The 67,928-nt window shown below is 48.2% G+C and overlaps 1 protein-coding gene across 1 annotated transcript; it reads right to left on the reverse strand.

The window, feature by feature from the left end:
* Window positions 1-3,319: 3,319 nt before the first annotated feature.
* LOC142579941 (high-affinity choline transporter 1-like) lies at window positions 3,320-42,569 on the reverse strand. The gene is made up of 9 exons (XM_075690621.1): window positions 41,845-42,569; window positions 39,543-39,650; window positions 38,712-38,867; window positions 21,965-22,113; window positions 21,375-21,524; window positions 20,732-20,861; window positions 19,999-20,216; window positions 17,429-18,117; window positions 3,320-3,611 (listed from the first exon to the last, which is right to left on the reverse strand). Exons 1-9 carry the CDS (start codon window positions 42,035-42,037, stop codon window positions 3,407-3,409), a joined length of 1,998 nt encoding a protein of 665 aa, XP_075546736.1. The 5' UTR covers window positions 42,038-42,569; the 3' UTR covers window positions 3,320-3,406.
* Between the last annotated feature and the right edge of the window lie 25,359 nt (window positions 42,570-67,928).

Consider the following 67,928-nt stretch of genomic DNA (forward strand, 5'->3'; position numbering starts at 1 on the left):
GCAATCATTGAAGATATGGGTGAGGTGGTTAATATCCGCGTCACTGAGGTTACGAAGGGTGGCGAAACGGATGTGGTCGGCTCCCGGTGCCGTGTTGCGGCGTAGGTCTTGTAGGACCAACCGCACCTCGTCAGATGTGATGTCTGCATCGAGCAATTCGTTCGCCTCGCCTACATAAGGATAGTCAGGGTACTGCGGCGGCGGGCCTGTGGGTATGAAATGCTTCTCTAGCTCTCTGAGGAGTGTCGAGACATCGTCCCTGTACTCGTGCGTTAGGATGTGCAGCTGTCGAAATGTTTTTCTCTTTGTTGTGGTGGGATCTGTGAGTGAGCGAAGAATCGACCACATTTTTGCTGTGCTCAATGTGCCTGAGAGGCGATCCCAAAATCCTCGCCAGTTATTCCTCGTAAGGATCTCTGCATAATCCCGAGATTCCCGTGTAATTTGATCTATACGTTTCCTAATTTTGCGGTTGAGGCGTTTTCGTTTCCATCGTCGTGTCAACCCTATGGGGGCGTTCCAAATATGAAGGTAATGCGGGTCTATGTCTGGTGTCTCGGTTGTGGTACGCACTGTGCTCGTGGTGGCCTCTACATCTTGTGCGAAAGAGTCAAGCCAGCGTTCGTACCCTTTGCGCTCAGGTGGGTCCTGGCGACGTTCCCTGAATTTCGCCCAATCCGTTATACGCACATTTCGCTCGGGCCTGCGCGCACCCCGTAATGACAAGGTGGTCGCCACAATGTAGTGGTCACTACCAAGGTGCTCCTCTAAAGGCCCGTGCGCAACGACTGGGCCAGTATTGCGCACGAAGGTAAGGTCAGGGCAGGTGTCACGAGATACGCTGTTGCCCATCCGAGTGGGGTGCTCTGGGCCGGTAAGCAGTGTGTATCTCATGTTACAGATGGCATTCCATAAGCGGGTCCCTTTAGCCTGCGATTTAACGTAACCTCATGCAGTATGCGGAGCATTAAAGTCGACGGCCACCACACGAACCCGTCCAAACCTACCAAATTCTGTTAGTAGGTGCTGAAAACAGTGCGTTCGCGAACGGGGGGAACTGTATGCATTGAGTATAAACAGACTAGCTGCGTTTACCTTGCGTAATTATTTCCAATATTTGGTGAGGAATGTCAATGTTATTGGTATGTCGAGTGGGTGGTGTCCTCATTCCAGGGCTCCACTGGCCATGGCGGCTCGACGTACTTGCTGGACGAGAGCTTCTTGTCCCGCCAGGGTATCGGCCGGTCAGCTGTACCTCCCATCGCTCTAATGACGTGCTAGGCGTCTTTAAGTGTTGAGCTTTGCCCCCGCACCCTCATGAGACCGAAGTCGAAAATTTTACGACAAATTCGGGATAATTGACATATATATATATATATATATATATATATATATATATATATATATATATATATATATATATATATATATATATATATATATATATAGTTGCTTTACTTGCATCTTGTAACTGTAAACGCGCTCAAACACGAGAGCGAAGTTTGCATAGGTGTATGTATATGTTTCCCAATGATATCCGCCGAGGTAAAAACCAAACCAGCCGCAGCTACCCAAAACCTGGGTGGGTATCCAGTGAAAGCTTCGCTTGAAAAAACGAATCAGAACACCTATTTCTTGTAACCGAAGCTGAGAGCTATATTCTATTCATAGCTGGTGCTTAAGCATGGTGTGCACCCATCATACGCTTTCTAAAGGTTGAATTCATCCAATGTTACAAATGCAGTGGCAGCTGGAAACGCCGATAATGCCGCTTATTCGCTTTCAACTTGTTAGCGTTTGAAGTTAAGCTGATAGCACGTGCTGAATGCGTTTTGTATTTAGCTACAGACTAGTTTTCTAGCGTCGCAGTGCCACAGTGAATACAACTCCACCTATAGTTTCCATCTTTCCTAATGCCGTAACACTAAACAGCAATTCGTCTGCAGCAGCATATGTATTTATCTAAACTTGCACGAGGCGCAGGGTTGCTAACAAAAGCCCTTCTTTTGAGTACTGGACGTGTGACGTTGCAATCACAACATGCCTCTTAGAGTGACCAATTAAAACGTTATATAGTCAAGAAGAAGGAAATTAAAAAGAATGGTCCGGCAGTTCTTGCTGTTGTGGCCTCAGGTGGCGCCAATGCTATGATGATTGGTCGCTTAATCCGATACCGCAGTGGGACGCCGGCTTTCATGAAACCAAAGGCCATTTAAATTAACCTACGTGTTTATTTGGCTCATTTGTGCAAGCTTGCAAATTAAATGGTTCGTGACAGTGCGCGCCTCACAGCTGTAAGAGGCAGCGCGCGTGCGCAATACGGATTGAGCCAGATATGCGACAGTGCACACAACACGCTGCGTTCCCTGGCAATGTGTTGTCGGACGCAACTTGTGGCAGCAAGATGGCGTCGAAGAAGAACGAAGAGCCGTGTGAAAGGGAGAGAATAAGCCTTTATTCCAGTGAAAAATGGCGTAAGCGATTCCAAGAATCATTTATCTGATTCGCTAATGAAAATGTGTATGAGACGGAAAGGCGAATGTCTTCTATCGCAAGGATGTGGGAACCTGAAATGCAGGTGAATACCGTTTTTCGCGAACGTCTGATGCCTAAGAACAATCGAATATTGGCAATTACGTGCGACAGTGGAATATCACCTGTCGCACAGGCCTAGAAAATTAAGAATATTATCGTTGTATGTACTTGAAACATGAATTGATAACTTCTAAAACAAAGTGAGTCGGGGCACGTTAGCAGGCAACACAGCCTAATTTCATCCCTCGTCTTGTTCCACTTACACGTCCTTAGTTCATGAGCCATGGCGCCTTTCTGTGCTGCGCTGGCACCGTAAATTTGTGCAAATGAAAATTCTAGCAGCCGCGCCTCCTTCCGTGCATATCCGTTGTCCTCAGCCCATGTGCTATAGTGTTCACACCCGATAACTACGCCCCGAAGAAGTAAGCAGCGAATTTCTGTCCGTCCCGCCTCGTCAACCCAGAACCATTAGCATATTCTGCGTGTCCAGACAAAGAAGCATCACTGACGCTTGCAAACAGGAACACTACCGGCCAGCAGCGACAGCGCCTCGTTACCCCGCACAAACTAACTTTGTGGACATGCGGCCTCACCATGGCCAGTCTCGTGTACGCATCGGTTGACTTCGGACACCTCTATGGATCCTGCTACGGCTGCGCATATCTTGCAGCTACTTGCGTGCATCCTCTTGGACCTTTACCTTACAGCGCTGGAAGCGTACTACAATGCGTGGTTAAGAGTTATAGAGGACCGGCTGCGTGCATAAATACCCAAGTCGTACTGGTTCCCAAGAGACGAGCGCATTTTATCTTTATCATTGCCACCACGACCAACGTGGCATTAGCTGCGAATGCGGCGGCACCAGGGCAGCTCAGTGGCGCTCCGCCTTGGTTGTGGGCTCGTGCGCGGCCGACGGTTGCGCCGGCTGCGGGGTGACGCTTTGCGCCGACTTGCTTGACTCCTGGCTGGAGCGGCGGTGCTTATTGCGCTTGCGCTTGCTGGTCGACGTATCGCTCGCGTCCTTGCTGACGTCACCCTTCGCTGGTGACCGGTGACTTTTGGACGTAACTTCAGCTCTGCAAGACACACCCATTGCGGAGACGCTCAATTGGCAAGGAGGGGAGACAAAAAGCAAGGCGAGTCGAGGCAGGGAGGTCGACAATGACGAGCGCGCACAGCGGAATAGGCACACGAGGACTACTTAACCGATCACTCAGACAGTTGCACTTGATCTGCACATTTGTACGAATATTTCACGCCATCGACGGGTGTACATATTGGTATCAGGAAATGATACGGAGTCTTGTTTCAGGAAATCGAAGGCGGAAGATAGACGCGGAGAAAGAGACGTACCACTGGACATCTTTGTTCGCGTCTATTTTGGCGCCTTTCATTGTCAGAAATATGACACCTGCAGCGACTAGCTGAAACCAAGATTCTACGGAGTTTAGCTAGTTTAAAGTTGTCACCAGAAAGAGGCCTCATTAAAAATGTCGTCCTGAGAGTAAGGGCACAACAAGTGTTCCAAAGTTTCTTCGATCCACAAGCATCGCACGTTGGCTCCTAGGAGAAAGTGGAGACTGTATGCAAGAGCATGAATAACTCCACAAGAATAGTTATCGATTACAAGAGAAACACGAAAGCTCAGGTGCACACAAACTGAATACTCATGAAATGATGGCGCAAACACACAGGGATGAGAAAGAAAAACACGAACGAGCGCCGCTCATTTTTTTTTTCTTTCTCGTCAACGTGTGGTCGCGCCATTCTTTCTTGATTATGGAATACCAACACGTCCAGCATTCAGTACTTCTAAGGCACACTGAAGCAAGTCGTACGTCAAAGACAACCAAGCTATACTCAAGTGAGGCGCAAAGGAAAGTTGTGCAAAAGAACCATACGAGATATTGGCGGAAATCAAAAGAAATGAGAACGGGCTCATACTTTTTCAACCGCTTCTCAACTCCGGTGCAACTCCTCAGTCACCCCAAGCTTTTCTTTCCATACTTCGACGTACTACTGCCCCATAGGTGAGGTGCTCGCGAACAGGGTTTAAAATGCCACAGATACAGGTCCTCGCTTCCCCGATGTTCCACTGTTCTAAGGTCGAGCCGTGTCCACTATATCGAGCGAACAAACTGTGTGTGGGCAGAAAGCTCACAATGAAGGGCAATACAAAACCTGCAAGGTAAGCAGGTTGTCTGCGGCAACTGTCGCGTCCGCGATCGCAGCAAACTACAGTCCATTACGTCGCCTACCAAGGGAGGGACCGCTTACTTAGTGCAATCACCGCGCTTAAAATGACACTTGAAGGGAAACACTAAATCAAGTTTAGTCCCGATAAGCTATTTCAAAACTATATTTTCGTTATTTCGCGGAAATATGTTGATCATTCGGAGAGAAAGTTAAGGTTGAAGTACCGCTCCATTTTTTTTTCGTGTGGATAACCCAGCGCCGATGTGTCAGTGTGACGTCACAGATATTAAAGTTTATTTTTTATATCTGGCCGTCATGGCTCAGTAAAGGCTCCCAAAACTTGCCAATTGTAGTTTTTGCCTCATTTATAATACAATGAACTCCACTTTTGGCGATAGCAAATTAAGCCCGAGAAGGAACCGCCCACCTGTGAAGTCACGGCGCGAGCTTGTGCGTAAACTTCAAGGCGGCGTCGCCACCAGCCTTTCATCCTCGCGCTTTTTTCGGCTTACTGATCCTTTATTCGTGGTGAGGTTAGAGTAACCTTTCGGTTACGAAGTGTCTAAGACTACGTCGGGCCTTCGCGCTACCTTCCCATTACAGTCGTTAGAAAACATGCAAAGCTCCTTCTCACACAGGCTGACTTTCCCGTCCTAAAATATGCTATGTGGAATCCTGCGCACGCAAGCGGGACAATCTATGTGTCCTAGCACCTTTCGACAGCAATCAGTACTATAGTGCGGTGCAAGGTTAAAACGAGAAAAAGTCATAAAGAAGTGGCTCTAGGTGTTAAATACGGTAAAGCATAAAACGCTGGAGCAATGCACGTAAACTGCACAATAACCGGTCTCTCAAAACGCCAAATTACCAACAGTATTGCGGCAAAGGCCCAACCAATTTTGAGCCTGTGGCTAATAAACAAAACTCGCAGTTTCGTCCGAAAGGCGAAGCACTGATTGCGACAGCAAATTGGACAGCTATGCAAAGTAAGGTTGGTAGTTTTATAAGCTGCATAGATTGCTGTAAACATTCCCTTAATAATTGTGCACATTGTGACGCGTGCATAGGCAAAAACGAACATATCTCTCTCGATGACCACAGACACTCGCTGTCCGAATGCTGGCGTGACGAATAGCGCGGCAGCAGCGGCGTGCGCGTGCGAATTCACCTTCGTACTTCATCTCTCTTCACTGTCAACTAAACACGCGAGAACACAGTGTACACAAATCCATCGCCTATCTCGGATCGCCTAGTCTTCGAACGCACCACAGACCAACTCTAAGGTAGGGCGCGGGCGATCACGCCCAGCCCCCCCCCCTTTCTAGCACGCGCACATCTCCCAGCTCCTACCCCCTCCTTGCACTCATGAGAAGACGGGGCGAACCCTCCCTGCTTCTTCCCTATAGCGCGCGCCAGAAGCCGCCGCCGCATCGAGCCACTAGCCTTCGCGGCTGACCTTTTCAAGCTTTCTCTCGCATCTACAGCAAAGCGTGTCGCCGCAATCTACCCGAAGTTGGAATTTATACGGATTACGGCGACGCCGAGGCCACCGACGGAAATTTGCCTTGAGCGTCCTTATTTTTGCTATGGCAACACAATTCTAAAAACGGTTCGGCAAGTTGCAGCGGTAGCGTCGCTGGCTCCCATGTTGTGAACCGGGGTTCGAGTCCCTGTGGCGCCTACTTTGTTGTTTCGTGAATATTAAATAAAGGTCCCTTATTTTGAGGAGTTTCTCTAGCATGGCGAAAGTCTTTTTGTCACTTAGATCTCTTATTTGCAAATGACAGCGATCAGCACGTCCTCACTGCCGCTCGTAAGCCGAACTATTGCACCGCCTGGTCACGCGTATTAGTGCGTTTACTGCTCCGTTTCTGCACCACGTTATGCTGGTGTTCTAACGCGACACCGTGAAGGAGCTCGTGTGGAAGAAAAGCCGGTGTCGTCGGCGTCAGCAGCGTTTGCCGTGAGCGATAAATGCCGGAAGGCACTTCTAAATAAAAAAAAACATCTTGCAAGATGGGCTGGTGGGAATCGAACCAAGGTCTCCGTACTGTTAGACGGACACGCTACCACTCAGCCACGAGTTCGGTCGTTGAAAGCGGTACAAAATCGCCTCTAGTGAATGCGGTGTTGCCTTGGAAACTTGCCGCAGAAAGTTATACTGTGGTGCATATCGGTAATTATGACCATGTAAATTACAGACGTCGCAGTATCACGAGTAGCGAAGTACGTGTCCGCTACATTTCTTCTGCGCTCTGCGCACACGCAGGGCCATGTTGCGGTAAACACAGAAGACCCCCTCCTCGCATCGTACGGCGCTGCCCCGACACGTGGCGCGCCACTCGCCCCATGATCGCGTGCGCCTTTATGGCGCGTCGCGGCCCGGCTCTCCGAGCCGATCGCGACGTTTGGCTCGCATATATCGTTTGAGTAGGCGGTGCAAACGGAGTGCGATAACGCTATCGCGTTCCACTCTTGAAGGCGAAGCTAGTTAGTTGGTTAGTTAAATGGGGTTTAATGGCGCAAAAGCAGCTAAGGCTATGCTAGGCCAAACACGAGGTGTTTTAAAATCCAGTTTATAAAGGAAAAAGCTGTGTTAGTAATCTATATTTTATGTAAAAATCCAGTGTCGTCTAGAAATTTACGGACGTCACATAATGGGACTAGCGGATCATCACCTAAAATTAAAGCAGGGTGTAGAGGTATGTGTAGTTGATATAATTTGTGCAAAAGTGTTCGTCTGTGTGTTTCAGTCTGCGTACATATGAGTAATATTTGCATAACTGTTAGTGGCTGTTGACATTTCTCGCATGTTGGTGTGTCTTCTTTCGTAAGTAAGTAATTGCGTGTGAGATGTGTGTGCCCAATGCGTAGTCGGCATAAAACTACTTCGATGAACCGCTCCTGATGATGGCATGACTTCCACTCGCCAACTATGGGTTTTGTGAGATGTAGCTTGTAGTCGGCACAACGGTCCCATTCGCGCTGCCATTTTACCGTGAAGGCTTTTCTAATTGCGCGGATGCTATCATTATATGGGAGTGTTGTGTTTGTAATTTATTTGTGCGCTGCCATCAATGCATATCTATCAGCTGCTTCGTTACCCGGTATGCCAACATGGCTTGGGACCCAGCAGAAACGAATTAACCTCCCGTATTCGTTAAAAGCCACCATGCTTAAAATGTCTCCAATCAGGGATTCACACTCAGATTTCAGATGTATAGCCTTCAGTGTGCTTAAAGAATCTGTGTATATGAATGCATTTTTATGTTTATCAGCGATAATCTAACAACAACCCATATAGCGATAACTTCGGCCGTGAAAACAGAGGCATGTTGTAGCAATCGAATACTTTTTTTCCCAATTTTCCGTTACGACCCCCACACCCACGAGTTCTTTCGTTTTAGAGCCATCAGTGTAATATTGCCTGTTATTTTGATATTTGTACTGAAGAGCACGGAATTCTTGTATAATGTGTTCGCGTGGGGTGTCTTTCTTCTTTAAATGTGTTAGGGCCAAACAATGAAATCTTCCTTACTGAGCCTTCATTGCGGTGAGGCTACCTTATGTCACTCTGAAAGCTTCCTTACTGAGGGGCCCTCGGTGAAGGCTTCCTTGGTGCTTCCTCAGCATAAGGTTGCTCCAAAGCTACCTTCATGCGTCCTTACGCCGCTCATTGCCCTGAACGAGCGCTTCACCTGACTGCTTAAAGGGGCACTAAAGCGAAACAACAAATCAGTTTATACTAATAAAGCGTTGTTTGAGAACACTGCAGGCAGTCATTTCCAAACAATAGTTTGATTATTAGATGAGAAAATGAAGGTCCAAGTATCAGTATTTGAATTTCGCGCCGAAACGCCAGCGCCGGTACGTCAACGTGACGTCAGGGATTCCAAAGTATGTTGTCGCATTTGGGCCGCGTTGGCTGAATAAAGGTTCCTGAAACTTGCCATGTTTAATATTTGGTTCCTTTAGAACACAATGTAGCCAATCTGTACCCCTATATAGTTAGTAGGCCCTAGAAGATGCCATCAAAATCGAAGACGTCACAACCCCCAGTTGCGGGAACTTAAGTAGGCGTCGCCACCCGTATTTCGTTCTTGCGCTTTCTCTGGCTTACCAAACGTCTTATCGTTGTAAGAGTGGTGTTTTTGGCGTTGTAGAACGGTAATTTACTGATGCAGAAGAAATCATTTTTCACTTTAGTGTCCCTTTAACCACGTGACGTTTGCTTGCGCATGCGCGCTGTCGCCCACCTGCGGAGAAGCGCGAGCACAGTACGTCTTACCAGGCATATTCGTTTCAGTCACGCGTGCGGCATGGAAGCGTTGCTAGGCGTTGCTAGGCGTTGCGCGACGCCGGCGTGCCAGCGTTGCTGGAGCACATCAAGTTTTGCACTGTAATGCGCTACTTTTTAAAGTTTAGTAAACAAAACTAGAAGAAAGCGTCCACGCTTCTCTATATTAGCTCTTCAATTTAAAGATTTTGCGACGATACAACATTTTTTATTGAATAATGGTGTTCGCGTAAAGCTCTTAAGAGATAATCTCGAACCCAGGCATGCGGCAACCACTCCTTACTTGAGGACAAGTGAAGGGAGCTTTCAGAGTACGCTTACTTACTCCATCGGTCCTTCGCTCTAAGGTGGCCGCACGTAAGGTTAGGAAGCGCTCGAAGGAAAGGAACGTCTCATTGTTTGGGCCTTAATGTCCAGTCACACAACGGTTCAAAGTCGTACCACGGGGGCAAACGCTTTGGCTTTCTGGCAACCCGGAGCACTTCGCGAGGAATGTCGTAATCCCGGACATACTCCTCATATCGCAGGACAAGCGGCTTAATCATGTTCGGTTTATTTGTATAGTGTAGGCGTGAGTTGCATTTTGTGAGGATGTTGTAGCTATGTGTTGCGGTGATGACTGAATCCTGAGTATGTAAGAGACTGTGAGTAATGCTCTGCGCTGCTGTAATGAGGGTCCATTACACTCAACGTATAAACTTTGAATAGGCGACGTTCTGAAGGCACCACTGGCCAGTCGCAGTCCAAGGTTATGTACTGGATCAAGTCGTTGGATGTAGGACTGTCTGGCTGAGCCGTAAACAATGGCGCCGTAGTCTAAAAGGCTACGCACAGGAGACCGGTAAATACGTAAAAGAAACGTTCGGTCGGAACCCCAGTGCTTATGAGATAACACTTTGAGGATATTCAACGCTTCATCTGCCTTAACCTTTAGTGATTTAATGTGGGCAAGGAAGTTCAGTTTTTTGTCAAAGATTACTCCCAAGAATTTATATTCTTGTTTTACCTGCAGCGCAAAATCATTCAATTTTAAATCCGGGTCTAAGTACAACCCTCGTTTTTGCGAAAATAGCACTGTAGAAGTTTCCTGAGTAGAGAAGCGGAAGCAATTTTTCTCAGCCCACCCCATTAGTTTATTTATTGTTATCTGGAGCTGCCTTTCACATGTTGGTAAGTTTGAGGCTCGGCACGCTATTTGCAGGTCATCGACGTATATGGAGTGCATAACAGAGGTGGGAATGACTTTGTTGATAGAGTTCAATTTTACAATAAAGAGTGTTGTGCTAAGTACGCAACCCTGTGGCACGCCGTTTTCCTGGAAAAACGTGCGCGAGAGCGCAGTGCCTAAACGGATTTGGAATGTTCTGTTGGACAAAAAATCTGCGATACAGTTTAGCATTTTGCCAAGGATTCCTAACGCGGCGAAGTCACGTAAGATTCCAAACCTCCACGTGGTGTCATAGGCTTTTTCTAAATTGAAGAACACTGCCAGGCAGTGCTGTTTGTGTACGCATGCCTCACGTATTTCGTGTTCAAGTCGGACGAGGTGGTCTGTCGTTGAACACCCTTTTTTATAGCCGCACTGAAGAGAATCAATGGAGTTCCGTATATGAAGCGTGAAAGTTAATCTGGCATTTACGATACCTTCATATGTTTTCGCCAAACAACTTGTCAGGGCAATGGGTCGAAAGCTGCTTGGGGATGTGGGGGATTTACCTGGTTTTAGAAAAGGCACAACTATTGCGTTTTTCTAACTTTTTGGCGTGCTTCCGGATTCAAATATTTTGTTAAAAAATTTAAGGAGAACATCTACGGATGCTGGGGACAGGTGTGCAAGCATGGAATAATGGATCCGGTCAGGACCTACTGCAGTTTTCTTGCCAGTACAGAGAACCCTGTTAAGCTCTTGTAACGTAAATGGAGCGTTTTATTCGTCCCTTGACATACAAGTGGTTGGTAGTTTCTCTTTTTCTGCCGACAGTTTGTATTTTAAGAACATGTTCCTATATTTAGCCGAGCTCGAGACGTTAAAGAAATGTTCCCCAAGTATATTCGCTTGTTCTTGTAGTGTTGTCTGAGTGCCTGAAGGTGTGAGTATGAGTATCGTGTACGGTGAGTAGTCCCCCTTAAACTTCTGACCTGGTCTCACATCCTTTTGGATGTGACGGTGTTATTAATTGTAGATACATATCTCTGCCAAGACAATTTTTCCGCCTGTCTCCAAATAAATCGGGCTTTCGCTTTGGCTTGTTTGAAATTGCGAAAAATGTTTTGAGTTGGGTATCTGCGTAAAATTCCCCAGGCCTTGGTCTGCTGCTTTTTTGCTACGGTGCATTCACGTGTCCACCAAGGATTCAGGTTTTTCCGAACCACGCCAGAAGATTGCGGAATGGCCTTTTAAGCTGCAGAAATTATGCAATTGGTAAACTTTTCATTAATTTCCTCAATGCTTAGGTCTGTTAAAATAAGTTCCTCCACCCTGGCACTTTCCGTAAAAACAGCCCAGACGGCCATTTGTAACTTCCAGTGGCGTGGTTTGTGGGATATAATGGGTAGTGTTGATGTAAGGTGGATTAAAGTAGGTAAATGATCACTGCCATATGGATTCTCCAGTAAGTCCCATTTAAAATCGCTGAAGATATCTGGAGAGCAAAATGCTAAATCAATACAGCTAAAATTACGTGAGCTCGGTGAAAAATGAGTTGGCTCACCTGAATTTAAAAGACAGATATTATTCAAAATAAAATCTTCGATAAGTTGTCCTCTTGGTCATTCTTATCGCTACCCCAAAGAGTGCAGTGAGCATTAAGATCTCCAACTAAAACAAAAGGCTCCGGCAGCTGGACAATTAAATCTTCCAAATCTCGAGTTGTGAAATGGGTATGGGGAGGGATGTATAACGAGCAGATGGTGACAGTCTTAAAAGTTAAAACGGTGACAGCTACTGCCTCAAACGCAGCATTTAGTGAAACGTTCCGTGTAGGGATGCCGCCTTGAACGACAATAGCGACACCTCCTGATAGACGACTGGAGGGCTCGCGGTCGTTTATGATTGTAAAGCCTTTAAGAAAATGTGTATGCTTTGGTCCTAGGTTCGTTTCTTGAAGGCAGAATGTCACTGGTGATAACTTATTTATAATGTCTTTGATGTCACCTAGATTGTGAATTAGGCCTCTGCAATTCCAATGAATGATGAAAGCCATGTTATTGGGATTGGAAAAAAAGTTACTTGTGTGTGTGAGCTTACGAGTTGTAGGTGACATGTATTTAAAAGCTGATTACTCTTATGGAAGGCGGTAACCCCCCCGTTCAGGTTACCTTTCCTTTCCTCAGCGAAGGTATAATATGCTTATCCTTCTGTAAGCGCTCCAAGGAACGCGGGTCTTTTGGCGTCAATGACGCAGGGGTTTTCGGATCGACCTCCATCGCCTTTTCCGAGGCGCTGGACAATCGACAGCCAGGCGCTGAGACCCGCGTCTCGGGCCGTGGAGTACGGTTCAACTTCGGGCCCTGCGGCACTCTGGTCTGCTGGGCCCTCTTTGTTGCTGATGGAGAAGCACTGGCTGCAGCCACCAAGGGGGCGGTTGGGGTTTCTACAGGGGTACCGGACGTGGACCCTGTAGATTCCTGAGGCCGGTGTGACGCTGCCCCCTGCCGCGTCACACTGGCATAGCTTTTTTGAGGTAAGTGCCCTAGCCTTTTCCTCGCTTCGTAGAATGAAATCTTTTCCTTTACTGTGATTGCAATTATTTCTTTTTCTCTTTTCCAGCAAGGGCAGCTCCTCGAGTAAGCAGGATGATCGCCCTTGCAATTGACACATTGTGCAGGAGCAATGCAGTTGTCAGATGGATGGTCGTTGGCACTACACTTCGCGCATGTTTCCTTTCCTCTGCATGATTGAGATGCATGCCCGAACCTCTGGCACTTGAAACACCGCCTTGGGTTGGGTATGTACGGTCTGACGTTGATTTTCAGATATCCTGCGTCCAGTGAACTAGGGACAGTGCTACTACCAAATGGCAAGATCACATGTTTAGTCGGGATGTGTTGGTCATTTCGTCGTAGTGTTATTCTCTGAACATTAATTACGTTTTGCTCCTGAAATCCTTCGAGTAGCTCTTCGTCGCTGAGGTTCAAGAAGTCTTCTTCAGATATAACTTCCCTGCTAGTGTTGAGTGAGCGGTGTGGAGAGATTGTTACTTTGATGTCACCGATATTGGTGAGTTCGGCGAGCTTTTCTAGTTGACTTTTCTTGGTCAGTTCAAGGAGGAGGTCTCCGCTAGCCATCCTTGAGGCCTTGTAACCCGATCCAATTGTGTTTGCTAGGCATTTCGATACTGTGAATGGTGACAGTTCTCTAACGGTGGTGTTGCCTTCACTGTGAAAAACATGGTATTTCGGAAATGTCTCTTCGCTTGGTTTTAAAAAGAACTGGAAAGTTGATTCGGTGCGACCTCTTTTCAGAGGCCGATCTGAAAGTCGCGGGAACGCTTCTGCCATTGGATGGTTTCAAAATTCGGCGGCAGTGGTAGCCACCCACCACGGAGCCCAACAAGGGGACGCTACAGATTCCAAGAAACCTGCAGACGCCAACTATACAGCGCCACTATAACCTATTGTATATACCCAAGGTTGAATATATCACACACGGTTAGCCCTTGCCGCCAGGAAATACGGAAGTAATATGAAGTGAAGAGAAGACAGGAAAGATGGGAAAGTGGGAGAGAAAGCAGAAGATTGGAGAAGAGGACAGGAAAAGGCGACTGGCGATTTCCTCCAGGTGGGTCAGTCTGGAGGTGCCGTCTATGTGAAGCAGAGGCCAAAGAGGTGTGTTGCCTCCGCCGGGGGGCCTTAAAGGTACAGACACCCAGAATCGGCTCAACCTCCAGGATCCCCCTTTCCCCAGACACGGTTAAGCCGCGCACGGCTACACGCGGGAGGGTCCAAACCTCGTGTGCTCGGGTACGTGGTGTCGCGACACACCAAAGGCGTGCTTACGCATACGCCCCTGCGGGGAAGGCGAAGCTTAAGCATACTCCAATTTCTTTGAATGTGCTCTGTAGCGCACGTAATAACGGCGAAATAAGATAAGTTAATCGCGTGACCTGACGGTGAGTGTGACTGTCCGGCACTGGTGAGGACGCATTGCTTCGGTCACCTTGTCTTGCAAGATGCAAGTGGCGAGAAAGGCTTTCGCCAGGTCAAGCTATACTGGAGTAAAAAGAAACGGAAGAAAAAGAATATTTGTGAATTGATATCCGACCAAGCTACCCAGCGCAGTTTACTGCAACGCTATAACAGAACAGCCAGCCGTGCGAGGAAAAAAAGAGAACCAGGAAGCTCGCCCCACTCACCTTCGCGCATATCGTTTTGGTGGAAATGCCATCGTATAAGCTGCAGTTACCGCTTCGCGGCCACTGCAGGTTATGCTACTGCTGTGTTGTGTTGCTACTGTGTTCTTCAACGTCACCACCACGTGACATTATGCAGCGGCGACAGAAACAGACGTCAGTATACACTATACGGCGTCGTGCTCAGGCCATAGGCAGGGCGCAGCGGTTCCTACCCAAAGCGAGCCACGCACAGTTAGGACTCCTGAAGAGCAGCGCGAACAGGATGAACGACGAAAGGAACAACAACGTCAATGTGCACGACGGCTTCGCGCTCAGGCTCGGCAGCACCCAGTAATAGGCTCCGTCTAATTGGTCTATAGGATCAAGTGACACCACACAGCTTCGCTGGCCAACCACCTTCGCTACATGAATTGGAGCCCATTTTGTTTAAAACCGAATTATGTTACACCGTATTGAACACAGTCATTGCATGTTTCGATATAAAAGCGAGCCCTCAGCCACGTTTGCACTGAGTACCATCGAAGCGAGCTAGTGAATCTATATTCTTCTGCACGACTGCGCAGAACCCCATCTATAGAGCAGAATAAGTAGACGAAACAGCATAAAAGTGTGTTGAAACCGACGCAGTCGAAATTACTTCGAAACGTACGAGTAACTATGACGCCTCTAACGATTTGCTTGAAGCACATGTTTACATAATATTGCGTCGGAGCACACCGGCCGAATGGAATGCGTTTCTCTCTCTCTGCGAAAGCGCACATCTCCGTTCTGGAATCAGATGCGGCCCTAAAAGAGTAAGCGAACAACTGGCGCCGGCACAAAAATTTACAATGCCGCCTTTTCTTTTTCTTTTGCGAATGTCTTTTCGAGGAGACTAGTTTGAATGTAATCGAGAAAATCTGGGGCCGAATTCACACAAACCTTTCATATTCTAAGTGATCTCTGCCCTTGGTTGGCGCCCTTCGCTAATGGTACGTCCAGCATCAGGATTGGCCGACTTTTTTCTTGGGAACAATTCTAGCCCAAGAGGTCTTTGTGAACACGGGCCCTGTTTTACTCGCCCAGACCGCACGTGAAGCATGCAACGGCACTGCCGTTCAGTGCCGAATTTTTTGGCCAAGCGCACGCGAAGTATCGATGCGACGTCATTCGCCAAACTTGGAAACGGGCAACTCCTCCGCGCTGACTGGCGCAAAGTAGCTGTATACATAGTCTAAGAATTCGAATTTCGGTTCTTTTTTTACCCGTCATTGTTACGCAGTGGCTATTGCGGTGGGATTACTATGCCCGAGGGCGCGCGAACGAATACCGGCCGAGGCAGCCGCATTTCGATGGGGGGTGAAATGCAAAAGCCAGTATACGGTGCATTGGACGCACGTTAAAGAAACCCAGAGGGTCAAAATCAATTTGGAGTCTCTTAATACGGCGTGCCTCATAATCAAATCATGGTTTTGGCGTGTAAAATACCAGTGTTTATTTCAATTTCTTCGGACAAAAGAAAGGTGAACGGGAACTTTTCTGGAATGTAGCGCGTTTCTATGTATAATCTCAGTTAAGCGCAAGTGTGTAGGCACCCAAGCGTTTCCTCGCCAAGAAACGCAAACCGACTCAGTGGTACAGCAGCTTTCAGCTTGCGGATTCAGCTTTGCAATATCACGAACTGGACTGCAGTGGTGTTCCCCAGACCCACCCTGACGTACTTGTTTATTAATTTTGCTACATCGCTGATTATGTGATTTATGTCATTAGTACGAATTCGGATACTTTTGAAATCGGGAGATTTTATCTTTAGTTGTTGCGAATAGTGCCCCTGTGCAGCTGTGCCTTTCTTTCCGACGCAGCTCTGATGAGCAGCGGTTTATTTCGGACATTATGTCCAAGATAAACCGATGTACGCCATCAACAACGTGGAGAATTGAGCTGCAACGGTGTCCCTGTAGATATCTGCCGAACAAGGCAACGAGGCGAATTGAGTCCTTGTATACGTGAGCCATATACAAGAACAATATGTCCACTATTCCAGAGCGCTGGGTTGCGGAGGGGCGCCTAGACTGATCGAGATGTTTTCGAATCGTTCGGATATCTGCGCCGGCATCAAGGTTGGTCGTAGTCGATCGTTTGTGTGTCCATACGTCCCGTCAGTGAGCGCACACTTCGATCTTGATACACGGAACCCACTAAGTGCACTCAGCATTCATGGTTCATGTATGCGCAAAAAAAATTCGGTGATTACGATACTCCCTTCATTTTGCGATATATTGGCTGGCGCAGGCAATCAGTCTCGTGTGGCACGTTTCAAACGGAGCGAAGTGTGGCACCACTGCCTCACTAATCCGGAGATCGCGAGAGCCAGCTCGTGGTGCCAGCGCGTGGGTGGGATTCACAGCAGCCGCCGCAGACAGACGTTCGCTCATGCAGCGCTTGGTTTCCATACAGACGGCGCGCGCTACTCTGGCGCCATATCGCACATAGCCATCGTCGCCGCACAGGCCGTCTTGCGCGACACTACGCTTTTATGCTCACGCTTTCGTTCCACCAAGGACAACAGTGGCTCTTCATCGCTGGGAAGTCGTGCCTTCAGTGTCAGCGGCGACAACTTCCAAGGTAGCGTGACACCAAGCCTCCCTCGCAGCAGCTCGGCATCGTCCCTTGCAGGAGCAGTGGTCCTCATGCCACATACCGCGGATTGACCTCAGCATATGACGCCGCGGACGAGCGTAGCCCTCCTCGCCCCTCACCCTGCCCCCCTCCGAAGTGCAGATGAGGCTGCCCACGAGGCTGAGGCTGCCTGGGCCATCGGCAACTTAGCGCATGCGCAGGCCGTACCCCTCCGGTCCTCCTCCGGTTTCCGCCTCACTCATGGTTCCGCGGCACACTCCTCCTGCGCTACCGCATTTCGTGCATCTCCCACTGCAGTCCGCGTTCGCTTTCATTATTCGCGGGGCTCGTTCGCTCGGCCACAAAGACGCTCGCCGCAGGAACAGGCGTCTAAGAGCTGCGCTCTAAAACAAATGAAAAAAACAAGACTCTTCGCCGGCTCACTTACGAGTGCTGCGATATGCGACTGGGAATCTTCTCTACAGGTGACAGCTTGTATTCCGAGGTGCTATGAGGCGTGATCCCTGCGGCGTCATGAGGTGTAGTCGACGCTGACACACTACCGCCCGGAATCGCAGACGTCTCCGCCGTGATCGGCGTGAGCGCAGGCTCGGGGGCAGCGGGCGGTGGGCCGACAGCGGAAGGCGCCTTCGATTCCGCGCCCTCAACCAAGGGCGCCTTGTCGAGCACCTTGGCGTCGGGCTGAAAGCAGCCGAACACGTCCCAGTCGAGGGGCGCGCGTCCACCGGCGAAGAGCCACGAGGTGATGCCGGACACCACCACCAGGGTGAGGAAGCTGATGACCATGGAGAAGGTGCGGAACGGGAAGCGCTGCACGCCCTCCTCGTAGTCGTAAAATGGGTACTTGATGAAGGGTGGTATCTTGAGAATGGACTCGCCGCCGCCCGCGCGCAGGAAGCAGCCGACCACGTAGGCGGCGAAGGAGCCGTACGTGTTCACGTGCTCCTTGAGGTAGACCACGCTCACGAGCTGCGGGAAGAGGATCACGTAGACCAGGTCCGAGGAGAGGTACCACAGGCCGTAGATGGAGTCGGCCGTGAGCGCCATGAAGGTGGCCAGCGCGCCCACCAGCACAATGGACACGCGCATCACGCCGATCACCTCCTTCTCCGTGGCCTGCGAAGCACGGAATGCCAATTGAACGGACACTGTAACGACAAGAATTGCATCGCGCTGGAAGGGAATATTGTGATTCCAAAGAACACGTATACGTATACTGCAGAATAAATCGAAAAAGAAGGAAAAACATAGCGCTCCCCTAGTCATATAACCTGTTGCTTCCCATCATGGGACAACACGTACGTTACTCACTTATCCTCAGTTCAACACGTTCAGAATCAAGCAATACCTATAATTTTTAGCGGTTTTATGTCTCAGACTCCTTCGTTACATTTTACGCTAACATTTTAACAATGCAGAATCTGGAAAAATATAGTGGAATTTTTATGTTTAAGTGCGCGTCCGGAGAGCTTCCATTTCCTTTGCTACATCCTAGTTATTTCGTCATGTTCCATCGACGCTTCTTGTTACGTAAAATAAGCACTTATTACTTACGCCCACGACTAATTACGACAAGCTCGCTGCAAATATTTAACGTGTTCAATGTGGAATTCAGTGCCGGGTGGTATAAAAGAGGGTTCTGTTGATTCATTTGAAAGGAATTTGCGTTTACATGGAATAAATACAGTTAACTTTTCATTATCCTTTTTATTTGCAACGTTCTTCTGTATGTTTAGACTTGTAGAATGAATATCGTATTCTTCATAAATAGGATTGTTCGCAACGTTGTAGATACTGAAAGCTGGTCTACAGTGAATGATGTTACAGCTGCTCTACATGTTCTGAATAGCCTGATGCTGTTCATTGTATAGTTATTTTAGAGGGCAGCTCCTTGGCGCCCATTCCCGCGGCGAGCGTCGGCGTTGTCCCTCGGCGTAACCGAGTGAAAGGGACAGAGAAAAATGAAAGCGAACGCTGAGCGCAGCGTGAGAAGCAAAGCGTAGTGCCGCGTAAGGCTTGCGACGACCACGACACGATGGCGCCAGAGGAGTGGGCCCTCATCTGTTCACCGATGACATGCGGCGTTCGCGTCGCACGATACTATATATGGAAACAACGCGCTGCATGAGCGGAGGCCTGTCTGCGACGGCTGCTGTGAACTGCGCCCACGCGTCACCCACACGCTGCTTGTCGTGATCACCCGGCGAGCGACGCAGTCGCGTGACGCTTCACTCCATTTTCAACGTGCCGCACGAGACAGATTGTCCGCGCCAGCCAATATATCGCAAAATGAAAACGCATATAGAGCTGCTTTTGTATTTCGCATTAAGGATTATAGGTGAAGCAGGGATGAATGTTTTTCTTTGACGTATGCATTACCAAGGGGTCTCGCAAATTACATCTTTTCACTATGGGACCTCTTTCTGTATTTATGTCTTCTTTGAAATGAGTATTTTGAACTTACGAAAATAATAAATAAAACAATACTCGTATTCTCGGTTATCACGCAAAGACGGTGGCACCACGACCGAGTCTCTGCGTCACGTCAGACGTCGCGGTCTCCACGCTGATATGGCTTCTTTATCCGGAAATATCGGCCAAGGTCAATCCTTTATCTTATAATAAGGAGCGATAATTTCTTTGGAAAGAATTCTCTCATTTCAAACGGTACGTACCGATTCCTGTAAGAAGTAAGTATAGTCTCCGCCTCTGCATATCGTAATCCGCTGCGTCATTATTACGTGATTATTGTGCCAATGCCCATTCATCTGAAATGCACATTCTCTGCTCCAACTTTTCAGATTGAGCGAACCGTCGTGGCACCTGCACGTGTGTGCACACTGTGTCTTCTGTGATGATTACCCACCGCAGGAAATCCACAGTGCCCTGTGACGTTCTGCACTACTGGCTACAGAACGAAGCTCCACGCTAGCGCACCCCAGTTAGCCAAGAAGAAAAATAAAACAAACAAACAAAGGGACCGGGCGGAACACGCACGTTCTGCCTGATGCCGAGTTTGTAGATATTCCAGGCGAACATGGAGGCCGCGCTGAGAATGGACGAGTCCGAAGACGACATCACCGCCGCGGAGACGGCGCCCAGCCCCATGGCGGAGACGAAGCCGGGCGTCAGGTACTGCAGGACCAGCGGCAACGTCAGCGACGTCGCCTCGCCCGTCAGTGGAACGGCCTTCGTGTAGCCCGCTTTCGTAAAGTCTGCACGCAAGGGCACAGAAAAGAGTTGGCGGTGCGAATACGCGTAGGTGAAAGCGAGCCATGCATGGGGCAAGAACCGATCAGGAACGGAAAATACCGTTCTCTGCGGCGTATGCATAACGTCTCGAATTCCATCTGAGCATGGCAGGTTCATGTAACGTCGCAAAGGACGAAGTTGAAACGGCCGCCGCGATAACCCCGCACAATGGGGCCTGCTATTTCTCCCACGCGCGGTACGTGCCGTTCGTTGTGATCGTCACGCGTTTCCTGTCACGTCGGGCACTGAGCGGCATATCCTTACAGGCTATGCCCATCGGTTATGAATGCCCTCTCCATGCAAGCTTTCCTTGACAGCTGAAGCGTATTTGATACTGCACCGGGCGGGCTGGTTGATGAGACCCAATTCTGTAGTGCAGTGCACTTGGGGTCTTTTCTGCTCCGTGATTCTGGCAATTACAAGTCGCTGGCACTGCCCGCGCACTCTGCTTTACCCTGCGTAGCATTGCAGCACTCACTGGCTGCCTTGGCGACGGCGCCGATGACGACGGGTGGGATGGCCATGAACAGGCAGCCGAACGCCGCCATGTACGACAGCAGCTCGGCACCCTCGGCCGTGCGGCTAGAGAGAACCCGCTGGAAGTAGACCTGCGCGCGCAGCGCGTTGAGTGTGTTACAGAGCGACAGGTAGTAAGGAGAGAGGCGGCGGGCCGCTTTTAGCAGGGAAACTTGGTTTAGTCGGTGAATTGTCACGTTGCACAAGCAGCGCTAGAGCAGGCGAGGACTTCACTCGACCGTTCCTAATACATGCAGGACATTGCGAGATATAACAGGTTTTCGTACCTGTCCATGTCTTTAGCACAGCTTCTATGTGTCACTGAGTCCCCTTCTATTACCGCAGTATTTTTCGAGCACGCACTGCAAAGATAGGCGACTTTCCCGAACGCTACAGAAAAGCCATTAGCCTCAGGTTCGCAGGTCCATGCACCATTGGAAAACGTGCGGCGAATAGTACACGCAGCAACAATATTTTCCGCTGAATGCGAGAGGGTATTTGTGTTCCTATTGTCGCAGGAGAGTAGTGCACTAGCCTGGAACCGGCGTAAAGGAGGTGGCCACACGAGCGGTGATAAGTCGGTTCGGGACACAGGGTCCACCAACCTGCCAGGGCACGCCGCCCATCATGAGGAGGAGCATGGAGTCCCAGTAGTTGCCGAAGTCCTGCCACTCGACGCTACCCACAAAGTCGTTCCTCGGGTACGAGATCGGGCCCACTGCCTCGTGGAACATGGCGAAGGGCACCGACAGCCACTGAGCGACGAAGGGCAAGGACGCGCCATCAGCCATGTGCCATGTGACCAATATAGAAAAGCACAATTACACTACTGAAGACTGTGGTGCTGAAGTTACATAAACAGGGAAAAAGCGCCTCGGGAAGGCTTGCCAATGTTCCAGTAAGTGGACTTATCTTTGTCAAAGGTGCCTTGTCAGCCCTCCGAGCATGACAAGGCCACCTTCGACTAGTATAGGTCCACCTATCGAAACGTTAACCAGCTCCCTCCTTAAATTTAGGCTTCTGAAGGCACGTTAGTCAGAAAACAATTCCAGAACGCCCTGCCTTAAGGCATGATATAGGACCTCATCTAGGACCTTACGAGGTCCTAGATTATGCAGATGCCTCTTACTGTCGTCACACACAGTATCATTTATGGAGAATGTTTAGCAGGAAAGACAACCAAAGGACAACATACCAGGCCGAAGAAGATGGCAAGGAGCTGGATGACGTCCGTGTAGGCGACCGAGTAGAGGCCGCCCGTGAAAGTGTAGAAAAGGGCAATGCACGCCGACGCGATCACCGACTCTGTGCGCTCAAAGTCCATGATGACCTCTACGGTGGCGCCTACGCAGTGAATAATTGGAATGCGATTCAACCACCCAGTTGGAAGTTCATCAAAGACAATGTCTTCCTGAGCAAGTTTGGGGGTAACAATGGGCACAGTCACTGCGCACGGCGCTTACAGCTTCAGCGCTCAGTTGGGAGAGTAGGAAGTGAGTAGGAGTGCCTAATTTTTTTTACTGTACTTAGTTTTATTCTAGATACCCATGGAAACGCCCCAATTTAGACTACACTACTTTCGGCACTGGCCCGCGTTTTCAGATTACACTGTCTTCGGGATCGGTCAGCGAAAAATGCTAGAAACCCAGAAACCAGACACAGAAAAGTGGGGGTGACTCGCTAAGGAAGGCACTGTCTTCAAAATCATGAACGAGTGTGTCCGAATAAACGACGATCTGTTTTGCTTTGTGTGGAACATGTCGCAATAGTAGGCAGAAGCGCCAATGGCATAAGCGGACGGTAACGACAACCGCCAGGAGAAACGATAGAAACAGATGCCTCGACCTTAAACCGTCACGCCTTTAAGAGGGCTCAATCAAACACATTGTTGGACTAGTTGCGTGTATGTATATATATATATATATATATATATATATATATATATATATATATATATATATATATATATATATATATATATATATATATATATATATATATATATATATATATATGTCATATCATAAGAAGCCAACAAACGCTGAGACCGAGGGCAACCTTACTTGCGCGTAAAGATTTCCCCTATGTTTTCCTCTGTGTCAGTGTTTCTTGGCTTCTGATGATATGACTAATAAAAGTCGGGCCCCTCGGTTAACCCTCTTTTCTTTATTGTCGTTTACATATATATATATACATATATACACACACCAGAATTGCGGCGCAGCAACAGACTAGGGACGACAGAACTTACACGCGCAAGACGCAATATACTTGCAATACATTTATTTCCGAAAGACAAAAAAAAAAAGAATATAAACAATGTGTTTACCTTGGGCGCAGGCTGTGAACCCGCGCTATCAGCGACTCGAACTCTTAAAACGAAGTTGCGACGCAATAACACGCGAGTCGGCAGAGGCATATTTCATCCAAAAAAAAAGGGGGGGGGGGGTGCACATGCATAAGTGAACATTCTATTGTGATCCGCACTAACGAATATATTTTTTTCAGATTTCGCTTTTGGCTATGCTTATGCGCATCTGCTCTATATAGCCTGTTTTCTCCTGGAAATACATTAGTTGAAAGTGTGCGCATGATTCATGTTTCTGTCATGCCTGGTTTTCGCTACGCCACAATTCTGCTAAAAAATTAACGCAGTGCTTGTGTTCCTGCCGGTATACCTGTGAGGAGCACTGTGTTCTGAGTTTTGTCGTCCTCTCAATGTATATATACGGTATACGTTTGTGCGCAATTCGCACAGCATACGCTGGTGTGGGCAGAGTTTTACACGTTACAGAAAAGGTAACTGATCACAAGTGCTTCATTCAAAAATGTAATTGATTACTGTGACCAATTAGTGCCCGACGAAAATAATTACGGAAATAATCAAAATAAATCAATTTTCTTACGTTACGTCCGTTTCAACTTATTATTCGTTGAGAATCAGCTGTGATCATGAATAATCGATCAAATGTGCACGCTGGGTCGGTGCTCTAACGTGCGGACATCTTGAGCGCAAGGCTGTCATTACTCAGCAGGTGGGTCCTCTTTAAAGTGTAGGCGTTTCATGGTTTCATAGTTGCTGGTCTTACAAGGAGACGCCCCCGGTTGGACCAATGAGAAGCTGTACAAATGGTCCGTGGGCGATTTCGTGGCATTAACGTCCCGAGTGGTAGTCGCTATCGAGACATGCCAGCTCCGGTTCGGTTCGGCGGACAACGCCTGGTTGAGCGTTAACACGAGAAAGATGCTGAGCTCCCGGACTTGCCCGTCTTAGCATGCGCAACCGCGAGGCTGCTGCGCGGCACAATCTCCGGCGTTGTGTGCTGCAGTTGCCACCAAATTCAGGTTCCTAAAGCTGCGTCACGTGTTACAGGTTATCTCGTCAGTAAAGTAACTGTTTACATGTAATTGGCCATTGAAAATATTAGCTGAATTACAGTGAGCGTTACCAAGTAAAAAATGCAATTCTTTAATTGCAATATTATCAACAAATGTAACAGATTCCGATTAATTAATTACACATTATTACTTAAGTGCGAGTCTTCTGGTGGCCCACGAGAGGTCTGAGCATCCAGACCCTTATATAGGTGCCGCGTATTGCAAATATGGGGGCAGTGGATTGCACTGCGCTTCAACAGGAAGCGGGGGCTCCTGTTTAAATAAATAGAAAAAGAAATCTGTTTTCTCGACAACCACTGCAATATTTGACGAACAGGTAGGTGTTCATGGAAACCTTTCAAAATTGTAGACATTTCCCTCATAATAACGCGATTCACGAAAAAGCTACGGCGTTGAATGCAATATTCTAGGGGCTGTACAAAGCTCAAAGGACATTAAAACAATAAATCAGTTTAGACGGAAAGAACGTTTTTGAAGACATTGTTGCCGTTAATTTCGAAATAATAGGTTGATTATTACAAGAAAATAATGAAGGTCGAAGTTTTTGAATTTCGGGCCGAATTCCGAAAGTCGGTACGTCACTGTGTCGACACGAAAGTGTTTTTTTCATATTCAGGCCACTTTGGCTCAGCAGAGGTTTCCGAAACTCGCCATGTTCAATCTCTGGCTCCATGAGAACACAATGTAAAATTACCTATGCCCTAGACAAGCTAGAAAACGGTGTCAAAATCCATGATATCACAGTGAACTGTTGCGAGAACTTCAAGGGGGCGTCAGCACCCGTGTTTTGTTATTGCAGTTTTTCTGGCTCACCAAGCGTCTTATCGTGGTACGAGTGGTGATTTTGGCATTGTAGAAGGGTGATTTACTGAAATACAGAAGAAATCATTTTTCTCTTCCGTTTTCCTTTGAAGAACAATTCTCACCAGTTCTGGCCATTATGAGCTGGCAAGAGCGGTGCATACAATGCGCGATTACAATCGTGCCTGCAAAGTATTACACCGCTACGCCTCACGAAAACGGCTGAAATTTCGAACCAAAAGTCGTGCTCGCTTCTCCTCGCGGGTGCCGCGCTCCCAGTCGACGTCATTCGCACAAGTGAACCTACGTAGTTAGCACTGCTGTGACGTCACTCACAGTGACGCGTGAATTTGAGAATTAGTAAATGCAACAGCAAGTATTTATTTGACCTGTTGCTTCAATAGACGATTAAAGTTTAAGCAAATAATAAAACACACGAACCGAATGTCTGCGTGTTTATCTTGTTTTTGTTTTACTTCGTACCTTAGAAAAAGAGATGCACTTCTGTTTCGTCTGCTTGTTGTTCCCACGTCGTGCAGTCGCACGCACAGGGAACGAAAGTATGCCGTTTTCTACATGTGCCAGCGCACGGTCATGCTCTGTGATCCGCGAGCGTCTGCCTCAGTGTTTATGTGGCACTGACTTATGATGCCGTGCCAGCGGTACCATGACGCGGTGTCTCGCGGCAAACATCCGTGAACCGGGCCAGCCTCGCCAAATGTGCACACACTGACGGATCCAATTCACAGCAGCGGCCAGATGACAACGCAGGTGTATCGCGCACAGCTTGGAAGCTCTTGCACGGAGCGGAACGAAACAAGCGCAAACGCAACAGCTCGTGGGCACGGGCGAAGGACTGTAACCGGAAGCCCGCCGCGCAGCAATAACGTCAGAAAGAAAAAGAAGGCGGGGCTCAGTGACGCGTAGCTGACGCGGTCCTCCGTCTACGGTACGGGAGAACGCGGGGAAGGAATTTTGAGTGCGGAGGCTAGACTAGACGGGGCAAGTGGAGAGAGCGTCCATTTTGACAGTGAAGCTCGCCTCCTGAAATCATGGGTTCGCGACACTTCAAATATTTCTATCGCTGCTATTAATGAACGAATTTGAAAAATTATTGCGGTAGAAAGCTCGTTAGAAGGAGCGTAGCAATTTTCAGCGTAGAAACAAAATTTACTATTGGCCATAAAGGGAGTACTGACCCAAAAAGCTTTGTACTCTGCTTTTTTTTCCTTTTTTTATTTATCGTTTCACTCCATAACTGCGGTACGAAGTCCCGATTTCTCGACAGGAGCACAAATGATTAATTACACCCCTTTTTGTACGATCCGTTCCAAACGCGGGTAAAGCGCAGCGTGGGTGCGGACGTGAAAAAGGAGACACATCAGAGGATTTCCTCGGCGGCGATCGCCTTTGCGTGACGTAGGGAAAAACAAGCTAAGGAGCTCAGCAGATTTTGCTCAACCAGCCAATCAGCTCCCACCTGACGGCGACACAGTCGCCGACGAGGTGTTATCGCCGAAAGCGATCATCGCTTCGAAAGCAGAAGTGGCGGGGTGAGGTTCTTGAAGGCCGTACAATGACCGCTTAGCCGAAAGCGGCAAAATTTGGAAACAAAGGTGGGGGGGGGGAGCACTATCTCCCCTCCTGCCTCGTCGATTGCTGAATCGACTCAGCTTTTGGCAGCTTGGCCAAAGTGGCAGTAATATGTGGTGCAACGAGACAAGTTTCGGTGACGTGACAGGTCACCTTTACCCGTCCCAGACCATGCTGCTTTTGGCGTCCGTTTTGAACTCGTTGCAGATAAAGAAACTATTCGTCGCACTCTCAGGGAACTGAGGTTTCCTAGTGCCATCACTGGATCGACGGCTATCCAAAGGAGCAATAAAGGCTCGAAAAACATTTTCAGCCAGCACACCTCCAAAGGGATCCTGAACCAACCCTCGGCCTTGGTGAGAAAACACAGTGCGTGGATAGCATACACTGGTCTAAACATCTCAGCCAAATTCCGCAGTCGTGCGCGGCGCGTGGAGCTCGCAAACGGAGCGCGAAGTCATCTTTCTCTCAAATGTTCTCTTATGAACATAACACATTGAACAAAACATATTGTTGCGCCGGTCCTCTCGTTTGTGTTCTTCTTGAGTCCTGGTCTTCTGCGCATTGACTATACTACTTCAAGCATGAACCAACTTGCCCAAGCAAGTGTTTTACTTATGAACATAAGCGTGCTCCTCATTCTTTTCTCGACGCTTTATTTCGTGATATAGCGCACTCCCATAGGCGACTGCTATTGGCCCATAGCTGACCTAGAGTTTCTCGCTATAACACTAGAGGGAAATCAGGCGCTACCGTCTATGGGAGGTTCCTAAGGGGCGCTGTGCCGTCATGAGAATGATGGTATATGTGTCTGCGAGGCTTGTGTTGGCTGGTGTTGTAAGAGGCTTCGTCTAAAATGTAGATATGGCCACACAAATAGCGCTTTCTTAAAGTAAGATCCTTATAAAATGTTTCCATTCACGCATATTACATCTAGCACTGAAGTTTACTCACCTACAATGTATAACCAAGCGAAGAAAAGCAAGAACAGACGACAAACTGTTCCGAAGCGAGCGCGAATCTTGTCGTCTGTCCTCCAACTTTAGCGGCTCGCGGATACTTTTTACGTTTCATATAGTTATACATGCAATAACAAGTTCTCATAGTTAAACAAAACATGTTTTGTGTAATAATAAGGCTAAAACAGCTTTTTACATTCTGATTTAGTAAAAGATGAATCATTGTAACAGAGGGAACGGTGCTTGCCAGGCGCGTCTTCGAGGTGTCCTGGCTCTCTGAGGACGATGCCAAGCCGAAGTCACAATATACCGGCATTCCCATCCATACCACAGAGCAGCAGCGCCAGATTTTCCGATAGGTAGTATAGTGAAAAACTCTATGGCTGACATCAATCAAGAAGAGTATTTGGATCAACGCACTTCTGCATACTGTTATCGTATATATTTATTGACGCACTTTTATAAGCAGGCTGAAGTAAGTGAAAATCTGTTACTTTCGAATTTCTATAATAATTGCGTACTTCCGGAAGAAGCCGACTACAGTCTGCTCACGATCGGCCGTGGCCGCCCCCATAGGAAATAAAGCTTTGGCCACCCTGCTTATATCGATGTCGTAATCATCGGGTCTCGCTAATTTCGACTATTTTTGAACAACCATCTAGCCTCGAACTACGCGAAACTTAAGGTCAGACCAGAAGCATGCTTGACAGTGCGCGCTCATTCCTTGCTGCGCCTGGTTAGACGCCTTTGCAGACTTTACTGCGTATAGAACTATTGATAGCGCTTCACGATGCGCAAGTTGGATGTGGCAACTATCCATCGGTCAATCCGAACGCCGCTTTCCTTTTCTCTCGCGGCTACCGCGCTGGAAGCCGGACGGTGACGTACTCGTGTCCCTGCGCCTACATGACGTCGCTCGCGGTGACACGTGACTTCGAGAATTATTCAAGGCAACATCTGTTACTTCTGTGATGTGGTGCTTGAATTGACGAACTGAAGTTTAGAGAAGTAATAAAATACGCTAACGGGATGTCTGCCTGTTTTTTTTTGTTTTTTTTATTTCGCACCAAAGCACTACTTCCGCTTCGTCTGCTTGTTCCTACGGTTGTGCAGTCACGTGCGCAGGCACCGAAACTATGCCATTTTCTACCGTGTTCGAGCGCGTGATCAAGCTGTGCGATTCACTTGTTCTGCTTCACTATTCGTGTAGCACTGAATTATACCGCTAGTCATGTGGCCTCGTGCATAGCGCGCAAAATCGTGCGCTGCGCGAAACGAGACAATCAGAACAGCTCACGCGCAACGCCGTCAGCGTTGCGCCGCGAAACAAAAAGAGAAAGTAAGAAAGAAAGAAAGAAAACAAGGCTAGCAGAAAAAAAATCAACCTTCGCTTTCGCCTTCATCCTCTTTAGCGTACGCTAAATTGACTCTTTTTTTCTTTATTCCAGGCCCTAAATCAAGACTTTGCTTCCTAGAGTCATTAGAATTTACCTTTCTTCTATCAAGTGGAACAAATCTCATTCAGATTGGCCCGGGCGTTGTCTCATAAAAGCATTTCTACATATTACATGTATCTGAACAAGTGGCTTCGGAGTCTGCCTCGATCGATCTGAAGTGCTTCGAACGTAGCTTCCGTTTGTTCCGTCCATTCGTTGTTAGTATATTTAGTGAGATTTATACTGTGTTCCAATTATGACCAGCATCGGAGACAGTCTACGTAGGCAGTTAAGGTGACAGCCGAGAAAGCTTTGAGGCCATTTACTCAAACGAGTTTCTAGCCGTCTGGAAGACGCACGGAAGACGCTTCTGCGACGCGACGTTACCTCGCGGCGACAAGAACAAGTTGAGAAAAGCACCCATTATTTCTGTATCTTAAGTATTTGCGCCTGCAAACCAATGAAAAACGCGATGTAGCTTACATTAAAGGGACACTAAAGGTTACTATGAACTCAAGTTAAAGCGATAAAGCAATGCTGTAGAACGTCTAAGGCGTCAATATAATCGCGAACAGAGCTTTAGTAACCGAGAAATTGAGGTAAATGCACGACACGATTTGAGACCTTCCAACGACAATTCGGTAGTAGCCCGATGACGAAGGCGCTCCTCATCATAATTTATGTCACTAGTACTCAACTACTCGTATTAAAAAGATCATTTCATTAGGTTATAAGTCGGGAAAAGATGCTACTTGTCTACTTCTGTTCAATTCCAAGAAAAAATAACATTTTGACGTTACCCTTCAGTAGTCATCATCATCATCATCAGCCTAGTTACGCCCACTGCAGGGCAAAGGCCTCTCCCATACTTCTCCAACTACCCCGGTCATGTACTAATTGTGGCCATGTTGTCCCTGCAAACGTCTTAATGTGATCCGCCCACCTAACTTTCTGCCACCCCCTGCTACGCATCCCTTCCCTTGGAATCCAGTCCGTAACCCTTAGTGACAATCGGTTATCTTCCCTCCTCATTACATGTCCGGCCCATGACCATTTCTCTTTCTTGATTTCAACTAAGATGTCGTTTACCCGCGTTTGTTGCCTCACCCAATCCGCTCTTTTCTTATCCCTTAACGTCACACCCATCATTCTTCTTTCCATAGATCGTTGCGTCGTCCTCAATTTCAGCAGAACCCTTTTTGTAAGCCTCCAGGTTTCTGCCCCATATGTGAGTACTGGTAACACACAGCTGTTATACACTTTCCATTTGAGGGATAGTGGCAACCTGCTGTTCATGATTTGAGAATGCCTGCCAAACGCACCCCAGCCCATTCTTATTCTTCTGGATATTTCAGTCTCATGATCCGGATCCGTGGTCACTACCTGCCCTAAGTAGATGTATTCCCTTACCACTTCCAGTGCTTCGCTACTTATCGTAAACTGCTGTTCTCTTCCGAGACTGTTAAACAATACTTTAGTTTTCTGCAGATTAATTTTCAGACCCACCCTTCTGCTTTGCCTCTCCAGGTCAGTGATCATGCATTGCAATTGGTCACCTGAGTTACTAAGCAAGGCAATATCATCAGTGAATCGCAAGTTGCTAAGGTATTCTCCATCAACTTTTATCCCCAATTCTTCCCACTCCAGGCCTCTGAATACCTCCTGTAAACATGCTGTGAATAGCATTGGAGATATCGTATCTCCCTGTCTGACGCCTTTCTTTATAGGGATTTTGTTGCTTTCTTTGTGGAGGACTACGGTGGCTGTGGAGCCGCTATAGATATCCTCCGGTATCTTTACATATGGCTCATCTACACCCTGATTCCGTAATGCCTCCATGACTGCTGAGGTTTCGACTGAATCAAACGCTTTCTCGTAATCAATGAAAGCTATATATAAGGGTTGGTTATATTCTGCACATTTCTCTATCACTTGATTGATAGTGTGAATATGGTCTATTGTTGAGTAGCCTTTACGGAATCCTGCCTGGTCCTTTGGTTGACAGAAGTCTAAGGTGTTCCTGATTCTATTTGCGATTACCTTAGTAAATACTTTGTAGGCAACGGACAGTAAGCTGATCGGTCTATAATTTTTCAAGTCTTTGGCGTCCCCTTTCTTATGGATTAGGATTATGTTAGCGTTCATCCAAGATTCCGGTACGCTCGAGGTTATGAGGCATTGCGTATACAGGGTGGCCAGTTTCTCTAGAACAATCTGACCACCATCCTTCAACAAATCTGCTGTTACCTGATCATGCCCAGCTGCCTTCCCCCTTTGCATAGCTCCTAAGGCTTTCTTTACTTCTTCTGGCGTTACCTGTGGGATTTCGAATTCCTCTAGGCTATTCTCTCTTCCACTATCGTCGTGGGTGCCACTGGTACTGTATAAATCTCTATAGAACTCCTCAGCCACTTGAACTATCTCATCCATATTAGTAACGATATTGCCGGCTTTGTCTCTTAACGCACACATCTGATTCTTGCCTATTCCTAGGTTCTTCTCCACTGTTTTTAGGCTTCCTCCGTTCCTGAGAGCCTGTTCAATTCTATCCATACTATAGTTCCCGATGTCCGCTGTCTTACGCTTGTTGATTAACTTAGAAAGTTCTGCCAGTTCTATTCTAGCTGTAGGGTTAGAGGCTTTCATACATTGGCGTTTCTTGATCAGATCTTTCGTCTCCTGCGATAGCTTACTGGTTTCCCGTCTAACGGCGTTACCACCGACTTCTATTGCGCACTCCTTAATGATGCCCATGAGATAGTCGTTCATTGCTTCGACACTAAAGTCCCCTTCCTGAGTTAAAGCCGAATACCTGTTCTGTAGCTTGATCCGGAATTCCTCTAGTTTCCCTCTTACCGCTAACTCATTGATTGGCTTCTTGTGTACCAGTTTCTTCCGTTCCCTCCTCAAGTCTAGGCTAATTCGAGTTCTTACCATCCTATGGTCACTGCAGCGTACCTTGCCGAGCACGTCTACATCTTGTATGATGCCAGGGTTGGCGCAGAGTATGAAGTCGATTTCATTTCTAGTCTCACCATTCGGGCTCCTCCACGTCCACTTTCGACTAACCCGCTTGCGGAAAAAGGTGCTCATTATCCGCATATTATTCTCTTCTGCAAACTCTACTAATAATTCTCCTCTGCTATTCCTAGAGCCTATGCCATATTCCCCAACTGACTTGTCTCCAGCCTGCTTCTTGCCTACCCTGGCATTGAAGTCGCCCATCAGTATAGTGTATTTTGTTTTGACTTTACCCATCGCCGATTCCACATCTTCATAAAAGCTTTCGACTTCCTGGTCATCATGACTGCATGTAGGGGCATAGACTTGTACCACCTTCAATTTGTACCTCTTATTAAGTTTCACAACAAGACGTGCCACCCTCTCGTTAATGCTATAGAATTCCTGTATGTTACCAGCTATTTCCTTATTAATCAGGAATCTGACTCCTAGTTCTCGCCTCTCCGCTAAGCCCCGGTAACACAGTACATGCCCGCTTTTTAGCACTGTATATGCTTCTTTTGTCCTCCTAACCTCACTGAGCCCTATTATATCCCATTTACTACCCTCTAATTCCTCCAATAACACTGCTAGACTCGCCTCACTAGATAGCGTTCTAACGTTAAACGTTGCCAGGTTCAGATTCCAATGGCGGCCTGTCCGGAGCCAGGTATTCTTAGCACCCTCTGCAGCGTCACAGATCTGACCGCCGCCATGGCCAGTTGCTTCGCGGCTGCTGGGGACTGAGGGCCGGGGTTTGATTGTTGTATTCATATAGGAGGTTGTGGCCAAGTACTGCACCAGGGTGGCCAATCCTGCTCTGGTGAGAGAGTGCGTTACCGGTTCTGGTCACCGGGATCAGGCCGCACTCCAGGCCTGTTTGTGCAATTTTCTCAACACACGGTTTTTTTTTGTATTTTCCGGTGGAGAATTGCGCGGCACCGGGATTTGAATCACGGTCCTCTTGCACTGGAGACGGATACTCTACCGTCCCCGCAGGAGTTAAATTAAAAATTGAATTATGGGGTTTTCCGTGACAAAACCACTTTCTGATTATGCACGCCGTAGTGGAGGACTCCGAAAATTTCGACCACCTGGGGTTCTTTAACGTGCACCTAATTCTAAGTACAAGGGTGTTTTCGCATTTCGCCCCCATCGAAATGCGGCCGCCGTGGCCGGGGACCGATCCCGCGACCTCGTGCTCAGCAGTCTAACACCATAACCACTGAGCAACCACGGCGGGTCCCGCAGGAGTTGTACGCCTCATTTAACCTACAGTGGTGCCCTATTTGATCAGTCAAAGTGGACCAATCTGAGCTCGGTTATACCGCATGGATGGCACTCGGCTAGAGAACCTGGTATTTATGACCTGCACATGTGTGGCCACACATAATTGAGGATATATAATTTTTTAGGAGGGTTTCCGTACAGTGATAAAATGAAGGAAAATACATTAAATGAAAGAAAAAAAAAGGGGGGGAAAGGAACATAACATGTGATTTGAACTCGCGATCCTTCAATGTTGCCCGGAAAGGTAGCCCAGTCGGTTGGTTCGTCAAGCCAACGGTTACTTTCAAGCGCCATAGCTCCTGCTCCGAGCCTCATACTTATCTGGAAAGGGACTGATGATGTCCAGGTATAATTTCTTGGAAAAATGGCCGCCAGAGGAGCAGCGTGAACTCGAGCGGCTTTAGAGACTAGGAAAACTGCCTTAAAATATTTAGACTTGAGGGGAAGCTTCGTTAACAAACTATAACACGGCAATCAGCACTCGAATACGACGAGAGGAATTATTGAGACGTGGAAAATTCCCTTGAAATAAATCTGGTTTGCGAGACAAATGCTTGTATGTATTGAATCTCTTAATAGATGATGGGGGAAATATGCGCTCACCGAGAGGGCATCGTCAGCACGAGACCACCACCAGGCACCTTACTGAGATGTAGAGAGCTTCGCGGCCGGAACGAAGTCTCCCCTCTCCGCCGGCCAAGAGTGGAAAACGCGCTTTCCGATCGCTCAAGGTTGCGCGGACATTGTATGGCTCTAGCGTCTAGGAAAAAGCTTAAACAGGTGCGAGGGCGGCACGCATAGCGTGGGAAGCTAGCCGCCGGAATAGCTATCTCAAGTACTGCTGCTGGCGAGGGCGAAATACCTTCTTGTAATTATAATAATCCTAATAGGACTTCTTTCAAAGAAAAAAAAAGAAAAAAAAGGAAACGGCTCAGAAGGCTATAGTACGAGAGCTATGACTGATACTTTTCTATATATATGTATTCATCTCATCTATGGGATCGCATGCGCGCTGTTGCTTTGGCTCTGCGTGTAGTAGTTAAGAGAGCCAGGTTAAGGGCGGAGAAGAGGGAAGGAAAGGAAAGTCTCTGAAGCAAACTTGCAGCGCCGTGGTATTAAAGCGCAACCGTGGTAGAGAAACGGAAAGGCGATATAAGCATGCGTGGCCATGATACGCACACGACAAACTGCCTTAAAATATTTAGACTTGAGGGTAGTATGGGTGGTCGAAAGGTTTCGTTTTCGCTCGACTCTGCACGCTCGACTCTGCGCCGCGCGCGCTTTGGAGTTTCAGTTGTTTCGTTATCGCGTCGTGCTGCGCTGGTTCTGCTGGCTCGCGAAACTTGCATTTGGAACAAGAAGCGAGAATGCCACGTCCATGTGATGTCGTGGGATGCGCGAACGGTCCGCGGAACTTGGCCAAGGGCAGTTGCAGCGGCGAATCCAACGTTGCTTATCACTGTGTGCCAGCGAGTGAACCTCTCCGATCGAAGTGGTTAAGTGCCGTACCTCTGCCAATGCGCGTTGGCAAAGAGCCGAAAAATCGCAAAGTGTGCTCGCTGCACTTTCGTCCAGAGGATTACGAGTTCAACGCCGACTTACTGAAGTCGTGTGGAGTGCCTTTCAAAGCAATGCTTTCCCGCAGCGCTGTTCCGTCGGTCTTGCCTGCATTCTCCGAAGCGCAAGAACAACTGCAGGTCGAAGACGGGGCGGTGAGGGCGGCATTTGGTTTTCACAAAGCAAAAGCTACAAATGTGCGAATATGTACAGCCATGACATGCAGTTGCCGTCGTAGCAGTACGCAACGACGCCGGCAGCGCGAGCCCTCCGCAGTAGGTCACGTTCATCATTGCTTAAATCGCTGAAGTCAAACCCAGCATCCCGAGCCAATGTGTCGTCGTCAGAGTCGTCCATTGCAACGAGCGTCAAAGTTGGCGTCATAAAATAAAGAACCAGCTTATCGTCGCGAGCTTTCCCGTCCGATAGCCACCATAGTTCCGTTTTCGCACTGCTGTGGGCTCCGTCTTGGCTCTGTTTCTGGCCGTGCGTTTGCGTTTTGCGCAGAAAAGCCGTAGCGCCGTCTGCGGGCGCCGTTTTGTCACCGACGGAGCTACGTCACTATGAGACCATGACGTCAGCACTCCTCGATAGCAGGGCGGGGGATTTGAACTACGCTAGAAGTACGCGGACGCTTCAGAACGCATTTTCACTTCAAATAAGTCTCTTCTTTGCATGAAACAAGCGTTTCAAGGTTTCCGGGATGGTATTTAAACAGTCCACGTTCACTTAATATTAACGTTTAATGCCCCTTTAAGGGCTTAGGATGTAACGTGCCTACGTTTTTTTGTGCACGGACAACTTTCCTGTCGGCTTTCCAAGCGTCCTGCTCAGCCGCCATATTGTTTCGACAGGAAATTAGCCTGCCTCATTTTTGACTTCGATACTGTTTTCGCGAAGCTGTCTACTTTGACGTCTTCCCGAATAAAACCCCTGCATCTACGCACCACCGCCGCTTTCTTAAGCAGGGACAGCCTTTGTTGTGCGACGCCTTTTCCCCTCACACCAAATCCGGTTCCGGTATTTCTGGTTTCAAAATTTCCGGTTCCGGCGTTCCCGCTTCCTGGAGTTGCGCTGCAGGAATTTCCGCTTTGACTGCTGTTAGCGTTTTGCGCCGCGTTTTCCTCTCACACCAAATCCAGTTCCGGCATTTCCGTTTTTAAAATTTCCGGTTCCGGCGTTTCCGGTTCCTTGAGTTGCGCTGCGGGAATTTTCGCTTTGACTGCTAGTTGACGATGGTGAGATGCCCGCGGGTGCTTAGCAGCGCTGTGGCAATCACCATAAGAAGAATGCAAAGGGGACAAGCTGTTGTATTCCGTTGAAGTAGCAGTTCGCGGTCGCTGTTTTCCAAATGCACGAAAAACGGCAGTGGACTGTTTGCCGTTCTGTCGTCGAACATTACGGTGGCTTCAAGTTTCTAAAGAGCGCTGAAGCGAATTTTACAACGTGTACAATGAAACTGTTGTGTTCGTGGCGAACTCTACACACAATGTGATTTATAATATTCTACTTGAAGAAGGCACTAGGAGCGGCTATTTAACGCTATTTTAGAGAGCAGCGGACTATACGCTCCGACATTTTTTAGGTTCGGGCACTCAACTTTTGGAGCCAAGTGACCGATCAAAGCCTTGTGACATCACTGTCACTGTGTTAGCAAAAATCATGAACTAGAGAAGCAGTTCATCACAACACAACAACTGCCTAACTAATTACAACGCCGCACAGCCACCCACCGCGTAGCAGACGGATGGATGGATGGATGGAAAGTAGGAGTGTCCCCTTTGAAACGGGGCGATGGCAGTTGCCACCATGCTCAGATTTTTATTTTGCCTTTTATTTTTATCTGTGTTGTGTGTTATTGAATTTCTCGATTTTCTTTAAATACGTCTTCCTACCCTTTTAACCTTATGTCACTCTCTGCTTTTGAGCCACCAATCCTCCTATCGCCTTTTGCTAATTTCCACCGCATATTTATTTACATTACTATCATTATCTCTGAACCCCAGGGCCTCAGGAAGGGTGACTCTGGCCGCATCGACATCGGGATTGCTACCATCATATTTTAGTATGAGGTGTTCCATCGTTTCTACATATTTACCACACACAGTACATGTGTCTTCTTCTTCCTTAAATTTCTTTTTATAGCTCCGCGTTCTAAGACATCCTGATCTAGCTTCAAAGAATAGGGCACTGCCTCTTGAGTTATCATAAAACGCTTCCTTCCTGATCTGCTGTTTCCAGTATCGATATAGTTCCACACTATGCTTCTTTTCCATTGAATTTATCCAATTTTTACCTTCCGCATTTTTAACCTGTCGTTTAATGCTCTGTCTTTCTTCGTCCTCGTGTCTGGCATACTTACTGATTAGCTTCCTAGTTCTTTTCCGCCATTGTGAGTCAACGCTCTTTCTGTATAGGTATTTAAACACCTTAGATGCCCACCTGTTATCGTCCAATTTCCACAGACGTTTTTCGTATAGGATTTTACTCTGAGCTTCCCGTGCTTCCAACGATGCCCAGCGCCTATCTCCCTGTACTGCTTCGTTTGTGGTTTTCCCATGGGCACCTAGTGCTAACCTTCCCACAGCTCTCTGATTTACTTCGAGTCTCGACTGAACCTCTGCCCTTAAACACAGGACGGCATTCCCGAAAGTAAGCCACGGCACCATTACTCCGTTCCGAATGCCTCTCAGTACCTCATACCTGTTGTACCCCCACAATGCCTTATGTTTCATTATCCCGGCATCTCTTCGCCCTTTTGGTATGAGAGACTGTTCGTGCTCCTCCGTGTACATCTGCCCTTTGTTTATCCATACCCCGAGATATTTGTATTCGGCCACTCGGGCTATTTCATGGCCTTGTATTGTAAGCTCCTGATCAGTTGTATCGTTGAAAAACATCCCACCGGACTTAGCTGCACAAAAACTGAAACCTAAACTGTCTCCTTCGTCCCCACAGTAATTAACCAGAGTTTGCAAATCTTCCTGGCTATCTGCTAACAGCACAATATCGTCCGCATACATTAAACCCGGTAGTCGTTGCTCAACAACCTTTTCGCCTAATCTGTACGACAGATTATACCCTAGATTGCTTCGTTGTAACCTTCTTTCCATGCTTATCATATAAAGCATGGACAGCAGCGGTGATAGAGGACAACCTTGCCTTAATCCTTTGTGAACCTCGACAGTTGTCGTACTCTTAATTCCTTCCCATGTTATTTCAACATTATTTTCTCGATATAGTTCCTGTAGAAAATCAATTACCTCATTACCGATACCTTCAGCTTTTAATATGTTCCACAGGAGTTCCCTGTTCACATTGTCGTATGCACCACTTATGTCCAGGAAGGCTAAATACAGAGCTCTATTTTCCGCCTTAGCTATTTCTATGCACTGGGTAAGCACGAACAGGCTATCATCTAAGCGCCTACCACTTCAGAACGGCTAGAACGGAACTTTCTACCCATAACTGCACTTTTAATTTCACCGCCTGCATCGCCAGCCTATATATAACTGATGTTATCGTAATTGGTCGGAAGGATTTTATGTTCTTATCACCTTTCCCTTTATAAATCAAATTCATTTTACTCTGTTTCCAGCTGCGCGGAATTTGCTTATTTGTTATGACTGCCTCCAATGCTTTTATCAGCGTTTCCTTGCGAACAGGTTATAAAAGCGCCACCTACGGCCGTCGTTTGGACGAAAGTGGGCGCAAGCTGCTCCCATAGAAACCGGATATCTGTGCAGGTCGCGAGTTCCAGTAGGTCGTGATTGGAATACAGCCTAAATTTCCCATGCCAGTACCAAATATATTTCCCTTACAATGATGGCAAACCGAGCAAGTTGTAACTAGTCTACGCAAGCATCTACAAAGAGCGCCGTGACATCACCGACCGGCGCCATCTTACCGAGGGCGGCGAGGATGGCGGCCGACCAGAACACTTCACCGCAAAGTGCCGGCAGGAAGAGCAAGCAGCCCATGCGGGCGCCGAAGTGCTGCTGGAAAGGGTCCAGCATTGTCTTGTAGCCGGCCTTCCTCATCTTGACCGCGAACAGGTATCCGCCTGCGCAGAGCATAAGGAGCACCTGAAACGTAACGCGCTTCAAGCGACATGTTGGTGCTTGTTCTTGCATATGTGTTTCTCGGGAAAGCTGTCGTGTTCGAATTTTGAACCCTATAATATATGCACCGATTCTGCGCAGTAAGCAAATCGAGGCTCTAGATTTCTTTCGCCGTAACTGATCTTTGAGGCATTAGAATCCATACATTTAATCATATTTACAATGTACTGTGTCACGGTAAATACTCAAGGAAGTGGGGAGCCACCACGTGACCTCCGCCAAGCTTCTTGTTCGAGTGCCACAAAAAGTTCAGGGCCGCGGTGACAGGCCTTTCCCTGCTTCTTTGTATCTCCTTGTTGAAGTCGGTAGTGTTGCATGGAAAAGTATTTGTTATTATTAAAATATGCGACAAGTGCACTTCACATCGTGCGCGTGCGTGTTAAGTGTTTCTTTATGTGTGTATATGCCCTCGTGATTATATTGTGTGCGTCTGCATTTGTACACATGTGATCTTATGTGAATACCTACAGTAGTGAACAAAAATACATTTTGCATTTGATATTTTGCGAACAACGTACTTGTGTCACTATTCATTCGCCAAGCTTCAAACTGACGTGACGATGAGGTCCCCGATTGCGCCCTACTGCAAACCGAACTACCCGATCAGCTTAACTCACCGATGAGCAGGCTGAGTGCGTATCCGAAGGGAGCCTGGCACCAGGCGAGCCCGCTGATGTAGATCACTTCGGCGGTACCATTGATATAACCGCCTCCAACCCAGGTCGCTGAAGAGACGAGAAAGGCTCAACTGTCATAACCCATTGTATGCCAACACTGCAGGTGTAGGATCACATTATACCGCATACCACTTTAGAAGCTTATCACCCCGGCACCTCTTTCTCGCGATACGGAAACACGCCATTGAAATTTCAGTTCCACCCGAAGGGCGATGCATTGACAGCGATGCCAAGGGTTGTGCTTTAACGGCTCGGACACTACGCACCACGTGACGCGGGTGCTACGTGTTAGCAAGACATAGCACGCACGACAACTGCTGCTGGGCAGAATGGAACACCACCCTAACGTTAGCCTGACTTTTACTGTCTGTTCTGCTCGGACCAGTGCATGCACACAGCAGCATGCTCCGCAGGAATGCTGTAGTGCACTTATATAGCTGCGCGTGCAGACAACGTTTATGCTGGCAGTGGAAGGCAAAACGATCTACCCTGGCTTGAACAGCTTGAACCACTTGAGCCGCTTGAACAGAGCATTGATGGTGCGTCCACTTTGTCGTTCTTGCAGCCAAACGCACTCGAGTGCGTTTCGCTGCAAAAATGACAAAGTTGACGCATCATCAATGCTCAGCTCTCGAAACCCCTCTAACACTCTCCCCGCAAGCTTCGAATGAGCCGACCATAGCGGGACAGCAGGTGGTGGCGCGACGGAAGGAATGCGCCTCGAGCGTCCATTTCTATCGCCAGTGAGCCACTTCAGCGGTGAATATAGGTTGCGCCCCGCGGAACGCGAGCCTAAATGAGCAAATCTTGTCGCTTCCCATATATGAACTGTGTGCAACCAAATTAGACTGTCGCACCTGCGGGCGCTGTGGTCATCTAGATTGGCCAGCGCCTGTTCTGAGAAATTGCACTAGCCTATAAGAACCATTTACCTTGTGAATACGCGTCCTGGTAGTAGACAGTGATCACTACGTCTAAGCACAGTAACAATTTATCGGCTCGTTCCATCGAGTAGCATTCGCAGCACCGCCGTATCCGGCAGTGCCAGCCACAGTACAATACTTATCACCACATTCCAATGACAGTCCTTGTTTATAGTATATATGAGTGGTTGAAGAACGGAAGACACTTTAATGGGATTTTGTGGCCAGCTCTGAAAACTAACACGCCAGCTGAGAGCACCAATTAAGGTTACCAGCAAAGCGCCAAGAGAAGGAAAGTCACTGCGCCTTAGCAATTAAGTTAACTATGCATATGCTGTGTCAGGTAAAGCATTTCTAAAAAAATTGCGAAGCAATTGCAGAAGTGCCAAGAGTTGTGGAAGTTATACTAATGCTCCCTGGAATCAGAGTGGCAGGTAAATTGTTCCTCACACTTCTGCCCTTCAGTGCATACATGGAATTCTAACGGGAGTTCATCTGTCACTTCTAATGTAGATTTGACACAATATTTAATGTCACCAGGTTTAATTTCATGGTACCGGGCGCTCTGAAATTGCCCCTGTGAAGAAATGACCTCGCAGCCGTCTCATTGCGATTTGGAACATTATGGTATCGTATGTGTCTTCAAGCATATCAAACAATCGCAATGTCGCTATAGACGACATGGTTCCTTTTACGCGAGGAAGAAAAGGTAAGACGTATGAGCAAAACTACCATCGCTAATCCGAGCACCCAGGCAAGGACTGATTTCTTAACACCGCCGCCAGGTGTGCCATATCTGCTCTTTCGTTCTTAACGTTAGGGGTGCAATATTATAATGGTGCGGAAAGCGGGCCGTTTTAGTCCTGCGATTGGTCAGAATGGGGCTTTTGCTGACCAGACATGCGAGGGCAAGCGAACGGTTCATTCTCCGAACCGTAAGAAGATTGCGCCCCTGGGGTATGTCTCTGCCTAGTGGACACGTCCTTTTTTTTTTGCTGCTGAAGTGCTGATTGGCTGGGGGTGCCTGTCTCCTTCTGACGCATACGAGTGGCATACGAGCCAATCAGAATTTCAGCGCTCGCACAGGTCACATCATCGAAGTTCTAGCACGGTTTCGCTATAGAGAAGCACTTTGTTGGGAAGTTTTTTTAGAAACACACACTTCTTGGCGCCACCTTAAAGTAGTACTTGCCGCGTACCTCCAACAATTATCGTAATTATAGACTTGGGGCTCCTGCGCGTGTGCCGCAGGCGCCAGTAGACGGAGACACTGAAATCGACGCACGATCAAAATTTACTGCCATCTCAGCGGCGCTTACCGGTCATAGTAAAGACGCCGATGAACAGACCGATGTTTCTGCCGGCGAGCATGATGTTGGATTGTTCGCCCATGCTCATTGATAACGTGCTTCGACGCGGCGCATCGTTCTTGCGGCCGGCCCAGATTCCCACCACCAGGATGATGAGGTAGAAGAATACGATGGCCACCAGGCCCGGTATGTTGATCGCCATCTCGCTTCGGTTTCGCGGGGACGGACAGTCGCTCGGGGACAGGTAGGGGCGCCGGCGGAGGAGCGGCTGAGTGCGTGACCTGCGAGCTCGACGGTCAAAAATAATTATGGCGGACGCTGCGCTCTGCTCCTCGCCGTCGTCTTCGTCCTCTAGCGTGCTTTAGCGCGGAGCTCGTGCCTCGTGTGACGCCTTGTTCTCTTTGTCCTTGAGTCAGTTTCAAGCGCAGCGCATTCCCAGGAGCCATGGAAAGCAAAAAATAATTTTCTCGCTAAATTCTTAAAACGCTACGTTGCGGTACCTATTTCTTTTGATATTATGAAACGTTTCCATCAGTGTTTCTTCTTTTTAGACATGAGTAATTATACTTCTAAGCCTGCTCGATTCTTCGTCACTCCCAATACTGAGTGTAAGCATTGTACGAGGCCGAAACGGGAAGTTTTTGCCCTTATTTTTTTAGCCATATTACGATTGTAAATGCGAAGTCAACATATATCCATTCCCAGCGGTGGACCTTTCTTGGGCCGAGCACGCCTTATCTGCCGGTAGTGCCGCGGCACGGCGCTGCTGTCAGTTGTTGAAATGCGGAAATGCGGTTTTGTTTGAAATCAGGGGTACAATCAGGACTCCATGTGAACCAGAGGTCAGTGGGTCGCCTCGCATTGGGCGCTCACGCGAAGACTACAAATGAAGTTGTGCAGGGTGATATGGCCTGGACTACTTTTGAAGTGAGGGAAGCTCGCAGTAAAATTGAGTATGAAGAACGACGGAGGAATATGGAAGACAGTAAATGGGTTCCGAGAGTGTTGAGGTATCTGTACAGGAAAAACATTGATTCACAGTGGAGGAAAAGAACTAGAAAGCTTACCATCAAGTATACGGCCTGTAGGGTGGGCAACACAGCAACAAAGAACGTCAAGCGGAAAGTCAGAGAGGACGAAATAATCTCATGGGTGGCGGCAATGGAAAAGAAACCTGCCTGCCATGAGTAACTACTTCAGAGGAAAAAACAAAATCAGGAAAGAAACAATTTATGATAACTCAAAGGGAAGCTCATTGATTTTTGAACCGAGATCGGGATGCCTTAGAACACGCACCTATAAAGGGACATATAAGAAGGAAGAAGAAGCGTGTGCTTGCTGCAGTAAAGCTAGGGAAACGACGGAGCATGTTTTATTAGAATGTGAAGACGTCTTCCCAGCGGTCGGTTTAGGCACCACTGGCATCCTTGAAGCCCTTGGGTTCAGCAGGAGCAGTGTTAAAGCCAACATGTCCGCAATAGCCATTAGAAAGAGGCGATTGGAGGATTGGCGGAAGTGGGGAAACGACAAAAGACGGAGACGTACAAAAGCACAGTTCACAATAGGGGTCAGAAAATCTGGGCGTGGTGGTTCATAGTTTTTTTTTTCATTGTGTAACCTAGGTAGGACATTAGGGAGTATAATACTGTGGTTGCAGGTAAAATCGGCGATGTGTCTCAAAACGGCAACAACGCGAGAGATGCAACCTGTTGCGAGATATAGACATTTCTGGCCGCGATGTGTTTAAGATTAAGGTTGGACGCTTTTGTATTATGTTGCATTCGAAGGTGCTTTTTCTACATGCCTCCATGCAAAAAAATATTTCTGCATGTCTGCTGCATCATGCTGTTCCTTTGCAACATTTATGAGAAATCGAATGCAATTGTCATCGACAGCTGCACTGAACTGTAAAACAGTTTTGACGTGTAGTTTAAAAAAGAACGCATTTATTTTCCCCTGGAAAGATTTGGCAACCGAGCAGTGCCTGCGTTTCTACTAATCCACACTTCGTTCATTTAACCTGGTAATGACGAGTTCACAAATTGAGCAAATTTGTTTTCTACGTGGCGTCATAATATATTTCAGCTGAAGAAATGTTTCTACCACTGCCAAAACAAAACTTATTTCCGTTATTTTTTCAGAAAGAAAGGAGGTTAAAAGAAACTTTAAAAGAAAAGTTACAAAAAAGGGTGATTAATATTCAGAAAAAGTGATTTCACTTATTGTACAGTCGGGAATTCTCGTTATAACATAAGCCAATTGGTTGAGAGCTTAAAGCCTGAAACTAGCAGCTTTTGATTATAAAAGACGGCTGTTTCTTGTTTTTTTTTAAATAAGGCATATTATATGAATACAATCTCATTCAGAACAACAGCAAGCAAGGTTAACATACCTAAAGAGCCACGTGCGTTAATTGGTGCTGGCTTAGCAATTCTAGGCAAATTCACCGACTCTTTGCTCAATGGAAAAAACTATCGCATAAAAACTGAAACATAGCAAAAAAGAAAACAAGTGCCACTACGAAGGAAAAAACCAGCAAGGTTCTGCATGCATAATCGTGGAGGACGAAACATAAACCCTGAACATGCACGCCTTTAGATATGTGCTCAATGTTTTTTTTATATGTCGGCTGAAAAGCAAAAGATTTACTAAAGGTTTTGTACTTTTCTCACTTTCAATACCTCTGTGTTCGGTCTTCTCAGCCCTTAGTATGAAAAGCCCAGAACTTCAACCTGTTTAGCAAAGAAGGATGTAGCGAAACGGCTATTTAAATTTGTGCTTTCGGTTTCTATACGCTGCCGGTGCGGCCAACGCAAGAAGCCACAGTTTCGCCTGGAAGGCGAAGCATCGATTGCAATAGCAAATTAGTGGACAGCTATACGAAGTAAGGATGGTAGTTTTATCGGTCGTACAAACATGTAAACATATAGGCGCACTAGATAAATTAACAAGCATGTTGTCACGCGCGCATAAGCCAACGTGAACACGTCTCATTCGATGACAGCTGAAACTCGCTGTCAAAACGCTGGAGTGAGGAATCGCGGCAGCAGCCGCGAGCGAATTTACCTTCGTACAGTCGCCCGTATCAACGCGAAGAATGCCGCGAAAACACGGCGCAGCATGGACTCTGACCGCGTCGCAGATGGTTTTTTAGAAAGCCTTTAAAAAAACAGCGCCCGGGGAGGGCGCGCGCGGTAGCCCGGGAAGCCCGGAGGTAGCCCGCGCGGTAGCCCGGACCATGTGCCAGTTACTCTTGTGACTCCACTAAAGCATTCAACTGACAATCAACGTTGCCGTGACGCATGGCACTACTTGTGCCATGCTTGTGCCATGTGCCATAAAAGCGAGCACCAGTTTCTCACATTCTTCTCTCGTGGTTGCTTTAGCATTTTGAGACACCCTGTTGCACTGCATCGCTTTCGGGATAGGCCTTATTAGTAATGAAACAGGTTCTAATGCTTCTTTGCCGTAGTAAGGAAGATTACTCGTGTCATTTGCAACATAATGATGTCGTTGCCGCCTTCTTGCTCCTGTTGTGATGCACAAGGTTGCGTCACACACAAATGCTTGACGCACACACGCGCAGATAATTGTAGGCTGTACAGGGGACGCAGTCGCATGGGGTACGACGTGAAGCATCTTGTGCATGGTGCTTTGGGTGCATCGACACTAGCGTACAACAATGACGTAAGCAAATGCGCAAGTATTACTTATTCATGCATTACAAAGCTTACATGCTTAACTTACAATACAGATAGTTGGGGTCCTATGGTCTAATCTTGCAATCGTGCTCACTCCCTATGCTTAGCGGGCCCGCTATGGTCAAAGGTTGTGGGAGCAAATTGGCATCCATCCGTCTTGCTGTTCCCAGTCTGATCACGTAATTTCTAGATCCTACACGTCGAACGTGGTGACACCATAGCCGAGAAACATTCGCATTTCAGCAGAAAATTGCACACTTGTAAGCCTCATAATTCCTGATGAGAACAGGTTTGAGTTTGATGGACGACATATATATGCTATACTATGGTTGAGCGAGCACTAGCTCTTAAACACGAGCACTCCCACTAGGATCGACAAATTTACTGCTGGGCTTTGTGTCTCTGAATGCCGAGCGAGAAAGTAAATTTAATTCCGATTGCATCATGAGTGGCATGACAACGGTGCCTTCTGTGCATGCGACCCATGCATGATCGAGCAATGGCTTCTTTCCTCTACCCCAAAATACCAAGGTAAGGCGCGCATGTAGTTCGGTTGCAAATAGATAAGCGATGATATCATGACATGTTTTTATTACATGTAGTATTAAACAAGCTACACCCTATATGCTGAACGAAGTGAAACACGTTTGAGGTGAAAATTACGCAGACTCCACGCACTGTGCAAATCGATGTTACGCAAAGCATTTTCCAGGTAGCTTGTTATGTAGCATTGTTTGAGGTTCTGCAAAACGTTACAAGGTTGACTAACGTGTTCGTACAAGACGAGTAATATGTGCATGTGCGTGAATACCGCAGCAAGACGACAGTATGACGACCTTGGCATGACAAACGAACTTCTTGTTCTCTGAAAAAGAAACACCAGACAGAAATAAGTTTATCTTTCGAAGTGGACTGTGAACCTCTGACTTATTCAACCTTCTTGATGCACGCCCGAGCATATTGACACGTGTACTTATCTTTATCGGGCAACCACGTTTCGCCGCCCAACAAATGTAATCGCACAGCATGGGACGCGCCTGCATGTATCCGAAGGTTCTGGAAAGTTATCGATGCTTCTATCCGCTGTCTGTCGTCGCCGAGACTTATGTTATCTGATTTCATCACCTGACGCGAATGGTGTAGAACTTTGTGGAAGGCACGCGGCTCCGAACGATTAGTCTGGAACATTCGACGACTGCTCTTTAAAAGCCGACGCGCTTGACCCGCAGATCAGATTTCCGTTGATCGCCGACTCTGTTCGCCGCTTTCGTTGTGCTATAAGTGTAGCCTGTTTTGTGGGCACAGGTTCGCCCAATAAAATCTAGTTTTGCCTTTCACAGTATTGCTGCTGTGTTCTTAACGTCACCACCACGTGACATCTGGTGGAGGTGCTTGTGCGTTCATGTACCGAACGCCCCCGCAAAGCCGCGATCCAAGCCCGAAGCCCGAGGACAGAACCAACATCGCCCAAGACCAGCGTGCTAGCCGCAGACTGCAAGGACTGCTCCCAGAGTACGGACTTCTACCTGAGACGACAAAGAAGATCGTGGTCAAGACAACCCCAATGACTGCCCCAGCGTCCCCCGTTATCCTACAACAACCTCGGGACCCACCAACCTTCCATGGAGCAGCGACTGAAGACCCGGAATCATGGCTGGAGACCTACGAACGAATCGCAACATTCAACAACTGGGACTCCGACGAGAAGCTGCGGCATGTCTACTTCGCCTTAGAAGACACCGCCAGAACTTGGTTTGAGAACAGGGAATCGACCTTGACAACGTGGGACCTGTTCCGTACCGGCTTCCTACGCACCTTTACAAGCGTCGTGCGCAAGGAAAGGGCTGAAGCTATGCTAGATGCCCGAGTGCAGCTGCCACACGAGAACGTCGCCATCTTTACAGAAGAAATGAGCCGTTTGTTCCGCCACGCCGACCCGGATATGGCCGAGGAGAAGAAAGTCCGCTTACTGATGCGTGGTGTAAAGGAGGAACTTTTCGCCGGGATGGTAAGAAGCCCACCGAAGACCGTCGAAGAGTTTCTTCGTGAGGCGACGAACATCGAGAAGACACTGGAAATGCGGAACCGGCAATTCAACCGCCGCACGAATTCAACAAGCTACGCCAGAGTTCAGTCACTGGCCACCGACGACCTGCGCGAGACTATCCGAGCGGTCGTGCGGGAGGAGCTACAGAAGCTGTTCCCGTCATCTCAGCCTCAAGTGGCTTCGATTGCCGACGTCGTACGTGAAGAGCTCCAACAACAACTCGGAGTAGCCCCTGAATCGCCGCAGCCTCAGCCGCAAGCGATGACATACGCCGCCGTCGCCCGCCGTCAAGGTCCCCCTCCGCGACAACGCCAGGGCCCTGTAACGCCGCAATTCCGTCGTCCACCGCCGCCGCCTCCAGCACGCCCACCCGTCGCCCAGCGCACCTACGCGAGGAAGACTGACGTTTGGCGCACCCCCGACCACCGCCCACTTTGCTATCACTGCGGAGAAGCCGGGCACATCTACCGCCGATGCCCATACCAGGAGATGGGACTCCGAGGGTTCGCCGTTAACGCGCCGCGACCACAGATTGGCGAACGACCTCGCGATATCGCCGACTACCTCGCCGCTACTCAGTGGAGCCCTCGACGGCCGTCCCGTTCGCCGTCACCAGGCCGCTACCTGTCGCCGCAGCGCCGACCATACACCGGCCCAGCCCGGGGCCGCTCTGCGAGCCCATATCCGGAAAACTAAAAGCAGCAACCGATGGAGGTGCGGTTGCTGTTCGTCGAACTGACGAAGATCCTCCGCCGCCGACGAAGACGACGAAGAGACCATCTCGACGACATAACGACACGCCGCCGTCCCGACGAAGTCAGGAAGCCAAGACTACACCGACGAAAGACGACTTGACGACGCGACGTTCCAACATCAGTTCAACACGACGCAGCCGTGATCCAACGCCAAGACCTAACTGCAATGCCAGACAAAGAACAACCGACCTCGACGTGCTTCTCGACGGCCACGCAGTCACTGCCTTAGTCGACACAGGGGCCGATTACTCCGTGATGAGTGGACACATCGCCGCCCAGTTGAAGAAAGTTAAGACCGCATGGGAAGGCCCTCAGATTCGCTGGAGGACACCTCATCACACCGACTGGGATTTGCACGGCAAGAATAACCATTCATGACCGGACTTACCCTGCCACCTTCGTTATCCTCCAACAGTGTTCACGAGACGTCATTCTCGGTATGGACTTCCTGGACCAACACGGCGCAATCATCAACCTGAAGTCGAAGTCAATAACGCTGTCGGAAGATAAATCAATGCCGCCGGAGAGCCCTCGTATTCACCACGCCTTGAGTGTGCTCGAAGATCAAGTGAGCATCCCGCCTCGCTGCAGCATTGTTATTTCGGTCAGCACCGAAACACCCGCTGACGTAGAAGGCGTCATCGAAGGCGACCAACGTCTACTGCTAGACCGTGAAATTTGCGTCGCAAGAGGGATCGCTCGACTGCATGGAGGGAAAACTGAAGTGTTGCTGACAAACTTCAGCCAGGAGTTCAAGCACATCAACAAGGGCACGACGATCGCGTACATCGAGGAAATTCTGGAAACAAGTAATGCGTTTGTCCTCTCGGATTCCGCCGCATCTACCCCGACGACCATGGTTCCCGAACCAGACTACGACATTAATCCAAATCTCCCTATGATTAAGCAACAGCAGCTCAGAAGTCTGCTCCAACGATACAAAGGCTGCTTTTCGACGTCATCGAGGATTCGACAAACACCAGTCGCCAAGCATCGCATAATCACCGAGGAATGCTCTCGACCACTCCGTCAGAGCCCTTACCGAGTTTCGGCGCGAGAACGTGAAGCTATAAGAGAACAAGTCGACGAAATGCTGCGCGACGACATCATCCAGCCGTCGAAAAGCCCGTGGGCATCCCCTGTTGTCTTGGTGAAGAAAAAGGACGGAACCCTACGTTTCTGCGTCGATTATCGTCGTCTGAACAAGATCACGAAGAAGGACGTATACCCCCTCCCACGGATAGACGACGCATTGGATCGGCTCTGCAACGCTAAATACTTCTCGTCCATGGACCTCAAGTCTGGCTATTGGCAAATAGAAGTCGACGAAAGAGATCGCGAAAAGACCGCCTTCATCACCCCAGACGGCCTCTACGAGTTCAAGGTTATGCCATTCGGACTGTGCTCGGCGCCTGCAACGTTCCAGCGCGTGATGGACACGGTTTTAGCAGGATTGAAGTGGCAGACCTGTCTCGTATACTTGGATGACGTCGTCGTCTTCGCCGAAAATTTCGACGTTCACCTTAGGCGGCTTGCAACAGTACTAGAGGCCATCAGGTCATCAGGACTTACTCTGAAGCCGGAAAAGTGCCGCTTCGCTTACGAGGAGCTTCTATTTTTAGGCCACGTCATCAGCAAATCTGGAGTCCGCCCCGACCCGCAGAAGACAGCTGCCATAGCAAAGTTCCCACAGCCCATCGACAAGAAGGCAGTGCGTAGATTTCTTGGCATGTGTGCCTACTACAGGCGATTTGTCAAGAACTTTTCACGCATCGCTGAGCCGCTGACGCAGCTAACTAAATGTGACGTCGAGTTCAAGTGGGAAACCCCGCAGGCCGACGCCTTTCAAGAACTCAAACGACGCATGCAGTCGCCGCCCGTACTTGCGCACTTCGACGAGCACGCCGATACCGAAATCCACACTGACGCCAGTAGCCTAGGCCTCGGTGCCGTCCTAGTCCAGAGAAAAGATGGACATGAACACGTGATAGCTTACGCTAGCCGGTCGTTGTCAAAAGCGGAAGGCAATTATTCTACAACCGAAAAGGAATGCCTCGCCATCCTTTGGGCTACAGCGAAATTTCGCCCTTACCTATATGGCAGGCCATTCAAAGTCGTCAGCGACCATCACGCCTTGTGTTGGCTAGCGAATTTAAAGGATCCCTCAGGACGGCTGGCACGGTGGAGCCTCAGACTACAAGAATACGACATCACTGTAACATACAAGTCCGGACGAAAACACTCAGACACCGATTGCCTATCACGCGCCCCCATTGACCCGCCGCCGCAAGATGACGAGGATGACGACGCCTTCCTTGGAATAATAAGCGCGGAAGACTTCGCCGAACAACAACGAGCGGACCCGGAGCTTGCAGGCCTCGTCGATTATTTGGAAGGGCACACCGACGTTGTCCCCAGGGCATTTAAGCGCGGATTATCTTCCTTCACGCTTCAAGACAGTCTACTCGTGAAGAAGAACTTCTCACCAGTACGCGCCAATTATCTTCATGTTGTCCCGTCAGGACTTCGTCCAGAAGTATTGCACGCCCTGCATGACGATCCGACCGCGGGACACCTCGGATTTTCCCGGACACTATCGAGGATACAAGAAAAGTATTATTGGCCGCGCCTGACCGCCGACGTCGCCCGTTATGTCAGAACATGCCGGGACTGTCAGCGACGCAAGACACCGCCGACAAGGCCAGCCGGATTACTACAGCCAATCGAGCCTCCTTGCCGACCATTCCAGCAGATTGGGATGGACTTGCTGGGACCCTTTCCGACGTCAATAACCGGAAATAAGTGGATCGTCGTGGCGACGGACTACCTCACCCGCTTCGCTGAAACAAAAGCACTGCCGAAAGGTAGCGCAGCCGAAGTGGCGCAATTCTTTGTCGAAAACATCCTGCTGCGACATGGCGCCCCAGAAGTCCTCATCACCGACCGAGGAACGGCCTTTACAGCGGAGCTCACCCAAGCCATTCTGAAATACAGTCAGACAAGGCACAGGAGGACAACGGCCTACCACCCGCAGACGAATGGTCTTACGGAGCGGCTGAATAAGACCCTCGCCGACATGCTAGCGATGTACGTCGACGTCGAACACAAGACCTGGGATGCCGTCCTGCCGTACGTAACATTCGCTTATAACACGGCGGTACAAGAAACAACACAGATCACGCCGTTCAAGCTGGTCTACGGCAGGAACCCGACGACGACACTCGACGTCATGCTGCCGCACGTCACTGACGAGGAGAACCTTGACGTCCGTACCTACCTCCAGCGCGCCGAAGAAGCCCGACAGCTCGCCCGCCTGCGGATCAAGAACGAGCAGAGGACCGACAGCCGACACTACAACCTCCGACGACGCTTCGTGGAGTACCAGCCCGGTGACCGTGTTTGGGTTTGGACCCCTATACGCCGACGACGACTGAGCGAGAAGCTTTTGCGTCGCTATTTCGGACCGTACAAGGTCATCCGACGTATTGGCGCACTGGACTATGAGGTCGTGCCAGACGGTATTTCGCTATCACAGCGGCGCCGCTCACGACCTGAAATAGTCCACGTTGTGCGACTAAAGCCCTACTACCAGCGTTAATGAACTTTCGGGCTTCGCGTAACTCACCTTTGGACTTTGTTTCTTTTTGTTGTTACTTATGTTTAATAAGTATCCTTTTGTGTTTCGCTCTCTTCTATTTGTAACATCGGGACGATGCTTTTTAAGAGGGGGGTATTGACACGTGTACTTATCTTTATCGGGCAACCACGTTTCGCCGCCTAACAAATGTAATCGCACAGCATGGGACGCGCCTGCATGTATCCCAAGGTTCTGGAAAGTTATCGATGCTTCTATCCACTGTCTGTCGTCGCCGAGACTTATGTTATCTGATTTCATCACCTGACGCGAATGGTGTAGAACTTTGTGGAAGGCACGCGGGTCCGAACGATTAGTCTGGAACATTCGACGACTGCTCTTTAAAAGCCGACGCGCTTGACCCGCAGATCAGATTTCCGATGATCGCCGACTCTGTTCGCCGCTTTCGTTGTGCTATAAGTGTAGCCTGTTTTGTGGGCACAGGTTCGCCCAATAAAATCTAGTTTTGCCTTTCACAGTATTGCTGCTGTGTTCTTAACGTCACCACCACGTGACAATATAAGCAAGGTGTAAGCCATACACAGCTGGTCCATCATCCACACTTTGGCGGAGTGCACTAAAGCTGCCTGTGCCAGCAATGTCTTGGACCATGCTCCATTGGTTGCACGCTTCGCATAACCATATTGACTTCGGTGAATCAGAGCGACACAGAGAGACGGTGCAGTGCATTCCCTTGAATAGCTCAAATATGAGATCACACCACAGTATGCTGTGAAGAACAAGCATCAGTGAATTCTTAGGCAAAAAAGTACAACTATAGCCTAACTACATCAGTGAGCCAATGTTATTTTCCACTTGAATGCTCATGAGAAAGAAAGAGCTGATTGAATAAGGCTAGGTGTACACCTATACCCGGACGTTTATATTAAGAAGCTTGAAAAAATAGGCTGCCTAAACTTAGGCACCGTCCACCCGCACCTCCCCAACCTCAACGAGATTACCCACTCCCTAGCCCGAGGCCTAGTTAACCGCGCGGGAGAAGGGGAGGCTGCCCCCACCGGTAGGGATCGCCTGACACGCTGCAATGATCTTTTGAAGCCCTTCTACTTAGAGCGTAGAACGTTCCCCGGCCCACACAACAAACTATCCCGAGCGCAGGCTACAATCTTCCGCCTGCTACAAACCAATACTTACCCCTCGTTACAACTTTATAACAAGATCTACCCCGACATTTACCCCAATCCCACGTGCCGTACCTGCAAGACACAGCCAGCCACACTTCCACACATGCTTTGGGACTGTACACACCAATACCCCGACACTAACCCCACGACCCTCTCGTCGAGATGGCACGCTGCCCTGCGTAGCCCCAACCTTGACGACCAACTCTGGGCGACCCAGCAGGCCTGCGAGGCGGCGAAGAGGCAACACCTCGACGTCCCCACGTGGGAGGCCTAGGCCCAGCCACCATCTCTTGCTGGTTTCAATAAAGTTTATTCAGTCAGTCAACTTAGGCGACCTTATTGGCAGGATGGGCTAAAGATGCAGAAACAGTGCAGAGTTACTTGACCCAAGCAGAATTCAGACCATGCTTCATTGGGTGCACGCTTGGCATAACCATATTGACTTCGGAGAATCAGAGCGATACAGAGATGGTGCCGTGCAATCCCTTGAAAAGCTAAAATATGAGATCACACCAGTAGTGCGCTGTGAAGAACTAGAATCAGTGAATTCTTAGGCAGAAAGAGTACTAGTTTTTCAACTAGATTAAATAAAAAAATAAAGTACAGCTGAAAGTTCAGCGTCCGTCCATGTCTAACGCCTTTTCCTCGTGTGCGCGTCCTTTGTGTTTCGCTGGTACCCCCTTTTTCAAGTACAACTAGTTATGGCCTAACTACATCAGTGAGCCAATGTTATTTTCCAATTGAAGGCACATGAGCAAAAGAAGAGTTGAACCTATACCCGGACGTTTACATTTAGCAAGCTTTAAAAAAAATAGGCTGCCCAAACTTAGGCGACGTTAATGGCAAGGTGGGCTAAAGACACAGAAAGAGTTCATAATTACTTGACCCAAGCAGAATTCAGATTATGACCATCACAGCGTCGCTGACGCTACACTAAAGAGCTTTGGTTTAGGTGATCCAAGTGGCTTCTGTTTAACCACGGAAGGGGTGTATATAACAAAGAAGCTGAACAGTGATCCAGTTGAGCTATACTCGTGGACAACTTTTCTTGGCTATGAAGCGAAAGCTACGGGGGCGGAGCTTCTGCACATGGCTGTATTCGCACACAATGTAGTACGAGCACGCTCGGCACTGGCTTCGGTAACCTTGCACAAGCTCTTTAGTGAAGACAAATACAATGAAATTGGCGTGAATCAATTTTTATTCACATCTAATATGTACCAAGCTCTGAACAGCGAGCATTGCAACCTGCATTGGAGCTCCAGAACAGCTGTATGGCGTCGGTTAGGCATTCAATGTGTAACCTATGCTGGCGTTGGTAGAGTTAGCTTGCTCTCTCATTTGTACATGCCGATGGCTGCGATTTACAGCGCAGACGCTGGAAAAACTTTTTATGTGTTTCAGCACTCTTTTGTTGCTAAAGTTGGTCAATAGCCTGTCAGGGGAGTGTTCGTTGCTTAATTAAGCGACGAACACTCACCGGGAAACACAATATAATTTTGCATTTTATTATTGTGCAAAACGTGAGACGGTCTCAAGTGTGCAAAAACTTGAAAGAGCAAACTAAAAATACAATAAATTCCAAAAGCTGACTGGTGAATGTTACGTATTGTTTAAAATTAGGTGCGGTAAAAAATAAAAAAGAAGTATAGTTTTCTATTTCCCACGTAAGAAAATGAAAACAAAACTGTGGGACTGCTTCCAGCATGGGTGAAAGAGGCGCGCTTAGTTTCCGTAGCCTTCGCTTCATAGCCGAGAAAACTTGTTGGCGAGTATAGCACAGCTTGTGCCTGGCGTGACGCATGTATGGAGTTCTTCACTCCGCGGTGCGGCAACAGCAGCAGGCAGCGCTTATAGGCAGTGTTCACAACTTTGGTCCCCGTGGCACTCTCGCCATGCACCGAAACTTCAAGTGCGAAACTCGAGATTGCGCCAGATTGGGCGCCGCGAGGGCAAGTGCAGCATGCCAGTGCACGTAGCAAATGTGCGATTGCTGTAGGCGAAGCCCGATTAACAGACAATGGCGGCGCCGTTGCCAAATAATCGTGTCCTTTTATTCGTCACTACCATCCCCTGAGAAAAGTCAACTCGCTTTATTCACCGCATAGGCCGTTTGGGATCCAGCGTCTTCCGTCTGTTTTATTTCTTCAGTTAACTATTTTTGCTGCTTGAAATTGCGGCGTGTGACTCAATCGGTAAACAAACTACCCTCCATTACAATTTTAAACCCATTACAAGGTGTCAGCCACTGTATGTCGATTGAAGTGCTAGCTGGGTAGAGGCGTTTCTCGCACAGGGAGAGGGAAGGGACTTGAAGATTTCTGATCACTATTAACGATGTCCGATGCCTTGATAAAACATTTCGTCAGTCCTCAGCTTTCCTGCGCACCACACGGCTCACGACTTCGGCAGTTACGATGCTGCTCTCCGAGTTATAGCAGAGCGCAGCAACGCAAGCAGATGTCACATATACATTGTTGTGGCGGCTGAAGAGACAGCATAGTTTAAGGGATTTCCATGAGCAAGAGGAACCCTAGACACGCCACAATAATGTCCGTATCTTTCCGCCATATACATCTGCAGTTAAAGGCACCGCTCGTACTTCATTCACCATAATCATCATCATCATCATCATCATCATCATCATCAGCCTGGTAATGCCCACTGCAGGGAAAGGCCTCTCCCATACTTCTCCAACTACCCCAGTCATGAACTAATTGTGGCCATGTCGTCCCTGCAAACTTCTTAATCTCATCCGCCCACCTAACCTTCTGCCGCCTCCTGCTACGTTCCCATCCCTTGGAATCCAGTCCGTAACCTTTAATGACCACCGGTTATCTTCCCTCCTCATTACATGTCCTGACCATGCCCATTTCTTTTTCTAGATTCCAACTAAGATGTCCTTAACTCGAGTTTGTTCCCTCACACAATCTGCTCTTTTCTTATCCCTTAACGTTACACCTATCATTTTTCTTTCCATAGCTCATTGCGTCCTCCTCAACTTAAGTGGCACCCTTTTCGTAAGCCTCCAGGTTCCTACCCCGTACGTGAGTAAGACACACGGTAAGACCCAGCTGTTATACACTTTTCTCTTCAGGGATAATGGCAACCTGCTGTTCATGACCTGAGAATGCCTGCCAAACGCACCCGAACCCATTCTTATTCTTCTGATTATTTGCATCTCATGATCCGGACCCACGGTCACTACCTCCTCCCTTAAGTAGATGTATTCCCTTACCACTTCCAGTCCCTCGCTACCTATCGTAAACTGTTGTTCTCTTCCGAGACTGCTAAATATTACTTTAGTTTTCTGCAGATTGATTTTGAGTCCCACTTTTCTACTTCGCCTCTCCGGGTCAGTGAGCATGCATTGCAATTGGTCCCCTGAGTTACTAAGCAAGGCAATATCATCAGCGAATCGCAAGTTACTATGGTATTGTCCATTAACTCTTATCCCCAATTCTTCCCAAACCAGGTCTCTGAATACCTCCTGTAAACACGCTGTGAATAGCATTGTAGAGATCGTATCTCCCTGCCTGACGCCTTTCTTTATTGGGATTTTGTTGCTTTCTTTATGGAGGACTACGGTGGCTGTGGAGTCGCTATAGATATCTTTCAGTATTTTTACATACGGCTCGTCTACACCCTGATTCCGTGATGCCTCCATGACCGCTGAGGTTTTGACAGAATCAAACGCTTTCTCGTATTCAATTAAATCTATATATAAGGGTTGGTTATATTCCGCACATTTGTCTATCATCTGATTGATAGTGTGAATATGGTCTATTGCTGAGTAGTCTTTACGGAATCCTGCCTGGTCCTTTGCTTGGCAGAAGTCTAAGGTGTTCCTGATTCTATTTGCGATTACATTAGTAAATATATTGTAGACAATGGACAGTAAGCTGATCGGTCTATAATTTTTCAAGTCCTTGGCATCCTCTTTCTTATGGATTAGGATTATGTGAGCGTTCTTCCAAGATTCCGGTACGCTCAAGGTCACGAGGCACTGCGTATAAAGGGTGGCAAGTTTTTCTAGAACAATCTGCCCACCATCCTTCAGTAAACCTGCTGTTGCATAATTCTCCCCAGCTGCCTTCCCCCTTTGCATAGCTCCCAGGGCCTTCTTTACTTCTTCCGGCGTTACTTGCGGGATTTCAAGTTCCTCTACACTATTCTCTCTTCCAGTATTGTCGTGGGTGCCACTGGTACTGTATAAATCTCTATAGAACTCCTCAGCCACTTTAACTATCTCATCCATATTAGTAGTGATATTGCCGGCTTTGTCTCATAACGAATACATCTGATTCTTGCCTACTCCTAGTTTCCTCTTCCCTGCTTTTAAGCTTCCTCCATTCCTGAGGGTATGTTCAGTTCTATTCATATTATGCTTCCTTATGTTTGTGTCTTACGCTCGCTGATTAACTTGGAAAGTTCTGCCAGTTTTTTCTAGCTGTAGGGTTAGAAGCTTTCATACATTGGCGTTTTTTGATCAGATCTTTCGTCTCCTGCGATAGCTTACTGGTATCCTGTCTAACCGAGTTACCATCGAATTCTATTCCACACTCCTTAATGATGCCCATAATATCGTCGTTTATTGCTTCAACACTAAGGTCCTCTTACTGAGTTAAACCTTCAATCTGTACATCATTTTAAGTATCACAACAAGACCTGCCACCCTCTCGTAAATACTATAGAATTTCTGTATGTTAGCAGCTATATTCTTATTAATCAGTAATCCGACTCCTATTTCTCGTCGCTTCGCTAAACCCCGGTACCACAAGACGTGCCTACTTTTTCGCACTTTATATGCTTCTTTTGACCTCCTAACTTCACTGAGCCTTATTATATCCCATTTACTGCCCTCTAATTCCACTAATAGCACTGCTAGACTCGCCTCACTAGATAACGCTCTAACGTTAAACGTTTCCAGGTTCAGATTCCAATGGCGGCCTGAAAATAAAAGAATCTAAGACGTTTCGGCTCCCATACAGGGGCCTTGTTCACAAGATTCACAAGATGATTTGTGAACAAGGCCCCCGTATGAGAGCCGAAACGCCTTGGTTTCTTTTCTTCAATGTATTTGGCCGGCGTCCGTCTTACCGTTGACTATGAGCAATCCTGAACAGACGAGTTTTCATCGAACTCTTGATTTCAACAAAAAATCAACTACGCATCAGTGACTTTGCTGTCACAAAAGCAATTAAATCAAGAGCAAGTTGTTATGCGATTATACATCTACACGTCTAACAAAAGAAGACAAAGGATATAAAACTAACAATAATTAAAGCGTGTTGTAGACGTCTTGAAACTTCTGTTAGTATTGCTGCTGCAAGTGTTATATATTATGTTGAAAGTATTTTAGCAAAGTCCCTGAATAAATAACTCTGGTTTTAGTAAAACGAGGCACTAATTGGAAGGTAGATCAATTAGACCGGCTTGGGTGTTCACTCTCAGTGTCTGTAGGTATACATTTAGGGACAACTTCTTTATATTGCTTTTACACGGTTTTCCATCGGGCATATCTTTCTATAATTGCTCGATCAACAGGTGCTCTCCAGGTATGTTAAAATTGATGCTCACACATTTGAAACTCCTATGGGGATTTCTCGCATGGGGTCCACATTCTGTAAACTGAAAAATGTCAATGAAGAATTTAAAATTACTAATCCATTCTGCAGCTCGCTAGATTTTATGGTTCTGAACTATGATGGTTCTGAACTATGATTGGTCGTGAATTACTGCGCCGACAACTGCAGACCTTGCTTGGCTGCTACTCGCCGGATGTCTTCTACTGTGGTGAGACCTGACTGTTTTACAAGCGTCTGCGAGAGAAGACGCTTGCTGTTTCCAGAGATCTTCCCCATGGTGGGAAGAATAGCAAGGAAAGGGTTACCGTTCTGTTAGGTGCGAGCATATCCGGAACTGAAAAGCTTTTGGTCATAGGAAATTCCAGAAACACAAGATGCTTGAAATGCATTAGAAGTGTGCCTGTGTGGTATGAAGCAAGCACTAATGCTTGGATTTCACAACAGTTGTTCGAAGGCTACGTGCGGAGGCTGGATAAAAGGTTTGAGGCACGAAAGTGCAAGGTGCTGCTTTTTGTTGACAGCTGCAGTTCCCATGGCCAAATGAATAACTTGAAGCCAACTTAAATCAAATTTTTGCCACCGAACACCATGAGTATCCTCCAGCTTATGATCAGGACATCATCAAGAACCTGAAAGTGTTTTACTGATCACACCTGCTACGTCACATGGTGCTGTGCATCAACAGTGGCAAAAGTCAGTGTGGATTTGTCGTGTCGATACCGGGAAGGAACTGATGGCAGGCGCAATCCACCGCTGTTTCCGCCATGCAGGAGCCTTGGAAACTATGCCAGACGTGAGCGGAGATGAGATGGTTGAAGATCCGCGAAGCGGTATGCCGATTCGAGCCACAGTGAACTTCGGAAACGTTGCTGATGTAGACAATGCCAAAGTGTCCTGTGCCAAACTTACTGACGAAGTAATTGTTAATCTAGTACTCGCGCCCTTGGGAGATCACTCTGACTCTGAGGAGAGCGTACCATGCGCTGCAGGGCCACCGAATGGGGACCTGCTTTCGTTGTGCTTCAGTGAGGACATGGCGCTTGCCCAAATTCAAGCAAATTTGTTTCTATGTAAGCAGAATACCGTTCAACAATGCATCGAACAATGCATGTTCTTTTTTGGCCTCAAGTGCTCTAACAAGTAAATAAATAAGTGTTTTCTTGCCGAATTTGTTTTTTCAGGCATTCGATGGTTCGTAATGTTTTGCGATCTTTATAAGGTGTGAATTATTAGTCGGCGACTGTACACAGACTGTACGAAATGCTCAACTCATACACAACACTACCGCACTTACCACGATAAAAACAAGCACACTTGTAAATGCAAACTGAAACTTTTTGGTCAAAAAGACATCAAAATCGCATTAAAACTTTCTTTAAGGTGCAACAATGATCACAAAGGCACGAAGACAACCGCCTTCGGCACAATGCCTGACGATACAAAGGTTTATCGTGCCTCACCTGTGTGCCTTACATTTCATGCTTAAAAGGATCACCTGGCAGTCCAGTGATTATTCAGTGATTTAAAGAGACAATAAAGAATGTGACTACATCAGTTTAGACTGGTAATGCATTCTTTGAAGATTGTATTAACAATTTATTTGGTAGAAAACTGCTAATAACCAGAGAAGAAAATGACGACAAACTTCCCCTTCTCAAATGTTGCGCCCAAAGCCCAACGTCTGAATTTCAGTGTGACATTACAGTAGACAATTCTTAAACAAAACATTTCAAAACCTGCTGGTTCAAGTTTTTGGTGCTTCTGCAAAACAACATAATCCTTATCGATTAGCAGTTAACTAGTCTCATATAGATGCTGAAAGAATATATGACACAGTAAAAACTGGGGGTGGAATACCTAGGTTAGGTATTTGTGTCTTTAAGATATTTCACCACTGAGGTCAGATATTTGCGCCATTTCTGGCTCACGAAGCATCCTTTTTGCCACTTTTTGCCACCTGAATGGGTAGCGCATCACGTTGCTGTTCCGAGGGAACAGGGTTCCATACCAACCAACGGACCATGTTGTGCCACTGAGTATATGGCAATGTGCCGTAGATACGTACCGCTCTTCTACGAACCTCTTTCACGCCGAGTAGAGGCAATGGGTATGAGCCTCTCGGTCAATGCTGGTCTTCTTTGATGCCAACTTGGGTCTCTCTGCATATCTCATTAGGTGCGTGCCTCTCTTCAATTAGTGCGTTTGACGCACTAATTGCCCTACTGGGAATGTGCCTCTCTACAATGACGAAAAAGATCCCTTATATTTATCCGATACTGAGCGGAATCAACTCCTCGACAAAATGGTTCCTCAAGGACAGCAACCCGACGCATCAGCAGTCTGCGCCAGAAATGCATCCGGTATGCGCCGCTTTCAATGAACGCCTTTCACACCACTGCTACAGCGAGCTGTACCATGATTGCATTGGGCGTGTAGCGCTTTTCAATGAACTTCTCGCCAACTTGGGTCTCTAAGTAGGCGCCACAGTGTGTGCGGCAAGTGAGGGAGCAATTCTCACAGTTCGCCGTCACCAGCGTGCCACGCCTCACGTCTCGGAGGCCAGGTGCTGACATCTCGGCAGTGCCAGCAGATGGCGCAGCGAGTCCAGAAACCTAGGCCATAAGCTTAGCACAGACACGTTGGGAATTATGATCCTTGCTGAAGATCGAGACGAGTAATTACGCTGTGTCCATTCAATAACAAACCATACCCATCGTCAAGCAATATAAATGCCTCGGCGTATACGTAAACGTTGGAAAGACTTACTCAAGCACACACCAAGATAATCTGAAATTCAAGGGGAAGCGGAATGCAGCAATAATGAAACATAGAGCACTTTGGGGCCACTATATTTATCAGGTGGTGCGTGGAATCTGGAAAGGAGTAATGGTGACAGCGCTAGCGTTCGCAAATGTCTTCGGGTGACTAAAATCAGATATCTTTTCAGTCTCGGAAGTTAACCAAAGATCGGTGGGCCGGTTGGCTTTGGGAGCCTAAGGTTATACCACAAATGAGGCAGCGCAGGGTGGCATGGGTTGGCCACCACCAATAATAATGTTCACCGTTATTACACACGTCATTCTACCGGAGACGAGTGCATTTTCCGAACGTTACGCAGTCGCGCATCAGTTCTCTCTGCCTGTGCAAATGTAGCGTGCATGAAGGATTCGCTCTACGAGAAACACGAATTGCGTACGGCTTCATTGCGACACGTGGCTTCGAATTCGCAGGAGGAATATCAAATGGCTGCAAGAAGTGCTCTATGATCAGCGTGGCGAAGTAGCCGGCGACGATGATGAAACCTTTATTTGTCGTCAGGTACACCATGCCCTTAGCCCAGTGCGTTTTCTTTCCGCACAGCTCCAGCGCTCGCTGAACGTGTACCGATATGTGCTGCTGATCTTCCAGAGATATCGTTTGGCACAGCCACGCTGGGAGAAATACCAGTTTCTCACCAGTAGCGATATTTGTTTCAAAATGCGTTTAAACTGTGGACGAATTTCCGCCGCCATTAAGCGGCAACCCGGTGTATATATAGGGTATATATACGCTTGTCCGCGTCACAGGATTCCACGTTGCGGCTGGTAAGTTTCTGGCTGCGCGATGACCGCTGTTTAAAGTTCTGAAACACGGCATAGATTCTTCCGATATATTTAACCCTTTCAAGGAGACGGCATATCTCCATGTCAGGTGTATGATCAGAATAAATGGCAAAGCAGATTGCTCCAATCTGTGTGAAGCGAAGCCTTAGTGAGGCGAAGAATTAAACGCTACAGAACTAATGGCGATTCGTATATTTGCGTTTACATTTATGTAAACGTGTGATCTCGTGAATGTTTATATTCACCCAAGACAGCGGTTCCAACATTAGTCTCGTGCAATTTCAATCTTTACGCACCACACAGCTCACAAGCAATCCGGAAACGTACGCACCAAATCATGCGGTTGCGCAGTGCGAGACGTCTACCCAACAATGCCACGAAGACGAAGGCGATGCCCGATGCTTCTCGAGGAAAAAACGGTGAGGACGGGTGTATGCACTGAGGAGTACCACACTTACATAGCTAACATTTAAGGACTCTGTACCTCTTGTGTCACAGTGGGACCTACCCATTGTGAAGGATATTGGCCAAGATTTTATGGACACTCACAAAATAAATCAATCAGAGAAACCGTTTAGTATAATCCCTTATTCCTTCAAATAGTCGCTTTCAGAGATATCTGCGAGTCAACATTATACGTTCAGGCTTAATGTGGGAAATTATTTTTCATTACGCTTAAGAGAGGTGCGCTAAATGGCACTCGGCGGTCAGCATACAGACGCACTACAAGCCCTTTCGCCGACTTGCATTCGGCGCACACGTAACCTTCGTACACATGTGTACCTGCCAACTTGTGAACTATCAGAATTGCAAAAGCACTTACCGTCATGGCAAAAGAAAGGGATAGAGAGCAGGGTGGGGGGCGGGAAAGGGAAAAAGAAGCAGGCAGATTTGTTTATGTTTTCCATGAGCACACACCTTTTGTGTGATGCCCGTACGCTCTTTATTAACGATTATTTACGTTTAAACGGAGACATAAGGAGGAGCAAGGTAGGCACAGCAAAGGCAGAAGCATATGATGCATGCATTTAGATAATAGTGACTTTTTCAGGGACTCTTCTTTTGCCGATTTAACACGCGTCAGGTCAACTTGACCGAAGGAAATAGCCATCTCTTTAGCGTTTGCATTGCCACAAAAAGTTTGAGCAGGTAGCATCGAAATTTATTTCTTATACGCATTTTTATTTCGAACAGAATTCTTGGAATACTGAGTCTAGGACGGCAGAAGACTAGATGGAGCAATGAAATTAGAAAATTCGCGGGCGCTAATTCGAATCGGTTGGCGCCGGACAGGGATAATCGTCCTTCGTCCTGGAGTGGACATAAATACAGGCTGATCCCGGAGTATGCTCAGTCTAATAACGTGCGCCGATACCTAAAGCTGTACAGTCTAACAATCTGGGCAGTTTGCTTGGGAATGCGCCACTTGGGTCACTGTATGTATGCCACTTGTTATGCGCGGACTTCACGACGGCTCCGCCAGAAAACAGAGCGTGTCCAGAGGGAAGCTAGAGAGAGGAACCCGGCTGAAGTACGCGCCTCATGCATGATGCCTTTAGACTGTTCGCACGCTTGGACAGTCGTCGTTGCAGTTGTTGACCCGAGTGGTGTTGTGGCACACACCCACAGTGGGGGACTGCAGCCATGGATTGGATGGCTAAATTAATATTCATCGTCGATAGTTCTGCCCAATCCCTTTTCTCAACCTCGTTCGCCTCATCTTTCAACATGTTTAAGAAATATTAGCCCGCAGGATATATTTTTTCCTAAAAGTTTACGCAACATTCGTAGCCCGAATTCGTAAGAGAGAGAGAGTCCAGGCGCGCGTCCGTGCGCCAGCTCGTTGGCGTTGGGAAATTCGGGGGCCACTTCGGACGTTACCCCCTTGACCGATGCTGCGTTAATTATCGTACCATCCCAGCATATCGAGACGGCCGCGTACCGGTCGCTGCGCCCGTACTGGGCCGCGTCTACAAATGCCGCCAGTCCCGGGCAGTTGGCAGTCAATTTCAGCAGTGCTCGGGCCCTCGCCTTTCGGCGCCCCTCGTTGAATTGCGGGTGGACGTTTCTCGGAAGCGGTTCTACCTTGAAAGTGCCCCTGACAGCCGCGCTGAGCGCAATCTTGCGTGCGTTGCACTCTGCCTCGGCATTTATCGCTGCTTCTTCTAGGATGCGCCTGCCGGCCCTGGCGGTCGACAGCCGCACGACCTGAGCCTTGGTCTGCGCTTCGATGATTTATGATAGTGAATTGTGGACCCCTAACCGATCGAGTCGCTCCGTGCTTGTAGTGATCGGAAGACCTAGCACCCTTTTGATGCTCTTGCGCATCAGTGTCTCTATCTTGGCCGCGTCTCTCGGTCCATTTTAGCGCCGAGGCTACGTAATTTACGTGACTGATGAGGAAGGCGTGGTAAAGTCTGATGAGATTGCTCTCGCTGAGCCCTCCCCTGCGGTTCGTCACCCTGAGGATCAGCCGGAGCATGTTCTCCGTTTTAGACGTGAGTTTCATGACAGTTTGCGTGTTACCGCCTTTAGCCTCAATTAGCAGCCCCAGGATTCTTATAGCGTCTTATAGAGTAAAAGAGAGAGAAAACACTTATTTGGACCATCGAGGTCGTTGCTCTTGAGGTCGAGAGTAAAACATTTTTATGAATAATATTTGAATGGCGAGAGCAGTGTGGGAGCAACCCTCAGTCCAGGGTCCCTAAGGTGATTCCGGCGATGTTTCGAGCGGTCCGTTGCGGAGGGCATTGTCCCACAGCTCTTTGGTGCGCAGGGGGTAAAGGAGAGTTGGCAAGGGAGGAAAGAGGTTTGGAGTGCACTCAATCGTGACGTGGAAGATTGTGGGCGAGCTGCCACAGCCAGGGCAACGATCTGCATAACGCTGTGGGTAGAATTTATTGAGAGAGACAAGATTTGGAAAAGTTGCGGTTTGTAACTGGCGTAATGCCACTGCTTCCTCCCGCGAGAAGGACGGCGGTGGCGCGGCGTGGGTGTGACGAATGCGTGTATAATGACGGAGTATGTCTTTGTAACGGAGCATGGGATCCCCCCACTCATAACTAGTCGCCTCACCACGCCGAGTCGCCCGGAGGGAAATTTCTCGGGCAACCGCATGTGCGCGTTCGTTACCCGGCAGCGAGGTATGACCAGGGGTCCAGAGTAAGTGGATGCGGGGAGGTGTGGTTGTTGTATTTTGCGGGATCTGTTTGAGAATTTGGTGCGCCGCTCTCGGGATGCCATGTCCTGATAGGAACGCCCGGCATGCCTTTTGCGAGTCCGTCGATATATACACTTCCTCAGGAACACGGATGGCGTATCGAATTGCAAGAGCAACACCGAGAATTTCTCCGTCAGCGACATTTGTTCCGCACATTGCAGCAGAGTCTCTCAGGGATTCGGTACCATCCAAAACTACCGAGGTATAGCCTTCTTGAGTGGGTGATGTGTCCGTGTATAAAGTATGTGTATCCGGGATGTTTGCAAGCGTGCGGCCAATGTATCGTACACGGGCTTTACACCGCCCTTTGTCATGCTCGGGGTGCATATTACGTGGCAATGAATGAATACTTATTGCTTGGCATATCGCTGACGACAAGGTCGTTGGACGGGTTTCAGACTCAAGGGGTGGGACAGAGTATCCTAGCCGTGTGAGAAGATGGCGGCCAGTAGGAGTGAGTAGGAGGCGCTGGTGATGGCTGACCCAATGTGCCTCTAGTAGCTCACCTAGTGTGTTATGTGAACCTAAGTTAAGGAGACGGCGTGTGGAAGTATAGTTCGGGAGGCCATGGGCCAGCTTCGTCGCGTTGCGAATCATTGCGTCTATGCGAAGTTGTTGCGCTTGGGTCAACCGCTGAAATGGGAGATGGTATGTAAGGCGGCTGATCACGCATGCCTCCACCAAGCGCAGCAGGTCCTCTTCTCGAAGACCCGAGCGCCTGTCGGAGACCCTCCGGATCATTGTCAGAAGTTGCTCAATCTGTCTGGATAGAAGGGAAACAGTGTAGTTTGACCTGCCATCCGCTTGGACGTGTAGGCCGAGGATACGTGCATGATTAACCTGTGGTATCGGTCTGCCATACACGCGCACAGTGATAGGGGGAGTAGAGGAACGGCTCCAGGGGCGAATTATTATGAGCTCCGACTTTTCCGGAGCACATCTTAAGCCGCATTTTCTCGCGTACTCGGAAAGTGTATCGACTGCTTGCTGCAGGCGGTCATGGATGGCTCCGTCGGAACCTCGTGTCGACCAGATAGTAATGTCGTCCGAATAAATAGCGTGACGACATCAGGGATCTGGTCGAGTAGCTGGGGGAGCCCTGCGAGTGCGATATTGAATAGAGTAGGGGAAAGAACTGAGCCCTGGGGTGTCCCACGCCCTACAAGACAAATCGTACCGGATCGATGCGGTCCCATTCATACGGTGGCTGTGCGATCTCGAAGAAATGCGCGGATATAGTTGTACATACGAATTCCACAGTGTGCATGTGCAACATTGCGAAGGATGAGGTCCTGTTCAACATTATCGAATGCCCCTTTTAGGTCTAAGGCGATGAGTGCTCTCGTTTGGGCGGACGACGGAGGTCCTATGACTTCCTCCCGCAATTGTAAAAGCACATCTTTGGCAGACAGATGAGCCTGATATCCGAATTGAGAGTTAGAAAAGAATGATTTTTCTTCGAGGAAGGGCTGCAGACGCCGCCAAAGTACATGCCCAATGAGCTTACCAACGCAGGATGTTAGCTATATGGGTCGTAAGTTTTCAACCTTAACAGGCTTGCCCGGTTTGGGGATCAGTGTGACGTCGGCGTGTCGCCATGCTTGGGGAAACATGCCCTTGCGCCAGCAATCATTGAAGATATGGGTGAGGTGGTTAATATCCGCGTCACTGAGGTTACGAAGAGTGGCGAAACGAATGTGGTCGGCTCCCGGTGCCGTGTTGCGGCGTAGGTCTTGTAGGACCACCCGCACCTCGTCAGATGTGATGTCTGCATCGAGCAATTCGTTCGCCTCACCTACATAAGGATAGTCAGGGTACTGCGGCGGCGGGCCTGTGGGTATGAAATGCTTCTCTAGCTCTCTGAGGAGTGTCGAGACATCGTCCCTGTACTCGTGCGTTCGGATGTGCAGCTGTCGAAATGTTTTTCCCTTTGTTGTGGTGGGATCTGTGAGTGAGCGAAGAGTCGACCACATTTTTGCTGTGCTCAATGTGCCTGAGAGGCGATCGCAAAATCCTCGCCAGTTATTCCTCGTAAGGATCTCTGCATACTCCCGAGATTCCCGTGTAATTTGATCTATGCGTTTCCTAATTTTGCGGTTGAGGCGTTGTCGTTTCCATCGTCGTGTCAACCCTATGGGGGCGTTCCAAAGATGAAGGTAATGCGGGTCTATGTCTGGTGTCTCGGTTGTGGTGCGCACTGTGCTCGTGGTGGCCTCTACATCTTGTGCGAAAGAGTCAAGCCAGCGTTCGTACCCTTTGCGCTCAGGTGGGTCCTGGCGACGTTCCCTGAATTTCGCCCAATCCGTTATACGCACATTTCGCTCGGGCCTGCGCGCACCCCGTAATGACAAGGTGCTCGCCACAATGTAGTGGTCACTACCAAGGTGCTCCTCTAAAGGCC

This window comes from Dermacentor variabilis, chromosome 4 (assembly GCF_050947875.1).
Source record: "Dermacentor variabilis isolate Ectoservices chromosome 4, ASM5094787v1, whole genome shotgun sequence".
NCBI lineage: Eukaryota > Metazoa > Arthropoda > Arachnida > Ixodida > Ixodidae > Dermacentor > Dermacentor variabilis.

What these genes read in the sequence shown, in the direction of transcription:
- LOC142579941 (XM_075690621.1), bottom strand. Translation starts at nt 42,037, where the DNA reads ATGGCGATCAACATACCGGGCCTGGTGGCCATCGTATTCTTCTACCTC. An exon ending in TTGCCATCTTCTTCGGCCTG is followed by an intron (nt 21,525 to 21,964) that starts GTATGTTGTCCT and finishes TTCGTCGCTCAG; the next exon opens with TGGCTGTCGGTGCCCTTCGC. An exon ending in TGGGCGGCGTGCCCTGGCAG is followed by an intron (nt 20,862 to 21,374) that starts GTTGGTGGACCC and finishes CTGCGCGCGCAG; the next exon opens with GTCTACTTCCAGCGGGTTCT.